The following is a 72,089-nucleotide window of genomic DNA, read 5'->3' on the forward strand; positions in this document are numbered from 1 at the left end:
AATTAGTGGTTTCTAATGCATTGCATTTAAGTCACTGTGCACTGAGAGTACGTGTTTTTGCATTGCATTGAACACGGAAAAACTTGTGCAATAAGATTAGTTAACCCGCATTGCATTGCATAAAAAGCTTGCTTTGTACCGAAGAGACAGTGCCTTTGCATTGCATAGATCTCGTGCAATAAAGATATTAGCGCTTTTGCTTTGCATATAAAAATTCGCTGTACAATAAAGATATAAGTACTTCCGCATTGCATACGAAAAAACTCGTGCATAGAAGATTTTTGCATGCATTGCATACAAAGACCTTATGTGCATTCAAGAAATTAGTGGTTTCTAATGCATTGCATATAACTCGCTGTGCACTGAAAGTGTTTTTGCATTGCATTGAATAGGAAAACCTCGTGTAATAAAATGAGTTATTCTGCATTGGATTGCATGCAAAAAAAAACTTGTGCAATGAGGAGATTATTGCTTTTGCATAAATTTATTCGCTTTGCATCGAAGAAGGCAGTGTCTCTGTATTCATAGATCTCGTGCAGTGAAGATATTAGCGCTTTTGCTTTGCATATAAAAAAATCGATGTGCAATAAAAGAGATAAGTGCTTTTGCATTGCGTTGCATTGCAAAAGAAAAAACTCAGACATTGAAGACTTGCATGCATTGCATACGAAAACATTTTTTGCATTCAAAAAATTAGAGGTTTCTAATGCACTGCATTTAAGTCGCTGTGCACTGAGAGTAAGTGTTTTTGCATTGCATTGAATACGGAAAAACTTGTGCAATAAGATTAGTTATTCTGCATTGCATTGCATGCAAAAAAACTTGTGCAATGAGGAGATTATTGCTTTTGCATTGCATTGCATTAAAAACTCGCTTTGCACCGAAATGCCTTTGCATTGCATAGATCTCGTGCAATGAAGATATTAGCGCTTTTGCTTTGCATATAAAAATTCGCTGTACATTAAAGAGATAAATACTTTCGCATTGCATGGCATACAAAAAAAACTCGTGCATAGATCTCGTGCAATGAAGATATTAGCGCTTTTGCTTTGCATATAAAAATTCGCTGTACAATAAAGAGATAAATACTTTCGCATTGCATTGCATACAAAAACCTTTTGTTCAAGAAATTAGTGGTTTCTAATGCATTGCATTTAAGTCACTGTCACTGAGAGTACGTGTTTTTGCATTGCGTTGAATACGGAAAAACTTGTGCACTAAGATTAGTTAACCCGCATTGCATTGCATAAAAAGCTCGCTTTGCACCGAAGAGACAGTGCCATTGCATTGCATAGATCTCGTGCAATGAAGATGTTAGTGCTTTTGCTTTGCATATAAAAATTCGCTGTACAATAAAGATATAAGTACTTTCGCATTGCATACGAAAAAACTCGTGCATAGAAGACTTTTGCATGCATTGCATACAAAGACCTTTTGTGCTTTCAAGAAATTAGTTGATTCTAATGCATTGCATTTAAGTCACTATGCACTGAGAGTACTTGGTTTTGCATTGCATTGCATACGAAAAAACTCTTGCAATAGATGAGTTATTCTGCATTGCAATGCATGCAAAAAAAACTTGTGCAATGAGGAAATTATTGCTTTTGATAAGTGCTTTTGCATTGCGTTGCATTGCAAAAGAAAACACTCAGCCATAGAAGACTTTTGCATGCATTGCATTCAAAAACCTTTTTTTTTTTGCATTCAAAAAATTAGAGCTTTCTTAATGCACTGCATTTAAGTGTTTTTGCATTGCATTGAATACGGAAAAACTTACGCAATAAGATTAGTTATTCTGAATTGCATTGCATGCACAAAAACTAGCGCAAAGAGGAGATTATTGCTGTTTATTGAATTGATTATTGAGATCATTGCATTGCATAAAATTATTAGCAATAACAAGATAATAGCAATAAGATTGCATTGAATACGGAAAAACTTGTGCAATGAGATTAATCCTTCAGCATTGCATTTGGATAAAAAAATTATATTTCACAAGAAGTCATCCATAAACTCCTAATGAAATATTAGGAGTCTATTGGTATGCATAGAAACTTCAAGTTCATAGGATCCAGGGTCAGATTTTTTTTTTCTTCAAAAAAAGTCATGCTTCAACTACTGATGAAATCTAATCGTTACAGGACTCTAGATAGAGTCCCATATATATCTGTTTATAGAAAGTTCAAGTTCAAATACTCTTATGCAAAAAAAAAAATTCAAAAGTTCATCCTTGAACTACAGAATCTATTAGTATAAATAGAAAGTTCAAGTTCAAAGACTAATAAAAAATAAACTCAAAACTTCATTCTTAAACTACGTATGAAACAACAGAAGGAGTCTATTGGTATGCACAGAAAGTTCAAGTTCATAGACTCTTTGGAAACAAATAAGTTCAAAAGTTCATCCTTGAACTACAGAATCTATTAGTATATATAGAAAGTTCAAGTTCAAAGAGTCTGGTAAAAATAAATTCAAAACTTCCATCTTAAACTACGTATGAAACAACAGAAAGAGTCTCTTGGTATGCATAGAAAGTTCAAGTTCACAGAATCCAGGATCAGATGTTTTTTTTTCTTCAAAAAGTCATGTGTGAACTTCTGAAAAAACACCATAAAGCCATAAGTGAGTTTATACATTTAAAGTTCAAACACTCCTTGGCCATAAAATGTATTCAAAATATCACACTGGAACTTCTGATGAATCTATTACTATGTATAGAAAGTTCAAGTTCATAAGATCCAGGGTCAGAATTTTTATTATTCCAAAAAAGTCATCCTTCAACTACTGATGAAACTACAGAAGGATTCTATTCATATATAGAAAGTTCAAGTTCAAATACTCTGGGGCAAAAATAAATTGAAAAGTTAATCCTTGAACTACTTATGAAACAACAGAAGGAATCTATTTGTATGAATAGAAAGTTCAAGTTTATAGAATCAAGAGTCAGAATATTTTTTCAAAATAATCTTTAATCATCCATGAATTCCTGGCGAAATATTATGAGTCTATTGTTATGCATAGAAAGCTCAAGTTCATAGACTCTTTGGAAACAACTAAGTTCAAAGCTCATCCTTGAACTACTGATGAAATATAAGGAGTCTATTGTTTATGTATGGAAAGTTCAAGTTCATAGGATCCAGGGTCAGATTTTTTTTTCTTCAAAAAAAGTCATCCTTCAAATACTGATGAAACTACAGAAGGATTCTATTCATATATAGTTCAAGTTCAAATACTCTTAGGCAAAAATAAATTGAAAAGTTAATCCTTGAACTACTTAAAAAAACAACAGAAGGAATCTATTTGTATGAATAGAAAGTTCAAATTTATAGAATCAAGGGTCAGAATATTTTTTCAAAATAATCCTTAATCATCCTTGAATTCCTGGCCAAATATTATGAGTCTATTGTTATGCATAGAAAGCTCAAGTTCATAGACTCTTTGGAAACAACTAAGTTCAAAGCTCATCCTTGAACTACTGATGAAATATAAGGAGTCTATTGTTTATGTATGGAAAGTTCAAGTTCATAGGATCCAGGGTCCGATTTTTTTCTTCTTCAAAAAAAGTCATCCTTCAACTACTGATGAAATATAAGGAGTCTATTGTTTATGTATGGAAAGTTCAAGTTCATAGGATCCAGGGTCTGATTTTTTTTTCTTCAAAAAAAGTCATCCTTCAAGTACTGATGGAATCTGTTCGTTACAGGACTCTATAAGTATATAGAAAGTTCAAGTTCAAATACTCTTATGCAAAAAATGTAATTCAAAAGTTCATTCTTGAACTACAGAATCTATTAGTATATATAGAAAGTTCAAGTTCAAAGACGAATAAAAAATAAATTCAAAACTTCATTCTTAAACTACGTATGAAACAACAGAAGTAGTCTATTGGTATGCATAGAAAGTTCAAGTTCATAGACTCTTTGGAAACAAATAAGTTCAAAAGTTCATCCTTGAACTACAGAATCTATTAGTATATATAGAAAGTTCAAGTTCAAAGACTCTGGTAAAAATAAATTCAAAACTTCCATCTTAAACTACGTATGAAACAACAGAATGAGTCTCTTGGTATGCATAGAAAGTTCAAGTTCACAGAATCCAGGCTCAGGTGTTTTTTTTCTTCAAAAAGTCATGTGTGAACTTCTGAAAAAACACCATAAAGCCATAAGTGAGTTTATACATTTAAAGTTCAAACACTCCTTGGCCATAAAATGTATTCAAAATGTCACACTGGAACTTCTGATGAATCTATTACTATGTATAGAAAGTTCAAGTTCATAAGATCCAGGGTCAGAATTTTTATTATTCCAAAAAAGTCATCCTTCAACTACTGATGAAACTACAGAAGGATTCTATTCATATATAAAAAGTTCAAGTTCAAATACTCTGGGGCAAAAATAAATTGAAAAGTTAATCCTTGAACTAGTTATGAAACAACAGAAGGAATCTATTTGTATGAATAGAAAGTTCAAGTTTATAGAATCAAGAGTCAGAATATTTTTTCAAAATAATCCTTAATCATCCTTGAATTCCTGGCCAAATATTATGAGTCTATTGTTATGCATAGAAAGCTCAAGTTCATAGACTCTTTGGAAACAACTAAGTTCAAAGCTCATCCTTGAACTACTGATGAAATATAAGGAGTCTATTGTTTATGTATGGAAAGTTCAAGTTCATAGGATCCAGGGTCCGATTTTTTTTTCTTCAAAAATAGTCATCCTTCAAATACTGATGAAACTACAGAAGGATTCTATTCATATATAGAAAGTTCAAGTTCAAAGACTCTTAGGCAAAAATAAATTGAAAAGTTAATCCTTGAACTACTTATGAAACAACAGAAGGAATCTATTTGTATGAATAGAAAGTTCAAGTTTATAGAATCAAAGGGTCAGAATATTTTTTCAAAATAATCCTTAATCATCCTTGAATTCCTGGCGAAATATTATGAGTCTATTGTTATGCATAGAAAGCTCAAGTTCATAGACTCTTTGGAAACAACTAAGTTCAAAGCTCATCCTTAAACTACTGATGAAATATAAGGAGTCTATTGTTTATGTATGGAAAGTTCAAGTTCATAGGATCCAGGGTCCGATTTTTTCTTCTTCAAAAAAAGTCATCCTTCAAATACTGATGAAACTACAGAAGGATTCTATTCATATATAGAAAGTTCAAGTTCAAATACTCTTAGGCAAAAATAAATTGAAAAGTTTATCCTTGAACTACTTATGAAACAACAGACGGTATCTATTTGTATGAATAGAAAGTTCAAGTTTATAGAATCAAAGGGTCAGAATATTTTTTCAAAATAATCCTTAATCATCCTTGAATTCCTGGCGAAATATTATGAGTCTATTGTTATGCATAGAAAGCTCAAGTTCATAGACTCTTTGGAAACAACTAAGTTCAAAGCTCATCCTTGAATTACTGATGAAATATAAGGAGTCTATTGTTTATGTATGGAAAGTTCAAGTTCATAGGATCCAGGGTCCGATTTTTTTCTTCTTCAAAAAAAGTCATCTTTCAACTACTGATGAAATATAAGGAGTCTATTGTTTATGTATGGAAAGTTCAAGTTCATAGGATCCAGGGTCTGATTTTTTTTTCTTAAAAAAAAGTCATCCTTCAAGTACTGATGGAATCTGTTCGTTACAGGACTCTATAAGTATATAGAAAGTTCAAGTTCAAATACTCTTATGCAAAAAAATTAATTCAAAAGTTCATTCTTAAACTACAGAATCTATTAGTATATATAGAAAGTTCAAGTTCAAAGACGAATAAAAAATAAATTCAAAACTTCATTCTTAAACTACGTATGAAACAACAGAAGTAGTCTATTGGTATGCATAGAAAGTTCAAGTTCATAGACTCTTTGGAAACAAATAAGTTCAAAAGTTCATCCTTGAACTACAGAATCTATTAGTATATATAGAAAGTTCAAGTTCAAAGACTCTGGTAAAAATAAATGTATTCAAAATGTCACACTGGAACTTCTGATGAATCTATTACTATGTATAGAAAGTTCAAGTTCATAAGATCCAGGGTCAGAATTTTTATTATTCCAAAAAAGTCATCCTTCAACTACTGATGAAACTACAGAAGGATTCTATTCATATATAGAAAGTTCAAGTTCAAATACTCTGGGGCAAAAATAAATTGAAAAGTTAATCCTTGAACTACTTATGAAACAACAGAAGGAATCTATTTGTATGAATAGAAAGTTCAAGTTTATAGAATCAAGAGTCAGAATATTTTTTCAAAATTATCCTTAATCATCCTTGAATTCCTGGCCAAATATTATGAGTCTATTGTTATGCATAGAAAGCTCAAGTTCATAGACTCTTTGGAAACAACTAAGTTCAAAGCTCATCCTTGAACTACTGATGAAATATAAGGAGTCTATTGTTTATGTATGGAAAGTTCAAGTTCATTGGATCCAGGGTCCGATTTTTTTCTTCTTCAAAAAAAGTCATCCTTCAACTACTGATGAAATATAAGGAGTCTATTGTTTATGTATGGAAAGTTCAAGTTCATAGGATCCAGGGTCTGATTTTTTTTTTCTTCAAAAAAAGTCATCCTTCAAGTACTGATGGAATCTGTTCGTTACAGGACTCTATAAGTATATAGAAAGTTCAAGTTCAAATACTCTTATGCAAAAAATGTAATTCAAAAGTTCATTCTTGAACTACAGAATCTATTAGTATATATAGAAAGTTCAAGTTCAAAGACGAATAAAAAATAAATTCAAAACTTCATTCTTAAACTACGTATGAAACAACAGAAGTAGTCTATTGGTATGCATAGAAAGTTCAAGTTCATAGACTCTTTGGAAACAAATAAGTTCAAAAGTTCATCCTTGAACTGCAGAATCTATTAGTATATATAGAAAGTTCAAGTTCAAAGACTCTGGTAAAAATAAATTCAAAACTTCCATCTTAAACTACGTATGAAACAACAGAATGAGTCTCTTGGTATGCATAGAAAGTTCAAGTTCACAGAATCCAGGCTCAGGTGTTTTTTTTCTTCAAAAAGTCATGTGTGAACTTCTGAAAAAACACCATAAAGCCATAAGTGAGTTTATACATTTAAAGTTCAAACACTCCTTGGCCATAAAATGTATTCAAAATGTCACACTGGAACTTCTGATGAATCTATTACTATGTATAGAAAGTTCAAGTTCATAAGATCAAGGGTCAGAATTTTTATTATTCCAAAAAAGTCATCCTTCAACTACTGATGAAACTACAGAAGGATTCTATTCATATATAAAAAGTTCAAGTTCAAATACTCTGGGGCAAAAATAAATTGAAAAGTTAATCCTTGAACTAGTTATGAAACAACAGAAGGAATCTATTTGTATGAATAGAAAGTTCAAGTTTATAGAATCAAGAGTCAGAATATTTTTTCAAAATAATCCTTAATCATCCTTGAATTCCTGGCCAAATATTATGAGTCTATTGTTATGCATAGAAAGCTCAAGGTCATAGACTCTTTGGAAACAACTAAGTTCAAAGCTCATCCTTGAACTACTGATGAAATATAAGGAGTCTATTGTTTATGTATGGAAAGTTCAAGTTCATAGGATCCAGGGTCCGATTTTTTTTTCTTCAAAAATAGTCATCCTTCAAATACTGATGAAACTACAGAAGGATTCTATTCATATATAGAAAGTTCAAGTTCAAATACTCTTAGGCAAAAATAAATTGAAAAGTTAATCCTTGAACTACTTATGAAACAACAGACGGTATCTATTTGTATGAATAGAAAGTTCAAGTTTATAGAATCAAAGGGTCAGAATATTTTTTCAAAATAATCCTTTATCATCCTTGAATTCCTGGCGAAATATTATGAGTCTATTGTTATGCATAGAAAGCTCAAGTTCATAGACTCTTTGGAAACAACTAAGTTCAAAGCTCATCCTTGAACTACTGATGAAATATAAGGAGTCTATTGTTTATGTAAGGAAAGTTCAAGTTCATAGGATCCAGGGTCCGATTTTTTTCTTCTTCAAAAAAAGTCATCTTTCAACTACTGATGAAATATAAGGAGTCTATTGTTTATGTATGGAAAGTTCAAGTTCATAGGATCCAGGGTCTGATTTTTTTTTCTTCAAAAAAAGTCATCCTTCAAGTACTGATGGAATCTGTTCGTTACAGGACTCTATAAGTATATAGAAAGTTCAAGTTCAAATACTCTTATGCAAAAAAATTAATTCAAAAGTTCATTCTTGAACTACAGAATCTATTAGTATATATAGAAAGTTCAAGTTCAAAGACGAATAAAAAATAAATTCAAAACTTCATTCTTAAACTACGTATGAAACAACAGAAGTAGTCTATTGGTATGCATAGAAAGTTCAAGTTCATAGACTCTTTGGAAACAAATAAGTTCAAAAGTTCATCCTTGAACTACAGAATCTATTAGTATATATAGAAAGTTCAAGTTCAAAGACTCTGGTAAAAATAAATGTATTCAAAATGTCACACTGGAACTTCTGATGAATCTATTACTATGTATAGAAAGTTCAAGTTCATAAGATCCAGGGTCCGATTTTTTTTTCTTCAAAAAAAGTCATCCTTCAAATACTGATGAAACTACAGAAGGATTCTATTCATATATAGAAAGTTCAAGTTCAAATACTCTTAGGCAAAAATAAATTGAAAAGTTAATCCTTGAACTACTTATGAAACAACAGAAGGAATCTATATGTATGAATAGAAAGTTCAAGTTTATAGAATCAAGGGTCAGAATATTTTTTCAAAATAATCCTTAATCATCCTTGAATTCCTGGCGAAATATTATGAGTCTATTGTTATGCATAGAAAGCTCAAGTTCATAGACTCTTTGGAAACAACTAAGTTCAAAGCTCATCCTTAAACTACTGATGAAATATAAGGAGTCTATTGTTTATGTATGGAAAGTTCAAGTTCATAGGATCCAGGGTCCGATTTTTTCTTCTTCAAAAAAAGTCATCCTTCAAATACTGATGAAACTACAGAAGGATTCTATTCATATATAGAAAGTTCAAGTTCAAATACTCTTAGGCAAAAATAAATTGAAAAGTTAATCCTTGAACTACTTATGAAACAACAGACGGAATCTATTTGTATGAATAGAAAGTTCAAGTTTATAGAATCAAAGGGTCAGAATATTTTTTCAAAATAATCCTTAATCATCCTTGAATTCCTGGCGAAATATTATGAGTCTATTGTTATGCATAGAAAGCTCAAGTTCATAGACTCTTTGGAAACAACTAAGTTCAAAGCTCATCCTTGAACTACTGATGAAATATAAGGAGTCTATTGTTTATGTATGGAAAGTTCAAGTTCATAGGATCCAGGGTCCGATTTTTTTCTTCTTCAAAAAAAGTCATCTTTCAACTACTGATGAAATATAAGGAGTCTATTGTTTATGTATGGAAAGTTCAAGTTCATAGGATCCAGGGTCTGATTTTTTTTTCTTCAAAAAAAGTCATCCTTCAAGTACTGATGGAATCTGTTCGTTACAGGACTCTATAAGTATATAGAAAGTTCAAGTTCAAATACTCTTATGCAAAAAAATTAATTCAAAAGTTCATTCTTGAACTACAGAATCTATTAGTATATATAGAAAGTTCAAGTTCAAAGACGAATAAAAAATAAATTCAAAACTTCATTCTTAAACTACGTATGAAACAACAGAAGTAGTCTATTGGTATGCATAGAAAGTTCAAGTTCATAGACTCTTTGGAAACAAATAAGTTCAAAAGTTCATCCTTGAACTACAGAATCTATTAGTATATATAGAAAGTTCAAGTTCAAAGACTCTGGTAAAAATAAATGTATTCAAAATGTCACACTGGAACTTCTGATGAATCTATTACTATGTATAGAAAGTTCAAGTTCATAAGATCCAGGGTCAGAATTTTTATTATTCCAAAAAAGTCATCCTTCAACTACTGATGAAACTACAGAAGGATTCTATTCATATATAGAAAGTTCAAGTTCAAATACTCTGGGGCAAAAATAAATTGAAAAGTTAATCCTTGAACTACTTATGAAACAACAGAAGGAATCTATTTGTATGAATAGAAAGTTCAAGTTTATAGAATCAAGAGTCAGAATATTTTTTCAAAATAATCCTTAATCATCCTTGAATTCCTGGCCAAATATTATGAGTCTATTGTTATGCATAGAAAGCTCAAGGTCATAGACTCTTTGGAAACAACTAAGTTCAAAGCTCATCCTTGAACTACTGATGAAATATAAGGAGTCTATTGTTTATGTATGGAAAGTTCAAGTTCATAGGATCCAGGGTCCGATTTTTTTTTCTTCAAAAATAGTCATCCTTCAAATACTGATGAAACTACAGAAGGATTCTATTCATATATAGAAAGTTCAAGTTCAAATACTCTTAGGCAAAAATAAATTGAAAAGTTAATCCTTGAACTACTTATGAAACAACAGACGGTATCTATTTGTATGAATAGAAAGTTCAAGTTTATAGAATCAAAGGGTCAGAATATTTTTTCAAAATAATCCTTAATCATCCTTGAATTCCTGGCCAAATATTATGAGTCTATTGTTATGCATAGAAAGCTCAAGTTCATAGACTCTTTGGAAACAACTAAGTTCAAAGCTCATCCTTGAACTACTGATGAAATATAAGGAGTCTATTGTTTATGTATGGAAAGTTCAAGTTCATAGGATCCAGGGTCCGATTTTTTTCTTCTTCAAAAAAAGTCATCTTTCAACTACTGATGAAATATAAGGAGTCTATTGTTTATGTATGGAAAGTTCAAGTTCATAGGATCCAGGGTCTGATTTTTTTTTCTTCAAAAAAAGTCATCCTTCAAGTACTGATGGAATCTGTTCGTTACAGGACTCTATAAGTATATAGAAAGTTCAAGTTCAAATACTCTTATGCAAAAAAATTAATTCAAAAGTTCATTCTTGAACTACAGAATCTATTAGTATATATAGAAAGTTCAAGTTCAAAGACGAATAAAAAATAAATTCAAAACTTCATTCTTAAACTACGTATGAAACAACAGAAGTAGTCTATTGGTATGCATAGAAAGTTCAAGTTCATAGACTCTTTGGAAACAAATAAGTTCAAAAGTTCATCCTTGAACTACAGAATCTATTAGTATATATAGAAAGTTCAAGTTCAAAGACTCTGGTAAAAATAAATGTATTCAAAATGTCACACTGGAACTTCTGATGAATCTATTACTATGTATAGAAAGTTCAAGTTCATAAGATCCAGGGTCCGATTTTTTTTTCTTCAAAAAAAGTCATCCTTCAAATACTGATGAAACTACAGAAGGATTCTATTCATATATAGAAAGTTCAAGTTCAAAGACTCTTAGGCAAAAATAAATTGAAAAGTTAATCCTTGATCTACTTATGAAACAACAGAAGGAATCTATATGTATGAATAGAAAGTTCAAGTTTATAGAATCAAGGGTCAGAATATTTTTTCAAAATAATCCTTAATCATCCTTGAATTCCTGGCGAAATATTATGAGTCTATTGTTATGCATAGAAAGCTCAAGTTCATAGACTCTTTGGAAACAACTAAGTTCAAAGCTCATCCTTAAACTACTGATGAAATATAAGGAGTCTATTGTTTATGTATGGAAAGTTCAAGTTCATAGGATCCAGGGTCCGATTTTTTCTTCTTCAAAAAAAGTCATCCTTCAAATACTGATGAAACTACAGAAGGATTCTATTCATATATAGAAAGTTCAAGTTCAAATACTCTTAGGCAAAAATAAATTGAAAAGTTAATCCTTGAACTACTTATGAAACAACAGACGGAATCTATTTGTATGAATAGAAAGTTCAAGTTTATAGAATCAAAGGGTCAGAATATTTTTTCAAAATAATCCTTAATCATCCTTGAATTCCTGGCGAAATATTATGAGTCTATTGTTATGCATAGAAAGCTCAAGTTCATAGACTCTTTGGAAACAACTAAGTTCAAAGCTCATCCTTGAACTACTGATGAAATATAAGGAGTCTATTGTTTATGTATGGAAAGTTCAAGTTCATAGGATCCAGGGTCCGATTTTTTTCTTCTTCAAAAAAAGTCATCTTTCAACTACTGATGAAATATAAGGAGTCTATTGTTTATGTATGGAAAGTTCAAGTTCATAGGATCCAGGGTCTGATTTTTTTTTCTTCAAAAAAAGTCATCCTTCAAGTACTGATGGAATCTGTTCGTTACAGGACTCTATAAGTATATAGAAAGTTCAAGTTCAAATACTCTTATGCAAAAAAATTAATTCAAAAGTTCATTCTTGAACTACAGAATCTATTAGTATATATAGAAAGTTCAAGTTCAAAGACGAATAAAAAATAAATTCAAAACTTCATTCTTAAACTACGTATGAAACAACAGAAGTAGTCTATTGGTATGCATAGAAAGTTCAAGTTCATAGACTCTTTGGAAACAAATAAGTTCAAAAGTTCATCCTTGAACTACAGAATCTATTAGTATATATAGAAAGTTCAAGTTCAAAGACTCTGGTAAAAATAAATGTATTCAAAATGTCACACTGGAACTTCTGATGAATCTATTACTATGTATAGAAAGTTCAAGTTCATAAGATCCAGGGTCAGAATTTTTATTATTCCAAAAAAGTCATCCTTCAACTACTGATGAAACTACAGAAGGATTCTATTCATATATAGAAAGTTCAAGTTCAAATACTCTGGGGCAAAAATAAATTGAAAAGTTAATCCTTGAACTACTTATGAAACAACAGAAGGAATCTATTTGTATGAATAGAAAGTTCAAGTTTATAGAATCAAGAGTCAGAATATTTTTTCAAAATTACCCTTAATCATCCTTGAATTCCTGGCCAAATATTATGAGTCTATTGTTATGCATAGAAAGCTCAAGTTCATAGACTCTTTGGAAACAACTAAGTTCAAAGCTCATCCTTGAACTACTGATGAAATATAAGGAGTCTATTGTTTATGTATGGAAAGTTCAAGTTCATAGGATCCAGGGTCCGATTTTTTTCTTCTTCAAAAAAAGTCATCCTTCAACTACTGATGAAATATAAGGAGTCTATTGTTTATGTATGGAAAGTTCAAGTTCATAGGATCCAGGGTCTGATTTTTTTTTCTTCAAAAAATGTCATCCTTCAAGTACTGATGGAATCTGTTCGTTACAGGACTCTATAAGTATATAGAAAGTTCAAGTTCAAATACTCTTATGCAAAAAATGTAATTCAAAAGTTCATTCTTGAACTACAGAATCTATTAGTATATATAGAAAGTTCAAGTTCAAAGACGAATAAAAAATAAATTCAAAACTTCATTCTTAAACTACGTATGAAACAACAGAATGAGTCTCTTGGTATGCGTAGAAAGTTCAAGTTCACAGAATCCAGGCTCAGGTGTTTTTTTTCTTCAAAAAGTCATGTGTGAACTTCTGAAAAAACACCATAAAGCCATAAGTGAGTTTATACATTTAAAGTTCAAACACTCCTTGGCCATAAAATGTATTCAAAATGTCACACTGGAACTTCTGATGAATCTATTACTATGTATAGAAAGTTCAAGTTCATAAGATCCAGGGTCAGAATTTTTATTATTCCAAAAAAGTCATCCTTCAACTACTAATGAAACTACAGAAGGATTCTATTCATATATAAAAAGTTCAAGTTCAAATACTCTGGGGCAAAAATAAATTGAAAAGTTAATCCTTGAACTAGTTATGAAACAACAGAAGGAATCTATTTGTATGAATAGAAAGTTCAAGATTATAGAATCAAGAGTCAGAATATTTTTTCAAAATAATCCTTAATCATCCTTGAATTCCTGGCCAAATATTATGAGTCTATTGTTATGCATAGAAAGCTCAAGTTCATAGACTCTTTGGAAACAACTAAGTTCAAAGCTCATCCTTGAACTACTGATGAAATATAAGGAGTCTATTGTTTATGTATGGAAAGTTCAAGTTCATAGGATCCAGGGTCCGATTTTTTTTTCTTCAAAAATAGTCATCCTTCAAATACTTTCAACTACTGATGAAATATAAGGAGTCTATTGTTTATGTATGGAAAGTTCAAGTTCATAGGATCCAGGGTCTGATTTTTTTTTCTTCAAAAAAAGTCATCCTTCAAGTACTGATGGAATCTGTTTGTTACAGGACTCTATAAGTATATAGAAAGTTCAAGTTCAAATACTCTTATGCAAAAAAATTAATTCAAAAGTTCATTCTTGAACTACAGAATCTATTAGTATATATAGAAAGTTCAAGTTCAAAGACGAATAAAAAATAAATTCAAAACTTCATTCTTTAACTACGTATGAAACAACAGAAGTAGTCTATTGGTATGCATAGAAAGTTCAAGTTCATAGACTCTTTGGAAACAAATAAGTTCAAAAGTTCATCCTTGAACTACAGAATCTATTAGTATATATAGAAAGTTCAAGTTCAAAGACTCTGGTAAAAATAAATGTATTCAAAATGTCACACTGGAACTTCTGATGAATCTATTACTATGTATAGAAAGTTCAAGTTCATAAGATCCAGGGTCCGATTTTTTTTTTCTTCAAAAAAAGTCATCCTTCAAATACTGATGAAACTACAGAAGGATTCTATTCATATATAGAAAGTTCAAGTTCAAAGACTCTTAGGCAAAAATAAATTGAAAAGTTAATCCTTGAACTACTTATGAAACAACAGAAGGAATCTATATGTATGAATAGAAAGTTCAAGTTTATAGAAACAAGGGTCAGAATATTTTTTCAAAATAATCCTTAATCATCCTTGAATACCTGGCCAAATATTATGAGTCTATTGTTATGCATAGAAAGCTCAAGTTCATAGACTCTTTGGAAACAACTAAGTTCAAAGCTCATCCTTAAACTACTGACGAAATATAAGGAGTCTATTGTTTATGTATGGAAAGTTCAAGTTCATAGGATCCAGGGTCCGATTTTTTCTTCTTCAAAAAAAGTCATCCTTCAAATACTGATGAAACTACAGAAGGATTCTATTCATATATAGAAAGTTCAAGTTCAAATACTCTTAGGCAAAAATAAATTAAAAAGTTAATCCTTGAACTACTTATGAAACAACAGACGGAATCTATTTGTATGAATAGAAAGTTCAAGTTTATAGAATCAAAGGGTCAGAATATTTTTTCAAAATAATCCTTAATCATCCTTGAATTCCTGGCGAAATATTATGAGTCTATTTTTATGCATAGAAAGCTCAAGTTCATAGACTCTTTGGAAACAACTAAGTTCAAAGCTCATCCTTGAACTACTGATGAAATATAAGGATTCTATTGTTTATGTTTAGAAAGTTCAAGTTCATAGAATCCAGGGTAAGATTTTTTTTTTCCAAAAAAGTCATCCTTGAACTACTGATGAAATATAAGGAGTCTATTGTTTATGTATGGAAAGTTCAAGTTCATAGGATCCAGGGTCAGATTTTTTTTTCTTCAAAAAAGTCATCCTTCAACTACTGATGGAATCTATTCGTTACAGGACTCTATACGTATTTAGAAAGTTCAAGATCAAATACTCTTATGCAAAAAATAAGTTCAAAAGTTCATCCTTGAACTACATAATCTATTAGTATGCATTTAAAATTCAAGTTCAAAGACTCTGATAAAAATAAATTCAAAACTTCATTCTTAAACTACGTATGAAACAACAGAAGAAGTCTATTGGTATGCATAGAAAGTTCAAGTTCACAGAATCCAGGCTCAGATGTTTTTTTTCTTCAAAAAGTCATGTTTGAACTTCTGAAAAAACACCATAAAGCCATAAGTGAATTTATACATTTAAAGTTCAAACACTCCTTGGCCATAAAACGTATTCAAAAAGTCACACTGGAACTTCTGATGAATCTATTCCTATGTATAGAAAGTTCAAGTTCATAGGATCCAGGGTCAGAATTTTTATTTTTCCAAAAAAAAACATCCTTCAACTACTGATGAAACTACAGAAGGATTCTATTCATATATAGAAAGTTCAAGTTCAAATACTCTGAGGCAAAAATAAATTGAAAAATTAATCATTGAACTACTTATGAAACAACAGAAGGAATCTGTTTGTATGAATAGAAAGTTCAAGTTTATAGAATCAAGGGTCAGAATATTTTTTCAAAATAATCCTTAATCATCCTTGAATTCCTGGCGAAATATTATGAGTCTATTTTTATGCATAGAAAGCTCAAGTTCATAGACTCTTTGGAAACAACTAAGTTCAAAGCTCATCCTTGAACTACTAATGAAATATAAGGAGTCTATTGTTTATGTATGGAAAGTTCAAATTCATAGGATCCAGGGTCCGATTTTTTTTTCTTCAAAAAAAGTAATCCTTCAACTACTGATGGAATCTGTTCGTTACAGGACTCTATACGTATATAGAAAGTTCAAGTTCAAATACTCTTATGCAAAAAAATAAATTCAAAAGTTCATTCTTGAACTACAGAATCTATTAGTATATATAGAAAGTTCAAGTTCAAAGACTGATTAAAAATAAATTCAAAACTTCATTCTTAAACTACGTATGAAACAACAGAAGGAGTCTATTGGTATGCATAGAACGTTCAAGTTCATAGACTCTTTGGAAACAAATAAGTTCAAAAGTTCTTCCTTGAACTACAGAATCTATTAGTATATATAGAAAGTTCAAGTTCAAAGACTCTGGTAAAAATAAATTCAAAACTTCCATCTTAAACTACGTATGAAACAACAGAATGAGTCTCTTGGTATGCATAGAAAGTTCAAGTTCACAGAATCCAGGCTCAGATGTTTTTTTTCTTCAAAAAGTCATGTGTGAACTTCTGAAAAAACACCATAAAGCCATAAGTGGGTTTATACATTTAAAGTTCAAACACTCCTTGCCCATAAAATGTATTCAAAATGTCACACTGGAACTTCTGATGAATCTATTACTATGTATAGAAAGTTCAAGTTCATAAGATCCAGGGTCAGAATTTTTATTATTCCAAAAAAGTCATCCTTCAACTACTGATGAAACTACAGAAGGATTCTATTTATATATAGAAAGTTCAAGTTCAAATACTCTGAGGCAAAAATAAATTGAAAAGTTAATCCTTGAACTACTTATGAAACAACAGAAGGAATCTATTTGTATGAATAGAAAGTTCAAGTTTATAGAAACAAGGGTCAGAATATTTTTTCAAAATAATCCTTAATCATCCTTGAATTCCTGGCGAAATATTATGAGTCTATTGTTATGCATAGAAAGCTCAAGTTCATAGACTCTTTGGAAACAACTAAGTTCAAAGCTCATCCTTGAACTACTGATGAAATATAAGGAGTATATTGTTTATGTTTAGAAAGTTCAAGTTCATAGGATCCAGGGTCAGATTTTTTTTTTCTTCAAAAAAAGTCATCCTTGAACTACTGATGAAATATAAGGAGTCTATTGTTTATGTATGGAAAGTTCAAGTTCATAGGATCCAGGGTCAGATTTTTTTTTCTTCAAAAAAGTCATCCTTCAACTACTGATGGAATCTATTCGTTACAGGACTCTATACGTATTTAGAAAGTTCAAGATCAAATACTCTTATGCAAAAAATAAGTTCAAAAGTTCATCCTTGAACTACAGAATCTATTAGTATATATAGAAATCTCAAGTTCAAAGACTCTGGTACAAAAAATTAGTTCAATAGAAAGTTATATAGAAAGTATATAGAAAGTATATATAAAAAAGTTCAAGTTCAAAGACTATGATAAAAATAAATTCAAAACTTCATTCTTAAACTACGTATGAAACAACAGAAGAAGTCTATTGGTATGCATAGAAAGTTCAAGTTCATAGACTCTTTGGAAACAAATAAGTTCAAAGCTCATCCTTGAACTACTGATGAAATATAAGGAGTCTATTGTTTATGTTTAGAAAGTTCAAGTTCATAGGATCCAGGGTCAGATTTTTTTTTCTTCAAAAAAAAGTCATCCTTGAACTACTGATGAAATATAAGGAGTCATTGTTTATGAATGGAAAGTTCAAGTTCATAGGATCCAGGGTCAGATTTTTTTTTCTTCAAAAAAGTCATCCTTCAACTACTGATGGAATCTATTCTTTACAGGACTCTATACGTATATAGAAAGTTGAAGTTCAAATACTCTTATGGAAAAAATAAGTTCAAAAGTTCATCCTTGAACTACATAATCTATTAGTATACATAGAAAGTTCAAGTTCAAAGACTCTGATAAAAATAAATTCAAAACTTCATTCTTAAACTACGTATGAAACAACAGAAGAAGTTTATTGGTATGCATAGAAAGTTCAAAATCACAGAATCCAGGCTCAGATGTTTTTTTCTTCAAAAAGTCATGTTTGAACTTCTGAAAAAACACCATAAAGCCATAAGTGAATTTATACATTTAAAGTTCAAACACTCCTTTGCCATAAAATGTATTCAAAATGTCACACTGGAACTTCTGATGAATCTATTCCTATGTATAGAAAGTTCAAGTTCATAGGATCCAGAGTCAGAATTTTTATTTTTCCAAAAAAATCATCCTTCAACTACTGATGAAACTACAGAAGGATTCTATTCATATATAGAAAGTTCAAGTTCAAATACTCTGAGGCAAAAATAAATTGAAAAGTTAATCATTGAACTACTTATGAAACAACAGAAGGAATCTGTTTGTATGAATAGAAAGTTCAAGTTTATAGAATCAAGGGTTAGAATATTTTTTCAAAAAAATCCTTAATCATCCTTGAATTCCTGGCGAAAATTATGAGTTTATTGTTTTGCATAGAAATCTCAATTTCATAGACTCTTTGGAAACAACTAAGTTCAAAGCTCATCCTTGAACTACTGATGAAATATAAGGAATCTATTGTTTATGTATAGAAAGTTCAAGTTCATAGGATCCAGGGTCAGATTTTTGTTTTCTTCAAAAAAAGTAATCCTTCAACTGCTGATGGAATCTGTTCGTTACATGACTCTATACGTATATATAAAGTTCAAGTTAAAATACTCTTATGCAAAAAATAAGTTCAAAAGTTCATCCTTGAACTACAGAATCTATTAGTATATATAGAAAGTTCAAGTTCAAAGACTCTGGTAAAAATTAAATTAAAAACTTCATTCTTAAACTACGTATGAAACAACAGAATGAGTCTTTTGGTATGCATAGAAAGTTCAAGTTCACAGAATCCAGGCTCAGGTTTCTTTTTCTTCAAAAGTCATGTTTGAACTTATGAAAAAACACCATAAAGCCATAAGTGAGTTTATACATTTAAAATTCAAACACTCCTCGGCCATAAAATGTATTCAAAATGTCACACTGGAACTACTGATGAATCTATTACTATGTATAGAAAGTTCAAGTTCATAGGATCCAGGGTCAGAATTTTTTGTCTTCAAAAAAAGTGAACCTTCAACTACTGATGGAATCTATTCGTTACAGGACTCTATACGTATATAGAAAGTTCAAGTTCAAATACTCTTATGCAAAAATAAGTTCAAAAGTTCATCCTTGAACTACAGAATCTATTAGTATATATAGAGAGAGTTAAAGTTCAAAGATTCTGGTAAAAATAAATTCAAAACTTAATTCTCAAACTACAAATGAAACAACAGAATGAGTCTATTGGTATGCATAGAAAGTTCAAGTTCACAGAATCCAGGCTCAGATGTTTTTTTTTTTCAAAAAGTCATGTTTGAACTTCTGAAAAAACACCATAAAGCCATAAGTGAGTTTATACATTTAAAGTTCAAACACTCCTTGGCCATAAAATGTATTCAAAATGTCACACTGGAACTTCTGATGAATCTATTCCTAAGTACAGAAAGTTCAAGTTCATAGGATCCAGGGTCAGAATTTTTATTTTTCCAAAAAAGTCATCCTTCAACTACTGATGAAACTACAGAAGGATTCTATTCATATAAAGTTCAAGTTCAAATACTCTGAGGCAAAAATAAATTGAAAAGTTAATCATTGAACTACTTATGAAACAACAGAAGGAATCTGTTTGTATGAATAGAAAGTTCAAGTTTATAGAATCAAGGGTCAGAATATTTTTTCAATATAATCCTTAATCATCCTTGAATTCCTGGCGGAATCTATTGTTATGCATAAAAAACTCAAGTTCATAGACTCTTTGGAAACAACTAAGTTCAAATCTCATCCTTGAAATACTGATGAAATATAAGGAGTATATTGTTTATGTTTAGAAAGTTCAAGTTCATAGGATCCAGGGTCAGATTTTTTTTTCTTCAAAAAAAGTTATCCTTGAACTACTGATGAATTATAAGGAGTCTATTTTTTATGTATGGAAAGTTCAAGTTCATAGGATCCAGGGTCAGATTTTTTTTTCTTCAAAAAAGTCATCCTTCAACTTCTGATGGAATATGTTCGTTACAGGACTCTATACGTATTTAGTAAGTTCAAGATCAAATACTCTTATGCAAAAAATAAGTTCAAAAGTTCATCCTTGAACTACAGAATCTATTAGTATATATAGAAATCTCCAGTTCAAAGACTCTGGTAAAAAAAATAAGTTCAATAGAAAGTTATATAGAAAGTATATAGAAAGTGTATATAAAAAAGTTCAAGTTCAAAGACTCTGATAACAATAAATTCAAAACTTCATTCTTAAACTACGTATGAAACAACAGAAGAAGTCTATTGGTATGCATAGAAAGTTCAAGTTCACAGAATCCAGGCTCAGATGTTTTTTTTTTCTTCAAAAAGTCACGTTTGAACTTCTGAAAAAACACCATACTTACTTACATACTTACTTCCATACTTACACCATACATACTTACACCATACTTACACCATACATACTTCTGAAAAAACACCATAAGTGAGTTTATACATTTAAAGTTCAAACACTCCTTGGCCATAAAATGTATTCAAAATGTCACAATGGAACTTCTGATGAATCTATTCCTGTGTATAGAAAGTTCAAGTTCATAGAATCAAGGGTCAGATTATTTTTTCAAAATAATCTTTAATCATCCTTGAATTCCTGGCGAAATATTATGAGTCTATTGTTATGCATAGAAATCTCAATTTCATAGACTCTTTGGAAACAACTAAGTTCAAAGCTCATCCTTGAACTACTGATGAAATATAAGGCATCTATTGTTTATGTATAGAAAGTTCAAGTTCATAGGATCCAGGGTCAGATTTTTGTTTTCTTCAAAAAAAGTGAACCTTCAACTACTGATGGAATCTGTTCGTTACAGGACTCTATACGTATATATAAAGTTCAAGTTCAAATACTCTTATGCAAAAAATAAGTTCAAAAGTTCATCCTTGAACTACAGAATCTATTAGTATATATAGAAATCTCAAGTTCAAAGACTCTGGTAAAAAAAATAAGTTCAATAGAAAGTTATATAGAAAGTATATAGAAAGTATATATAAAAAAGTTCAAGTTCAAAGACTCTGATAAAAATAAATTCAAACCTTCATTCTTAAACTACGTATGAAACAACAGAAGAAGTCTATTGGTATGCATAGAAAGTTCAAGTTCATAGACTCTTTGGAAACAAATAAGATCAAAGCTCATCCTTGAACTACTGATGAAATATAAGGCGTCTATTTTTTATGTATGGAAAGTTCAAGTTCATAGGATCCAGGGTCCGATTTTTTTTTTCTTCAAAAAAAGTCATCCTTCAAATACTGATGAAACTACTGAAGGATTCTATTCATATATAGAAAGTTCAAGTTCAAATACTCTTAGGCAAAAATAAATTGAAAAGTTAATCCTTGAACTACTTATGAAAGAACAGAAGGAATCTATTTGTATGAATAGAAAGTTCAAGTTTATAGAATCAAGGGTCAGAATATTTTTTCAAAATAATCCTTAATCATCCTTGAATTCCTGGCGAAATATTATGAGTGTATTGTTATGCATAGAAAGCTCAAGTTCATAGACTCTTTGGAAACAACTAAGTTCAAAGCTCATCCTTGAACTACTGATGAAATATAAGGAGTCTATTGTTTATGTATGGAAAGTTCAAGTTCATGGGATCCAGGGTCCGATTTTTTCTTCTTCAAAAAAAGTCATCCTTGAACTACTGATGAAATATAAGGAGTCTATTGTTTATGTATGGAAAGTTCAAGTTCATAGGATCCAGGGTCTGATTTTTTTTCTTCAAAAAAAGTCATCCTTCAAGTACTGATGGAATCTGTTCGTTACAGGACTCTATAAGTATATAGAAAGTTCAAGTTCAAATACTCTTATGCAAAAAAATAAATTCAAAAGTTCATCCTTGAACTACAGAATCTATTAATATATATAGAAAGTTCAAGTTCAAAGACTCTGGTAAAAATAAATTAAAAACTTCCATCTTAAACTACGTATGAAACAACAGAATGAGTCTCTTGGTATGCATAGAAAGTTCAAGTTCACAGAATCCAGGATCAGATGTTTTTCTTCTTCAAAAAGTCATGTGTGAACTTTTGAAAAAACACCATAAAGCCATAAGTGAGTTTATACATTTAAAGTTCAAACACTCCTTGGCCATAAAATGTATTCAAAATGTCACACTGGAACTTCTGATGAATCTATTACTATGTATAGAAAGTTCAAGTTCATAAGATCCAGGGTCCGATTTTTTTTTTCTTCAAAAAAAGTCATCCTTCAAATACTGATGAAACTACTGAAGGATTCTATTCATATATAGAAAGTTCAAGTTCAAATACTCTTAGGCAAAAATAAATTGAAAAGTTAATCCTTGAACTACTTATGAAAGAACAGAAGGAATCTATTTGTATGAATAGAAAGTTCAAGTTTATAGAATCAAGGGTCAGAATATTTTTTCAAAATAATCCTTAATCATCCTTGAATTCCTGGCGAAATATTATGAGTGTATTGTTATGCATAGAAAGCTCAAGTTCATAGACTCTTTGGAAACAACTAAGTTCAAAGCTCATCCTTGAACTACTGATGAAATATAAGGAGTCTATTGTTTATGTATGGAAAGTTCAAGTTCATGGGATCCAGGGTCCGATTTTTTCTTCTTCAAAAAAAGTCATCCTTGAACTACTGATGAAATATAAGGAGTCTATTGTTTATGTATGGAAAGTTCAAGTTCATAGGATCCAGGGTCTGATTTTTTTTCTTCAAAAAAAGTCATCCTTCAAGTACTGATGGAATCTGTTCGTTACAGGACTCTATAAGTATATAGAAAGTTCAAGTTCAAATACTCTTATGCAAAAAAATAAATTCAAAAGTTCATCCTTGAACTACAGAATCTATTAATATATATAGAAAGTTCAAGTTCAAAGACTCTGGTAAAAATAAATTAAAAACTTCCATCTTAAACTACGTATGAAACAACAGAATGAGTCTCTTGGTATGCATAGAAAGTTCAAGTTCACAGAATCCAGGATCAGATGTTTTTTTTCTTCAAAAAGTCATGTGTGAACTTTTGAAAAAACACCATAAAGCCATAAGTGAGTTTATACATTTAAAATTCAAACACTCCTTGGCCATAAAATGTATTCAAAATGTCACACTGGAACTTCTGATGAATCTATTACTATGTATAGAAAGTTCAAGTTCATAAGATCCAGGGTCCGATTTTTTTTTTCTTCAAAAAAAGTCATCCTTCAAATACTGATGAAACTACTGAAGGATTCTATTCATATATAGAAAGTTCAAGTTCAAATACTCTTAGGCAAAAATAAATTGAAAAGTTAATCCTTGAACTACTTATGAAAGAACAGAAGGAATCTAATTGTATGAATAGAAAGTTCAAGTTTATAGAATCAAGGGTCAGAATATTTTTTCAAAATAATCCTTAATCATCCTTGAATTCCTGGCGAAATATTATGAGTGTATTGTTATGCATAGAAAGCTCAAGTTCATAGACTCTTTGGAAACAACTAAGTTCAAAGCTCATCCTTGAACTACTGATGAAATATAAGGAGTCTATTGTTTATGTATGGAAAGTTCAAGTTCATGGGATCCAGGGTCCGATTTTTTCTTCTTCAAAAAAAGTCATCCTTGAACTACTGATGAAATATAAGGAGTCTATTGTTTATGTATGGAAAGTTCAAGTTCATAGGATCCAGGGTCTGATTTTTTTTCTTCAAAAAAAGTCATCCTTCAAGTACTGATGGAATCTGTTCGTTACAGGACTCTATAAGTATATAGAAAGTTCAAGTTCAAATACTCTTATGCAAAAAAATAAATTCAAAAGTTCATCCTTGAACTACAGAATCTATTAATATATATAGAAAGTTCAAGTTCAAAGACTCTGGTAAAAATAAATTAAAAACTTCCATCTTAAACTACGTATGAAACAACAGAATGAGTCTCTTGGTATGCATAGAAAGTTCAAGTTCACAGAATCCAGGATCAGATGTTTTTTTTCTTCAAAAAGTCATGTGTGAACTTTTGAAAAAACACCATAAAGCCATAAGTGAGTTTATACATTTAAAGTTCAAACACTCCTTGGCCATAAAATGTATTCAAAATGTCACACTGGAACTTCTGATGAATCTATTACTATGTATAGAAAGTTCAAGTTCATAAGATCCAGGGTCAGAATTTTTATTATTCCAAAAAAGTAATCCTTCAACTACTGATGAAACTACAGAAGGATTCTATTCATATATAGAAAGTTCAAGTTCAAATACTCTGAGGCAAAAATAAATTGAAAAGTTAATCCTTGAACTACTTATGAAACAACAGAAGGAATCTATTTGTATGAATAGAAAGTTCAAGTTTATAGAATCAAGAGTCAGAATATTTTTTCAAAATAATCCTTAATCATCCCTGAATTCCTGGCGAAATATTATGAGTCTATTGTTATGCATAGAAAGCTCAAGTTCATAGACTCTTTGGAAACAACTAAGTTCAAAGCTCATCCTTGAACTACTGATGAAATATAAGGAGTCTATTGTTTATATATGGAAAGTTCAAGTTCATAGGATCCAGGGTCAGATTTTTTTTTCTTCAAAAAAAGTCATCCTTGAACTACTGATGAAATATAGGGAGTCTATTGTTTATGTATGGAAAGTTCAAGTTCATAGGATCCAGGGTCAGATTTTTTTTTCTTCAAAAAAGTCATCCTTCAACTACTGATGGAATCTGTTCGTTACAGGACTCTATACGTATATAGAAAGTTCAAGATCAAATACTCTTATGCAAAAAATAAGTTCAAAAGTTCATCCTTGATCTACAGAATCTATTAGTATATATAGAAATCTCAAGTTCAAAGACTCTGATAAAAATAAATTCAAAACTTCATTCTTAAACTACGTATGAAACAACAGAAGAAGTCTATTGGTATGCATAGAAAGTTCAAATTCACAGAATCCAGGCTCAGATGTTTTTTTTCTTCAAAAAGTCATGTTTGAACTTCTGAAAAAACACCATAAAGCGATAAGTGAATTTATAAATTTAAAGTTCAAACACTCCTTTGCCATAAAATGTATTCAAAATGTCACACTGGAACTTCTGATGAATCTATTCCTATGTATAGACAGTTCAAGTTCATAGGATCCAGGGTCAGAATTTTTATTTTTCCAAAAAAGTCATCCTTCAACTACTGATGAAACTACAGAAGGATTCTATTCATATATAGAAAGTTCAAGTTCAAATACTCTGAGGCAAAAATAAATTGAAAAGTTAATCATTGAACTACTTATGAAACAACAGAAGGAATCTGTTTGTATGAATAGAAAGTTCAAGTTTATAGAATCAAGTGTCAGAATATTTTTTCAAAATAATCCTTAATCATCCTTGAATTCCTGGCGAAATATTATGAGTCTATTGTTATGCGTAGAAATCTCAATTTCATAGACTCTTTGGAAACAACTAAGTACAAAGCTCATCCTTGAACTACTGATGAAATATAAGGAATCTATTGTTTATGTATAGAAAGTTCAAGTTCATAGGATCCAGGGTCAGATTTTTGTTTTCTTCAAAAAAAGTGAACCTTCAACTGCTGATGGAATCTGTTCGTTACAGGACTCTATACGTATATATAAAGTTCAAGTTCAAATACTCTTATGCAAAAAATAAGTTCAAAAGTTTATCCTTGAACTACAGAATCTATTAGTATATATAGAAAGTTCAAGTTCAAAGACTCTGGTAAAAATTAAATTAAAAACTTCATTCTTAAACTACGTATGAAACAACAGAATGAGTCTATTGGTATGCATAGAAAGTTCAAGTTCACAGAATCCAGGCTCAGGTTTCTTTTTCTTCAAAAGTCATGTTTGAACTTCTGAAAAAACACCATAAAGCCATAAGTGAGTTAATACATTTAAAATTCAAACACTCCTTGGCCATAAAATGTATTCAAAATGTCACACTGGAACTACTGATGAATCTATTACTATGTATACAAAGTTCAAGTTCATAGGATCCAGGGTCAGATTTTTTTCTTTTTCTTTTAAAAGTCATCCTTTAACTACTGATGAAACTACAGAAGGATTCTATTCATATATAGAAAGTTCAAGTTCAAATACTATTATGCAAAGATAAGTTCAAATGTTCATCCTTGAACGATGGAATATATTAGTATATATAGAAAGTTCAAGTACAAAGACTCTAGTAAAAAATAAATTCAAAATTTCACCCTTGAAATACTGATGAATCTATTACTATGTATAGAAAGTTCAAGTTCATAGGATTCAGGGGCAGAATTTTTTATTTTTCCAATAGTCATCCTTCAACTACTGATGAAACTACAGAAGGATTCTATTCATATATTCAAGTTCAATTCAATTCAAATACTCTTTGCAAAAATAAGTTGAAAAGTTAATCCTTGAACTAATTATGAAACAACAGAAGGAATCTATTTGTATGAATAGAAAGTTCAAGTTTATATCTTTGAACTTCTAAGGAAACACCATAAAGTCATAAGTATGTATAGAATGTTGAATCTATGTATAGAAAGTTAAAGGTCATAGACTCTTTGGCAAAAAATAGGTTCAAATCTCATCCTTGAACTACAGACTCTATTAGAAAGTTCAAAAAAGTTCAAGTTCAAAGACTCTGGTTAAAGAAAGTTCAAAAGGTCACATTTGCACTTTTGATAAAACATCAGAAAGTAATGTTACTGATGAAACATCCAAAGTATATACATGTATATAAATTCTGTATAAACATTTAAAGACTCTTTGGCTAGTAATGTTCAAAATTTCATTCTTGAACTCCGATGAAACATTGAAGACGTCTGTGAGTCTCAGGTTTAACATTCTAAACATTCTCATACATTCAGATATTACATTAGCCACAAAAAGTTCCATATTTAACTACTGAACATATTTCTGGCCATTTAATATCAGAAGGATTCTAGACAATATATTGTAAAAACAAACAAAAAAACCTATGGATTCGTATTTGGTCAGAAATATATCCTCTAGGTCCAAATATGGATTTTTTTTAGCGCAATTAAAATCTCGCGGGGCATCGACGAGAGTCGATATATGCTATTTGCATAGCATAGAAAGGGTTGTGGATTTAAGAATTGTGCGTTTCCATTGTATATAATATTTCGCTGTGCAATGAAGAGATTAGTGCCTTTGCTTTGCATTGCATAAGAAAAAACTTGTGCAATGATGTGCTTTTGCATTGCATAAAAAACTCGCTGTGCACCGAAGAGACAGTGCCTTTGCATTGCATAGATCTCGTGCAATGAAGATATTAGCACTTTTGCTTTGCACGTAAGATTTCGCTGTGCAATAAAGAAATGTGCTTTTGAATTGCGTTGCATTGCATACGAAAAACCTCAGGCAAAGAAGACATTTGCATGCATTGCATACAAAACCCTTTTGTAAATTCAGGAAATTAGGATTGAATTTTGCATTGCATTGAATATGAAGAACTTGTGCAATAAGATTAGTTATTCTGCATTGCATGCAAAAAACATGTGCAAATGGAGGAGATTATTGCTTTTGCATTGCATTGCATAAAAAAAAACTCGCTTCTCACCGAAGAGACAGTGTCTTTGCATTGCTTAGATCTCGTGCAATGAAGATATATGCGCTTTTGCTTTGCATATAAAATTCGCTGTGCAAGTAAATAGATAAGTACTTTCGCATTGCATTGCATTGCATACGAAAAAACTTGTGCATAGAAGACATTTGCATGCATTGCATACAAAGACCTTTTGTGCATTCAAGAAATTAGTGGTTTCTAATGCATTGCATTTAAGTCGCTGTGCACTGAGAGTAAGTGTTTTTGCATTGCATTGAATATGGAAGAACTTGGGCAATAAGATTAGTTATTCTGCATTGCATTGCATACAAAAAAACATGTGCAATGAGGAGATTATTGCTTTTGCATTGCATTGCATAAAAAACTCGCTTTGCACCGAAGAGACAGTGTCTTTGTATTGCATAAATCTCTTGCAATGAAGATATTAGCGCGTTTGCTTTGCATATAAAAAATTCGCTGTGCAATAAAGAGATGTGCTTTTGAATTGCGTTGCATTGCATACGATAAACCTCAGGCAAAGAAGACATTTGCATGCATTGCATACAAAACCCTTTTGTGCATTCAGGAAATTAGGGGTTTCTAATGCATTGCATTTAAGTCGCTGTGCACTGAGAGTAAGTGTTTTTGCATTGCATTGAATATGGAAGAACGTGTGCAATAAGATAGTTATTCTGCATTGCATTGCATGCAAAACAAAACTTGCGCAATGAGGAGATCGATTGCTTTTGCATTGCATTGCATAAAAAACTCTCTTTGCACCGAAGAGACAGAGCCTTTGCACTGCATAGATCTCGTGCAATGAAGATATATGCGCTTTTGCTTTGCATATAAAAATTCGCTGTGCAGTAAAGAGATAAGTACTTTCGCATTGCATTGCATTGCATACAAAGACCTTTTGTGCATTCAAGAAATTAGTGGTTTCTAATGCATTGCATTTAAGTCGCTGTGCACTGAGAGTAAGTGTTTTTGCATTGCATTGAATACGGAAAAACTTGTGCAATAAGATTAGTTATTCTGGATTGCAATGCATGCGAAAAAACTTGTGCAATGAGGAGATTATTGCTTTTGCATTGCATTGCATTAAAAGCTCGCTTTGCACCGAAGAGACAGTGCCTTTGCATTGCATAGATCTCGTGCAATGAAGATATTAGCGCTTTTGGTTTGCATATAAAAATTCGCTGTACAATAAGAGATAAATACTTTCGCATTGCATTGCATACAAAAAAAACTTGTGCATAGAAGACATTTGCATGCATTGCATACAAAACCCTTTTGTGCATTCAAGAAATTAGTGGTTTCTAATGCATTGCATTTAAGTCGCTGTGCACTGAGCGTTAGTGTTTTTGCATTGCATTGTGTACGGAAAAACTTGTGCAATAAGATTAGTTATTCTGGATTGCAATGCATGCGAAAAAACTTGTGCAATGAGGAGATTATTGCTTTTGCATTGCATTGCATTAAAAGCTCGCTTTGCACCGAAGAGACAGTGCCTTTGCATTGCATAGATCTCGTGCAATGAAGATATTAGCGCTTTTGCTTTGCATATAAAAATTCACTGTACAATAAGAGATAAATACTTTCGCATTGCATTGCATACAAAAAAAACTCGTGCATAGAGGACTTTTGCATGCATTGCATACAAAACCCTTTTGTGCATTCAAGAAATTAGTGGTTTCTAATGCATTGCATTTAAGTCGCTGTGCACTGAGCGTTAGTGTTTTTGCATTGCATTGAATATGGAAGAACTTGTGCAATAAGATTAGTTATTCTGTATTGCATGCAAAACAAAAATTGTGCAATGAGGAGATCGATTGCTTTTGCATTGCATTGCATAAAAAACTCTCTTTGCACCGAAGAGACAGAGCCTTTGCACTGCATAGATCTCGTGCAATGAAGATATATGCGCTTTTGCTTTGCATATAAAAATTCGCTGTGCAGTAAAGAGATAAGTACTTTCGCATTGCATTGCATTACATACGAAAAAACTTGTGCATAGAACACATTTGCATGCATTGCATACAAAGACCTTTTGTGCATTCAAGAAATTAGTGGTTTCTAATGCATTGCATTTAAGTCGCTGTGCACTGAGAGTAAGTGTTTTTGCATTGCATTGAATACGGAAAAACTTGTGCAATAAGATTAGTTATTCTGGATTGCAATGCATGCGAAAAAACTTGTGCAATGAGGAGATTATTGCTTTTACATTGCATTGCATTAAAAGCTCGCTTTGCACCGAAGAGACAGTGCCTTTGCATTGCATAGATCTCGTGCAATGAAGATATTAGCGCTTTTGCTTTGCATATAAAAATTCGCTGTACAATAAGAGATAAATACTTTCGCATTGCATTGCATACAAAAAAAACTTGTGCATAGAAGACATTTGCATGCATTGCATATAAAACCCTTTTGTGCATTCAAGAAATTAGTGGTTTCTAATGCATTGCATTTAAGTCGCTGTGCACTGAGCGTTAGTGTTTTTACATTGCATTGAGTACGGAAAACTTGTGCAATAAGATTAGTTATTCTGGATTGCAATGCATGCGAAAAAACTTGTGCAATGAGGAGATTATTGCTTTTGCATTGCATTGCATTAAAAGCTCGCTTTGCACCGAAGAGACAGTGCCTTTGCATTGCATAGATCTCGTGCAATGAAGATATTAGCGCTTTTGCTTTGCATATAAAAATTCACTGTACAATAAGAGATAAATACTTTCGCATTGCATTGCATACAAAAAAAACTCGTGCATAGAGGACTTTTGCATGCATTGCATACAAAACCCTTTTGTGCATTCAAGAAATTAGTGGTTTCTAATGCATTGCATTTAAGTCGCTGTGCACTGAGCGTTAGTGTTTTTGCATTGCATTGAATATGGAAGAACTTGTGCAATAAGATTAGTTATTCTGTATTGCATGCAAAACAAAAATTGTGCAATGAGGAGATCGATTGCTTTTGCATTGCATTGCATAAAAAACTCTCTTTGCACCGAAGAGACAGAGCCTTTGCACTGCATAGATCTCGTGCAATGAAGATATATGCGCTTTTGCTTTGCATATAAAAATTCGCTGTGCAGTAAAGAGATAAGTACTTTCGCATTGCATTGCATTACATACGAAAAAACTTGTGCATAGAACACATTTGCATGCATTGCATACAAAGACCTTTTGTGCATTCAAGAAATTAATGGTTTCTAATGCATTGCATTTAAGTCGCTGTGCACTGAGAGTAAGTGTTTTTGCATTGCATTGAATACGGAAAAACTTGTGCAATAAGATTAGTTATTCTGGATTGCAATGCATGCGAAAAAACTTGTGCAATGAGGAGATTATTGCTTTTGCATTGCATTGCATTAAAAGCTCGCTTTGCACCGAAGAGACAGTGCCTTTGCATTGCATAGATCTCGTGCAATGAAGATATTAGCGCTTTTGCTTTGCATATAAAAATTCGCTGTACAATAAGAGATAAATATTTTCGCATTGCATTGCATACAAAAAAAACTTGTGCATAGAAAACATTTGCATGCATTGCATACAAAACCCTTTTGTGCATTCAAGAAATTTGTGGTTTCTATGCATTGCATTTAAGTCACTGCGCACTGAGAGTACTTATTTTTGCATTGCATTGCATGCAAAAAAACTTGTGCAATGAGGAAATAATTGCTTTTGATAAGTGCTTCTGCATTGCGTTGCATTGCAAAAGAAAAAACTCAGCCATAGAAGACTTTTGCATGCATTGCATACAAAAAAACTAGCGCAAAGAGGAGATTATTGCTGTTTATTGAATTGATTATTGAGATCATTGCATTGCAAAAAATTATTAGCAATAACAAGATATTAGCAATAAGATTGCATTGAATACGGAAAAACTTGTGCAATGAGATTAGTCCTTCAGCATTGCATTTGCATACAAAAATTATTTTTCACAAGAAGTCATCCTTAAACTCCTAATGAAATATTAGGAGTCTATTGGTATGCATAGAAAGTTCAAGTTCATGGGATCCAGGGTCAGATTTTTTTTTCTTCAAAAAAAGCCATCCTTGAACTACTGATGAAATATAAGGAGTCTATTGTTTATGTATGGAAAGTTCAAGTATATAGGATCCAGGGTCAGATTTTTTTTTCTCAAAGAAGTCATCCTTCAACTACTGATGGAATCTATTCGATACAGGACTCTATACGTATATAGAAAGTTCAAGTTCAAATACTCTTATACAAAAAATACGTTCAAAAGTTCATCCTTGAACTACAGAATCTATTAGAATATATAGAATTCTCAAGTTCAAAGACTCTTGTAAAAAAATAAGTTCAATAGAAATTTATATAGAAAGTATATAGAAAGTATATATAAAAAAGTTCAAGTTCAAAGACTGATAAAAATAAATTCAAATCTTCATTCTTAAACTACGTATGAAACAACAGAAGAAGTCATTGGTATGCATAGAAAGTTCAAGTTCATGACTCTTTGGAAACAAATAAGTTCAAAGCTCATCCTTGAAGTTCTGATGAAATATAAGGAGTCTATTGTATATTTATAGAAAGTTCAAGTTCATAGGATCCAGGGTCAGATTTTTTTTTCTTCAAAAAATGTCATCCTTCAACTACTGATGGAATCTATTCGTTACAGGACTCTATACGTATATAGAAAGTTCAAGTTCAAATTCTCTTATGCAAAAAAAAAGTTCAAAAGTTCATCCTTGAACTACAGAATCTATTAGCAAAAAACCAAGGATTCTGCATTGTATGCATGGAAAGTTTAAGTTCACAGAATCCAGGCTCAGATTTTTTTTTCTTCAAAAGTCATGTTTGAACTTCTGAAAAAACACCATAAAGCCATAAGTGAGTTTATACATTTAAAGTTCAAACACTCCTTGGCCATAAAATGTATTTAAAATGTCACACTGGAACTTCTGATGAATCTATTACTATGTATAGAAAGTTCAAGTTCATAGGATCCAGGGTCAGAATTTTTATTTTTTTCAAAAAAGTCATCCTTCAACTACTGATGAAACTACAGAATGATTCTATTCATATATAGAAAGTTCAAGTTCAAATACTCTTAGGCAAAAATAAGTTCAAAAGTTCATCCTTGAACGATGGAATCTATTAGTATATATAGAAAGTTCAAGTTCAAAGACTCTGGTAAAAAATAAGTTCAAAATGTCACCCTTGAAATACGGATGAATCTATTTCTATGTATAGAAATTTCAAGTTCATAGGATCCAGGGTCAGATTTTTTTTTCTTCAAAAAAAGTGAACCTTCAACTACTGATGGAAACTATTCGTTACAGGACTCTATACGTATATAGAAAGTTCAAGTTCAAATACTCTTATGCAAAAATAAGTTCAAAAGTTCATCCTTGAACTACAGAATCTATTAGTATATATAGAAAGTTAAAGTTCAAAGATTCTGGTAAAAATAAATTCAAAATTTAATTCTCAAACTACGTATGAAACAACAGAATGAGTCTATTGGTATGCATAGAAAGTTCAAGTTCACAGAATCCAGGCTCAGATGTTTTTTTTCTTCAAAAAGTCATGTTTGAACTTCTGAAAAAACACCATAAAGCCATAAGTGAGTTTATACATTTAAAGTTCAAACACTCCTTGGCCATAAAATGTATTCAAAATGTCACACTGGAACTTCCGATGAATCTATTACTATGTATAGAAAGTTCAAGTTCATAGGATCCAGGGTCAGAATTTTTATTTTTCCAAAAAAGTCATCCTTCAACTACTGATGAAACTACAGAAGGATTCTATTCATATATAGAAAGTTCAAGTTCAAATACTCTGGGGCAAAAATAAGTTGAAAAGTTAATCCTTGAACTACAGAATGAAACAACAGAAGGAATCTATTTGTATGAATAGAAAGTTCAAGTTAATAGAATCAAGGGTCATAATATTTTTTCAAAATAATCCTTAGTCATCCTTGAATTCCTGGCGAAATCTATTGTTATGCATAGAAAGCTCAAGTTCATAGACTCTTTGGTAACAAATAAGTTCAATGCTCATCCTTGAACTAAAGATGAAATATAAGGAGTCTATTGTTTATGTATGGAAAGTTCAAGTTCAAAGACTCTGATAAAAATAAATTCAAAACTTCATTCTTAAACTACGTATGAAACAACAGAAGAAGTCTATTGGTATGCATAGAAAGTTCAAGTTCATAGACTCTTTGGAAAGAAATAAGTTCAAAGCTCATCCTTGAACTTCTGATGAAATATAAGGAGTCTATTGTTTATTTATAGAAAGTTCAAGTTCAGGATCCAGGGTCAGATTTTTTTTTCTTCAAAAAATGTCATCCTTCAACTACTGATGGAATCTATTCGTTACAGGACTCTATACGTATATAGAAAGTTCAAGTTCAAATACTCTTATGCAAAAAAAAAGTTCAAAAGTTCATCCTTGAACTACAGAATCTATTAGTATATATAGAAAGTTCAAGTGCAAAGACTCAAAAAAATGAGTTCAAAATTTCATTCTTGAACTACGTATGAAACAACAGAAGGAGTCTATTGGTATGCATGAAAAGTTCAAGTTCACAGAATCCAGGCTCAGAATTTTTTTTTTTCAAAAGTCAGGTTTGAACTTCTGAAAAAACACCATAAAGCCATACGTGAGTTTATACATTTAAAGTTCAAACACTCCTTGACCAAGAAATGTATTCAAAATGTCACACTGGAACTATTTATGAATCTATTACTATGTATGTATAGAAAGTTCAAGTTCATAGGATCCAGGGTCAGAATTTTTTTTTTCTTCCAAAAAAGTCATCCTTCAACTACTGATGCAACTACAGAAGGATTCTATTCGTATATCGGAATGAGCAAACCTATAAAGGAAATATTTGTATGATTTCTTGAAAATTGGTGTTTGAATTCAATTAGATTTTTGGGCAAGTTTGACTGTACTTTTCTCCAAAACTATACAGTAAAACGACTTTTACATAAATACAGTAATAGTCAGGGTCATTCTAAACAAATATCAAATGACAGAATGGGCAAAGCTCATTCAGCTCAAAGGAAAGCTCAAAGGAAAGAATTTAATGATTTTCTGAAAATTGGACTGTAAGTGCTTGAATTAATTTTGGGGCAAATTTGACTGTACTTCTTCTTCTTCTTCTTTCGGCTGTTCCCTTCATGGGTCACCACAGCGAATCATCTGCCTCCATCTATTTCTATCCTCTGTATCCTCTTCTCTCAGACCGACTACCTTCTTGTCCTCCTTCACTACATCCATAAACCTCCTCTTTGGTATTCCTCTTGACCTCCTGTCTGGCCGCTCAAACCTCAGCATCCTTTTACTGATGTATTCATTCTCCCTCCTCTGAACATGTCCAAACCATCTCAACCTGGCCTCTCTAACTTTGTCTCCAAAGCATCTCACATGTGCTGTCCCTCTGATGTACTCATTCCTGATCATATCCATCCTTGTCACTCCCAAAGAAAGCCTCAACATCTTCAGCTCTGCTACCTCTAGCTCTTCCTCCTGTCTTTTCCTCAGTGCAACTGTCTCCAAACCATACAACATCGCTGGTCTCACTACTGTTCTGTAGACCTTTCCTTTCGTTCTTGCTGGAACACTTTTATCACACAACAGACCTGACACTTTTCTCCACCCATTCCAACCTGCCTGCACACGCTTCTACACCTCTTTTCCACACTCCCCATTGCTCTGGACTGTTGACCCTAAGTACTTAAAATTCTGCACCTTCTTTACCTCTTCTCCCTGTAACCTCACTGTTCCACTTGGTTCCCTCTCATTCACACACATGTATTCTGTCTTGCTGCAACTAACCTTCATTCCTCTCCTCTCCAGAGCAAATCTCCACCTCTCTAGACTTTCCTCCACCTGCTCCCTGCTCTCACTACAGATCACAATATCATCCACAAACATCATAGTCCATGGAGATTCCTGTCTGACCTCATCTGTCAGCCTGTCCATCACCACCGCAAATTAGAAGGGGCTCAGAGCCGATCCTTGATGCAGTCCCATCGGTGAAGCCGTGAAGTCCTCTGTCTCACCTACGGCACACCTTACCACTGTCCTACTGCTCTCATACATATCCTGCACCACTCTAACATACTTTCTCTCCCACTCCAGACCTCCTCATACAATACCACAGCTCCTCTCTTGGCACTCTGTCATATGCTTTCTCTTAATCTTTCTGACCTTCTCTGTACTTCTCCATCAACATTCTCAAAGCAAATAATGCATCTGTAGTGCTCTTTCTTGGCATGAAACCATACTTCTGCTCACAAATGTCCACTTCTCCCCTTAGCCTTGCTTCCACTACTCTTTCCACCAACTTCATTGTATGGCTCACCAGCTTAAAACCTCTATTGTTTCCACAACTCTGCACATATCCCTTGTTCTTGTACTTTTCTCCAAAACTATACTGTAAAAGGACTTGTAAAAAAGACAATAATAGTCAGGGTCACTCAAATTTGAACAAATTTCAAATGACGGAATGAGCAAACCTATAAAGGAAATATATTTATGATTTTTTGAAAATTGGACTGTAAGTGCTTGAATTAATTTTGGGGAAAATTTGACTACATTTCTCCAAAACTATACTGTAAAATGACTTGTAAAAAAAGACAATAATGGTCAGGGTCACTCTGAACAAATTTCAAGTGACGGAATGAGCAAACCTATAAAGGAAATATTTTAATGATTTTTTGAAAATTTTACAGCGTTTGAATTCACTTTGATTTTTGGGCAAGTTTGACTGTACTTTTCTCTAAAACTATACAGTAAAATGACTTGTACATAAATACAGTAATAGTCAGGGTGACTCTGAACAAATATCAAATGACAGAGAGCAAACATATAAAGTAAAATTGCTTATGAATTTTTTAAACATTGGATAGTGTAAGTTTTTGAATGCACGTTGATATCTGGGGCAAGTTTGACTGTACTTTTCTCTAAAACTATACAGTAAAATGACTTGTACATATATACAGTAATAGTCAGGGTCCCTCTGAACAAATATCAAATGACAGAATGAGCAAACCTATAAAGGAAAGATTTTTATGATTTTCTGAAAATTGGACACAGTGTAAGTATTTGAATGCACTTTGATTATTGGGGTGTTTTACTGTACTTTGTCCAAAATTATACAGTAAAATGACTTGTACATAAATACAGTTATAGTCAGAGTCACTCTGAACAAATATCAAATGACAGAATGAGCTAACCTATAAAGGAAAGAGTTTTATGATTTTCTGAAAATTGGACACAGTGTAAGTATATGAATGCACTTTGATTATTGGGGTGTTTTACTGTACTTTTCTCCAAAATTATACAGTAAAATGACTTGTAAATAAATACAGAAATAGTCAGGGTCACTCTAAACAAATATCAAATGAAAGAATGAGCAAACCTATGAAGTAAAATTGTTTATGATTTTTTTAAACATTGGATAGTGTAAGTTTTTAAATGCACGTTGATATCTGGTTTGACTGTACTTTTCTCTAAAACTATACAGTAAAATGACTTGTACATAAATACAGTAATAGTCAGGGTCACTCTGAACAAATATCAAATGACAGAATGAGCAAACCTATGAAGTAAAATTGTTTATGAATTTTTGATAAATGGGACAGTGTAAGTTTTGAATGCACGTTGATATTTGGGGCAAGTTTGACTGTACTTTTCTCCAACACTATACAGTAAAATGACTTGTAAATAAATACAGAAATAGTCAGGGTCACTCTAAACAAACTTCAAGCGACGGAATGAGCAAACCTATAAAGTAAATATTTTTATGAATTTTGACAATTGGGCTGTAAGTGCTTGAATGATGAATTTTGTGGCAAGTTTGACTGTACTTTTCTCTAAAACTATATAGTAAAATTACTTGTAAATAAATACAGTAATAGTCGGGGTCACTCTGAACAAATTTCAAATGTCGGAATAAACAAACATATAAAGTAAATATTTTTAAGTTTTTTTGAAAAATTGAGTGTTTGAATTCACTTTGATTTTTGGGCAAGTTTGACTGTACTTTTCTCTAAAACTATACAGTAAAATGACTTGTATATAAATACAGAAATAGTCAGGGTCACTCTGAAAAAAATATCAAATGATGGAATGAGCAAACATATAAAGTAAATATTTTTATGATTTTTTGAAAATTGGACAGTGTTTGAAATCAATTAGATTTTTGGGCAAGTTTTACTGTACTTTTCTCCAAATCTATACAGTAAAATGACTTGTAAATAAATACTGTAATAGTCAGGGTCACTCTGAACAAATATCAAATGACAGAATGAGCAAACCTATAAAGGAAAGATTTTTTATGAATTTTGACAATTGGGCTGTTAGTGCTTGAATGATGAATTTTGGGGCATATTTGACTGTACTTTTCTCCTAAACTATACAGTACAATGCCTTGTAAATAAATACAGTAATAATCAGGGTCACTTAGAACAAATATCAAATGACGGAATGAGCAAACCTATAAAGGAAATATTTTTATGAATTTTGACACTTGGGCTGTAAGTGCTTGAATGAGGAATTTTGTGGCAAGTTTGACTGTACTTTTCTCTAAAACTATAAAGTAAAATGACTTGTAAATAAATACAGTAATAGTCGGGGTCACTCTGAACAAATTTCAAATCACGGAATGAAAAAACATATAAAGTAAACATTTTTATGATCTTTTGAAAATTTGACCGTTTGAAGTCACTTTGATTTTTGAGCAAGTTTGACTCTACTTTTCTCTAAAACTATACAGTAAAAAGACTTGTAAATAAATACAGAAATAGTCAGGGTCACTCTGAACAAATATCAAATGACCGAATGAGCAAATCTATGAAGTAAAATTGTTTATGAATTTATAAACATTGGACAGTGTAAGTTTTTGAATGCATGTTGGTATCTGGGGCAAGTTTGACTCTACACTTCTCTAAAACTATACAGTACAATGACTTGTACATATATACAGTAATAGTCAGGGTCACTCTGAACAAATATCAAATAACAGAATGAGCTAACCTATAAAGGAAAGATTTTTATGAATCTTGACAATTGGGCTGTAAGTGCTTGAATGCACTTTGATTTTTGGGGTGTATGACTGTACTTTTCTCCAAAAATATACGGTAAAATGACTTGTAAATAAAAACAGAAATAGTCAGTGTCACTCTGAACAAATATCAAATGACGGAATGAGCAAACATATAAAGTAAATATTTATATGATTTTTTGAAAATTGGACAGTGTTTGAATTCAATTTGATTTTTGGGCAAGTTTTACTGTACTTTTCTCCAAAATTTTACAGTAAAATGACTTGTAAATAAATACAGAAATAGTCAGGGTCACTCTAAACAAACATCACATGAACGATTGAGCAAACCTATGAAGTAAAATTGTTTATGAATTTTGACAATTGGGCTGTAATTGCTTGAATGATGAATTTTGGGGCACGTTTGACTGTACTTTTCTCCAAATCTATACAGTAAAATGACTTGTAAATAAATACTGTAATCGTCAGGGTCACTCTGAACAAATATCAAATGACAGAATGAGAAAACCTATAAAGGAAAGGTTTTTATGAATTTTGACAATTGGGCTGTAAGTGCTTGAATGATGAATTTTGGGGCAAGTCTGATTGTACTTTTCTCCAAAACTGTACAGTAAAATGACTTGTAAATAAATACAGTAATAATCAGGGTCACTCTGAAAAATATCAAATGACATAATGAGCAAACCTATAAAGGAAAGATTTTTATGAATTTTGACAATTGGGCACAAGTGCTTGAATGATGAATTTTGGGGCAAATTTGACTGTACTTTTCTCCAAAACTATACAGCAAAATGACTTGTAAAGAAATACAGTAATAGTCAGGGTCCCTCTAAATAAATATCAAATGACGGAATGAGCAAACCTATAAAGGAAAGATCTTTATGATTTTTTTTGAAAATTGGACAGTGTTTGAATTCAATTAGATTTTTGGGCAAGTTTGACTGTACTTTTCTCCAAAACTATGAAGTAAAATGACTTGTACATAAAAACAGTAATAGTCAGGGTCACTCTGAACAAATTTCAAATGACCGAATGAGCAAACCTATAAAGGAAATATTTTTATGAATACAGTAATAGTCAGGGTCACTCTGAACAAATATCAAATGACGGAATGAGCAAACATATAAAGTAAATATTTTTAGGATTTTTTGAAAATTGGACAGTGTTTGAATTCAATTAGATTTTTGGGCAAGGTTTACTGTATTTTTCTCCAAAACTATACAGTAAAATGACTTGTAAAAAAATACAGTAATAGTCAGGGTACCTCTGAAAAAAAATCAAATGACAGAATCAGTAAACCTATAAAGGAAATATTTTTATGATTTTCTGAAAATTGGACGCAGTGTAAGTATATGAATGCACTTTGATTATTGGGGTGTTTTACTATACTTTTCTCCAAAACTACACAGTAAAATGACTTGTAAATAAATACAGTCATAGTCAGGGTCACTCTGAACAAATTTCAAATGACAGAATGAGCAAACATATAAAGTAAATATTTTGAATTCACTTAGATTTTTTGGCAATTTTGACTGTACTTTTCTCCAAAACCATACAGTAAAATGACTTGTAAATAAAAACAGTTATAGTCAGGGTCACTCTAAACAAATAGCAAATGAAAGAATGAGCAAACCTATAAAGGAAAGATTTTTATGAATTTCTGAAAATTGGACTGTAAGTGCTGGAATTAATTTTGTGGCAAATTTGAATGTACATTTCTCAAAAACTATACAGTAAAATGACTTGCAAAAAAAGACAATAATAGTCAGGGTTACTCTGAACAAATTTCAAATGACAGAATGAGCAAACCTATAAAGGAAATATTTTTATGATTTTTTGAAAATTTGACAGTGTTTGAATTCACTTCGATTTTTGGGCAAGTTTGACTGTACTTTTTTTCCAAAACTATACAGTGAAATGACTTGTATATAAATACAGAAATAGTCAGGGTCACTCTGAAAAAAAATTCAAGTGACGGAATGAGCAAACCTATAAAGGAAAGATTTTTATGAATTTTGACAATTGGGCTGTAAGTGCTTGAATGATGAATTTTGGGGCAAGTTTGACTGTACTTTTCTCCTAAACTATACAGTAAAATGCCTTGTAAATAAATACAGTAATAGTCAGGGTCACTTAGAACAAATATCAATTGACAGAATGAGCAAACCTATAAAGGAAAGATTTTTATGAATTTTGACAATTGGGCTGTAAGTGCTTGAATGATGAATTTTGGGGCAAGTTTGACTGTACTTTTCTCCTAAACTTTACAGTAAATTGCCTTGTAAATAAATACAGTAATAGTCAGGGTCACTTAGAACAAATATCAATTGACAGAATGAGCAAACCTATAAAGGAAAGATTTTTATGAATTTTGACAATTGGCCTGTAAGTGCTTGAATGATGAATTTTGGGGCAAATTTGACTGTACTTTTCTCCAAAATTATACAGTAAAATGACTTGTAAATAAATACAGTAATAGTCAGGGTCACTTTGAACAAATATCAAATGACAGAATGAGCAAACCTATAAAGGAAAGATTTGTATGAATTTTGACAATTGGGCTGTAAGTGTTTGAATTATTTATTTCTGGGCAAGTTTGCTTGTTCTTTTCTACAAAACTATACAGTAAAATGACTTGTAAATACATACAGTAATAGTCAGGGTCACTCTAAAAAATATCAACTGCCAGAATGAGCAAACCTATAAAGGAAAGATTTTTATGATTATCTGAAAATTTGGACAGAGTCTAAGTATTTGAATGCACGTTGATATTTGGGGTGTATGACTGTACTTTTCTCCAAAACTACACAGTAAAATGCCTTGTAAATAAATACAGTAATAGACAGGGTCACTTAGAACAAATATCAATTGACAGAATGAGCAAACCTATAAAGGAAAGATTTTTATGAATTTTGACAATTGGGCTGTAAGTGCTTGAATGATGAATTTTGGGGCAAGTTTGACTGTACTTTTCTCCTAAACTATACAGTAAAATGCCTTGTAAATAAATACAGTAATAGTCAGGGTCACTTAGAACAAATATCAATTGACAGAATGAGCAAACTTATAAAGGAAAGATTTTTATGAATTTTGACAATTGGGCTGTAAGTGCTTGAATGATGAATTTTGGGGCAAATTTGACTGTACTTTTCTCCAAAACTATACAGTAAAATGACTTGCACATAAATACAGTAATATTCAGGGTCACTCTGAACAAATATCAAATGACAGAATGAGCAAACCTATGAAGTAAAATTGTTTATGAATTTTTGAAAAATGGGACAGTGTAAGTTTTGAATGCACGTTGATATTTGGGGCAAGTTTGACTGTACTTTTCTCCAACACTATACAGTAAAATGACTTGTAAATAAATACAGAAATAGTCAGGGTCACTCTAAACAAACTTCAAGCGACGGAATGAGCAAACCTATAAAGTAAATATTTTTATGAATTTTGACAATTGGGCTGTAAGTGCTTGAATGATGAATTTTGTGGCAAGTTTGACTGTACTTTTCTCTAAAACTATATAGTAAAATTACTTGTAAATAAATACAGTAATAGTCGGGGTCACTCTGAACAAATTTCAAATGTCGGAATAAACAAACATATAAAGTAAATATTTTTAAGTTTTTTTGAAAAATTGAGTGTTTGAATTCACTTTGATTTTTGGGCAAGTTTGACTGTACTTTTCTCTAAAACTATACAGTAAAATGACTTGTATATAAATACAGAAATAGTCAGGGTCACTCTGAAAAAAATATCAAATGATGGAATGAGCAAACATATAAAGTAAATATTTTTATGATTTTTTGAAAATTGGACAGTGTTTGAAATCAATTAGATTTTTGGGCAAGTTTTACTGTACTTTTCTCCAAATCTATACAGTAAAATGACTTGTAAATAAATACTGTAATAGTCAGGGTCACTCTGAACAAATATCAAATGACAGAATGAGCAAACCTATAAAGGAAAGATTTTTTATGAATTTTGACAATTGGGCTGTTAGTGCTTGAATGATGAATTTTGGGGCATATTTGACTGTACTTTTCTCCAAAATTATACAGTAAAATGACTTGTACATAAATACAGAAATAGTCAGGGTCACTCTGAACAAATATCAAATGACGGAATGAGCAAACCTATAAAGGAAATATTTTTATGAATTTTGAAAATTGGGCTGTAAGTGCTTGAATGAGGAATTTTGTGGCAAGTTTGACTGTACTTTTCTCTAAAACTATAAAGTAAAATGACTTGTAAATAAATACAGTAATAGTCGGGGTCACTCTGAACAAATTTCAAATCACGGAATGAAAAAACATATAAAGTAAACATTTTTATGATCTTTTGAAAATTTGAACGTTTGAAGTCACTTTGATTTTTGAGCAAGTTTGACTCTACTTTTCTCTAAAACTATACAGTAAAAAGACTTGTAAATAAATACAGAAATAGTCAGGGTCACTCTGAACAAATATCAAATGACCGAATGAGCAAATCTATGAAGTAAAATTGTTTATGAATTTATAAACATTGGACAGTGTAAGTTTTTGAATGCATGTTGGTATCTGGGGCAAGTTTGACTCTACATTTCTCTAAAACTATACAGTACAATGACTTGTACATATATACAGTAATAGTCAGGGTCACTCTGAACAAATATCAAATAACAGAATGAGCTAACCTATAAAGGAAAGATTTTTATGAATCTTGACAATTGGGCTGTAAGTGCTTGAATGCACTTTGATTTTTGGGGTGTATGACTGTACTTTTCTCCAAAAATATACGGTAAAATGACTTGTAAATAAAAACAGAAATAGTCAGTGTCACTCTGAACAAATATCAAATGACGGAATGAGCAAACATATAAAGTAAATATTTATATGATTTTTTGAAAATTGGACAGTGTTTGAATTCAATTTGATTTAAGTTTTACTGTACTTTTCTCCAAAATTTTACAGTAAAATGACTTGTAAATAAATACAGAAATAGTCAGGGTCACTCTAAACAAATATCACATGAACGATTGAGCAAACCTATGAAGTAAAATTGTTTATGAATTTTGACAATTGGGCTGTAATTGCTTGAATGATGAATTTTGGGGCACGTTTGACTGTACTTTTCTCCAAATCTATACAGTAAAATGACTTGTAAATAAATACTGTAATCGTCAGGGTCACTCTGAACAAATATCAAATGACAGAATGAGAAAACCTATAAAGGAAAGGTTTTTATGAATTTTGACAATTGGGCTGTAAGTGCTTGAATGATGAATTTTGGGGCAAGTTTGACTGTACTTTTCTCCAAAACTACACAGTAAAATGCCTTGTAAATAAATACAGTAATAATCAGGGTCACTTAGAACAAATATCAATTGACAGAATGAGCAAACCTATAAAGGAAAGATTTTTATGAATTTTGACAATTGGGCTGTAAGTGCTTGAATGATGAATTTTGGGGCAAATTTGACTGTACTTTTCTCCAAAACTATACAGTAAAATGACTTGTAAAGAAATACAGTAATAGTCAGGGTCACTCTAAATAAATATCAAATGACGGAATGAGCAAACCTATAAAGGAAAGATCTTTATGATTTTTTTTGAAAATTGGACAGTGTTTGAATTCAATTAGATTTTTGGGCAAGTTTGACTGTACTTTTCTCCAAAACTATGAAGTAAAATGACTTGTACATAAAAACAGTAATAGTCAGGGTCACTCTGAACAAATTTCAAATGACCGAATGAGCAAACCTATAAAGGAAATATTTTTATGAATACAGTAATAGTCCGGGTAAGTTTTTTTGATTTTTATGATTTTTGATGACTAGTAATAGTCAGGGTAACTCTGAAAAAAATTCAAATGACAGAATGAGTAAACCTATAAAGGAAATATTTTTATGATTTTCTGAAAATTGGACACAGTGTAAGTATATGAATGCACTTTGATTATTGGGGTGTTTTACTGTACTTTTCTCCAAAACTACACAGTAAAATGACTTGTAAATAAATACAGTAATAGTCAGGGTCCCTTTGAACAAATATCAAATGACAGAATGAGCAAACCTATAAAGGAAAGATTTTTATGAATTTTGACAATTGGGCTGTAAGTGCTTGAATGATGAATTTTGGGGCAAGTTTGATTGTACTTTTCTCCAAAACTGTACAGTAAAATGACTTGTAAATAAATACAGTAATAGTCAGGGTCACTTTGAAAAATATCAAATGACATAATGAGCAAACCTTTAAAGGAAAGATTTTTATGAATTTTGACAATTGGGCACAAGTGCTTGAATGATGAATTTTGGGGCAAGTTTGACTGTACTTTTCTCTAAAACTATACAGTAAAATGACTTGTACATATATACAGTAATAGTCGGGGTCACTCTAAATAAATATCAAATGACGGAATGAGCAAACCTATAAAGGAAATATTTTTATGAACTTTGACAATTGGGCTGTAAGTGCTTGAATGATGAATTTTGGGGCAATTTGACTGTACTTTTCTCTAAAATTATACAGTAAAATGACTTGTAAATAAATACAGAAATAGTCAGTGTCACTCTGAACAAATATCAAATGACGGAATGAGCAAACATATAAAGTAAATATTTATATGATTTTTTGAAAATTGGACAGTGTTTGAATTCAATTTGATTTTTGGGCAAGTTTTACTGTACTTTTCTCCAAAATTTTACAGTAAAATGACTTGTAAATAAATACAGAAATAGTCAGGGTCACTCTAAACAAATATCACATGAACGATTGAGCAAACCTATGAAGTAAAATTGTTTATGAATTTTGACAATTGGGCTGTAATTGCTTGAATGATGAATTTTGGGGCACGTTTGACTGTACTTTTCTCCAAATCTATACAGTAAAATGACTTGTAAATAAATACTGTAATCGTCAGGGTCACTCTGAACAAATATCAAATGACAGAATGAGAAAACCTATAAAGGAAAGGTTTTTATGAATTTTGACAATTGGGCTGTAAGTGCTTGAATGATGAATTTTGGGGCAAGTTTGACTGTACTTTTCTCCTAAACTATACAGTAAAATGCCTTGTAAATAAATACAGTAATAGTCAGGGTCACTTAGAACAAATATCAATTGACAGAATGAGCAAAACTATGAAGGAAAGATTTTTATGAATTTTGACAATTGGGCTGTAAGTGCTTGAATGATGAATTTTGGGGCAAGTTTGATTGTACTTTTCTCCAAAACTGTACAGTAAAATGACTTGTAAATAAATACAGTAATAATCAGGGTCACTTAGAACAAATATCAATTGACAGAATGAGCAAACCTATAAAGGAAAGATTTTTATGAATTTTGACAATTGGGCTGTAAGTGCTTGAATGATGAATTTTCGGGCAAATTTGACTGTACTATTCTCCAAAACTATACAGTAAAATGACTTGTAAAGAAATACAGTAATAGTCAGGGTCACTCTAAATAAATATCAAATGACGGAATGAGCAAACCTATAAAGGAAAGATCTTTATGATTTTTTTTGAAAATTGGACAGTGTTTGAATTCAATTAGATTTTTGGGCAAGTTTGACTGTACTTTTCTCCAAAACTATGAAGTAAAATGACTTGTACATAAAAACAGTAATAGTCAGGGTCACTCTGAACAAATTTCAAATGACCGAATGAGCAAACCTATAAAGGAAATATTTTTATGAATACAGTAATAGTCCGGGTAAGTTTTTTTGATTTTTATGATTTTTGATGACTAGTAATAGTCAGGGTAACTCTGAAAAAAATTCAAATGACAGAATGAGTAAACCTATAAAGGAAATATGTTTATGATTTTCTGAAAATTGGACACAGTGTAAGTATATGAATGCACTTTGATTATTGGGGTGTTTTACTGTACTTTTCTCCAAAACTACACAGTAAAATGACTTGTAAATAAATACAGTAATAGTCAGGGTCACTTAGAACAAATATCAAATGACAGAATGAGCAAACCTATAAAGGAAAGATTTTTATGAATTTTGACAATTGGGCTGTAAGTGCTTGAATGATGAATTTTGGGGCAAGTTTGATTGTACTTTTCTCCAAAACTGTACAGTAAAATGACTTGTAAATAAATACAGTAATAGTCAGGGTCACTTTGAAAAATATCAAATGACATAATGAGCAAACCTATAAAGGGAAGATTTTTATGAATTTTGACAATTGGGCACAAGTGCTTGAATGATGAATTTTGGGGCAAGTTTGACTGTACTTTTCTCTAAAACTATACAGTAAAATGACTTGTACATATATACAGTAATAGTCGGGGTCACTCTAAATAAATATCAAATGACGGAATGAGCAAACCTATAAAGGAAATATTTTTATGAACTTTGACAATTGGGCTGTAAGTGCTTGAATGATGAATTTTGGGGCAAATTTGACTGTACTTTTCTCCAAAACTATACAGTAAAATGACTTGTAAATAAATACAGTAATAGTCAGGTTAGCTCTGAACAAATTTCAAATGACGGAATGAGCAAACCTATAAAGGAAATATTTTTATGATTTTTTTGAAAATTGGACAGTGTTTGAATTCAATTTGATTTTTGGGCAAGTTTGACAGTTCTTTTCTCTAAAACTATACAGTAAAATGACTTGTAAATAAATACAGTCATAGTCAGGGTCACTCTGAACAAATTTCAAATGACAGAATGAGCAAACATATAAAGTAAATATTTTTATGATCTTTTGAAAATTTGACAGTGTTTGAATGCATGTTGATATTTGGGGAAAGTTTGACTGTACTTTTCTCTAAAACTATACAGTAAAATGACTTGTACATAAATACAGCAATAGTCAGGGTCACACTGAACAAATATCAAATGACAGAATGAGCAAACCTATAAAGGAAAGATTTTTATGATTTTCTGAAAATTGGACACAGTGTAAGTATTTGAATGCACTTTGATTATTGGGGTGTTTTACTGTACTTTTCTCCAAAACTATACAGTAAAATGACTTGTACATAAATATAATAATAGTCAGGGTCACTCTTAACAAATATCAATTGACAGACTGAAGCAAACTTATGAAGGAAAGATTTTTAGGATTTTCTGAATATTGGACACAGTGTAAGTATTTGAATGCACGTTGATTATTGGGGTGTTTTACTCTACTTTCTCCAAAACTATACATTAAAATGACTCGTAAAAAAATACAGAAATAGTCAGGGTCACTCTAAACAAATATCAAATGACAGAATGATCAAACCTATGAAGTAAAATTGTTTATGAATTTTTTAAACATTGGATAGTGGAAGTTTTTGAATGCTCGTTGATATCTGGGGCAAGTTTGACTGTACTTTTCTCTAAAACTATAAAGTAAAATGACTTGTACATATATACAGTAATAGTCGGGGTCACTCTGAACAAATATCAAATGACAGAATGAGCTAACCTATAAAGGAAAAAATGTTATGAACTTTGACAATTGGGCTGTAAGTGCTTGAATGATGAATTTTGGGGCAAATTTGACTGTACTTTTCTCCAAAACTATACAGTAAAATGACTTGTAAATAAATACAGTAATAGTCAGGTTCACTCTGAACAAATTTCAAATGACGGAATGAGCAAACCTATAAAGGAAATATTTTTATGATTTTTTTGAAAATTGGACAGTGTTTGAATTCAGTTTGATTTTTGGGCAAGTTTGACAGTTCTTTTCTCTAAAACTATACAGTAAAATGACTTGGACATAAATACAGCAATAGTCAGGGTCACTCTGAACAAATATCAAATGACAGAATGAGCAAAGCTATAAAGGAAAGATTTTTATGATTTTTTTGAAAATTGGAATGTAAGTGCTTGAATTAATTTTGGGGCAAATTTGACTGTACATTTCTCCAAAACTATACTGTAAAATGGTTTGTAAAAGAGACAATAATAGTCAACGTCACTCTGAACAAATTTCAAATGATGGAATGAGCAAACCTATAAAGGAAATATTTTTATGATTTTTTTGGGGAAATTTGACAGTGTTTGAATTCACTTTGATTTTTGGGCAAGTTTGACTGTACTTTTCTCCAAAAATATACAGTAAAATGACTTGTAAATAAATACAGTAATAGTCAGGGTCACTCTGAACAAATTATGAATGACGGAATGAGCAAACCTATAAAGGAAATATTTTAATGAATTTTGACAGTTGGGTTGTAAGTGCTTGAATGATGAATTTTGGGGCATGTTTGACTGTACTTTTCTTTAAAACTATACAGTAAAATGACTCGTAAATAAATACAGTAATAGTCAGGGTCAGTCTGAACAAATTTCAAATGACGGAATGAGCAAACATATAAAGTAAATATCTTTATGATTTTTTGAAAATTTGAGTGTTTGAATTCACTTAGATTTTTGTGCAGGTTTGACTGTACTTTTCTCTAAAACTATACAGTAAAATGACTTGTAAATAAATACAGTAATAATCAGAGTCACTCTAAATAAATATCAAATAACAGAATGAGCAAAGCTATAAAGGAAAGATTTTTATGAATACAGTAATAGTCAGGGTCACTCTGAACAAATATCAAATGAGGGAATGAGCAAACATATAAAGTAAATATTTTTATGATTTTTTGAAAATTGGACAGTGTTTGAATACAATTAGATTTTTGGGCAAGTTTTACGCTCAAGTTCATAGACTCTTTGGAAACAAATAAGTTCAAAGCTCATCCTTGAACTACTGATGAAATATAAGGAGTCTATTGTTTATGTATAGAAAGTTCAAGTTCATAGGATCCAGGGTCAGATTTTTTTTTTCTTCAAAAAAAGTGAACCTTCAACTACTGATGGAATCTATTCGTTACAGGACTCTATACGTATATAGAAAGTTCATGTTCAAATACTCTTATGCAAAAACTAAGTTCAAAAGTTCATCCTTGAACTACAAAATGTATTAGTATATATAGAAAGTTCAAGTTCAAGGACTCTGATAAAAATAAATTCAAAACTTCATTCTTAAACTACGTATGAAACAACAGAAGAAGTCTATTGTTATGCATAGAAAGTTCAAGTTCATAGACTCTTTGGAAACAAATAAGTTCAAAGCTCATCCTTGAACTACTGATGAAATATAAGGAGTCTATTGTTTATGTTTATGTTCATGTTCAAGTTCATAGGACATGAACATGTCCTATGAACATGGACATAGGACATCTATGTTTATGTTCAAGATCATAGGATCCAGGGTCAGATTTTTTTTCTTCAAAAAAAGTCATCCTTAAACTACTGATGAAATATAAGGAGTCTATTGTTTATGTTTAGAAAGTTCAAGTTCATAGGATCCAGGGCCAGATTTTTTATTTTTCCAAAAAAATCATCCTTCAACTACTGATGAAACTACAGAAGGATTCTATTCATATATAGAAAGTTCAATTTCAAATACTCTGGGGCAAAAATAAATTGAAAAGTTAATCATTGAACTACTTATGAAACAACAGAAGGAATCTGTTTGTATGAATAGAAAGTTCAAGTTTATAGAATCAAGGGTCAGAATATTTTTTCAAAATAATCCTTAATCATCCTTGAATTCCTGGCGAAAATTACGAGTCTATTGTTTTGCATAGAAATCTCAATTTCAAATCTCAATTCCAAAGACTCTTTGGAAACAACTAAGTTCAAAGCTCATCCTTGAACTACTGATGAAATATAAGGAGTCTATTGTTTATGTATAGAAAGTTCAAGTTCATAGGGTCCAGGGTAAGATTTTTGTTTTCTTCAAAAAAAGTGAACCTTCAACTACTGATGGAATCTGTTCGTTACAGGAATCTATACGTATATATAAAGTTCAAGTTCAAATATTAAAAAAATAAGTTCAAAAGTTCATCCTTGAACTACAGAATCTATTAGTATATATAGAAAGTTCAAGTTCAAAGACTCTGGTAAAAATAAATTAAAAACTTCATTCTTTAGCTACGTATGAAACAACAGAATGAGTCTATTGGTATGCATAGAAAGTTCAAGTTCACAGAATCCAGGCTCAGGTTTTTTTTTTCTTCAAATGTCATGTTTGAACTTCTGAAAAAACACCATAAAGCCATAAGTGAGTTTATACATTTAAAATTCAAACACTCTTTGGCCATAAAATGTATTCAAAATGTCACACTGGAACTACTGATGAATCTATTACTATGTATAGAAAGTTCAAGTCCATAGGATCCAGGGTCAGAATTTTTTTTTTTTTTAAAGTCATCCTTTAACTACTGATGAAACTACAAGAAGGATTCTATTCATATATAGAAAGTTTAAGTTCAAATACTCTTAGGCAAAAATAAGTTCAAAAGTTCATTCTTGAACGATTGAATCTATTAGTATATATAGAAAGTTCAAGTTCAAAGACTCTGGTAAAAAATAAGTTCAAAATTCCACCCTTGAAATACGGAAGAATCTATTACTATGTATAGAAAGTTCAAGTTCATAGGATCCAGGGTCAGATTTTTTTGGCTTCAAAAAAAGTGAACCTTCAACTACTGATGGAATCTATTCGTTACAGGACTCTATACGTATATAGAAAGTTCAAGTTCAAATACTCTTATGCAAAAATAAGTTCAAAAGTTCTTCCTTGAACTACAGAATCTATTAGTATATATAGAGAGAGTTAAAGTTCAAAGATTCTGGTAAAAATAAATTCAAAACTTAATTCTCAAACTACAAATGAAACAACAGAATGAGTCTATTGGTATGCATAGAAAGTTCAAGTTCACAGAATCCAGGCTCAGATGTTTTTTTTCTTCAAAAAGTCATGTTTGAACTTCTGAAAAAACACCATAAAGCCATAAGTGAGTTTATACATTTAAAGTTCAAACACTCCTTGGCCATAAAATGTATTCAAAATGTCACACTGGAACTTCTGATGAATCTATTCCTATGTACAGAAAGTTCAAGTTCATAGGATCCAGGGTCAGAATTTTTATTTTTCCAAAAAGTCATCCTTCAACTACTGATGAAACTACAGAAGGATTCTATTCATATAAAGTTCAAGTTCAAATACTCTGAGGCAAAAATAAATTGAAAAGTTAATCATTGAACTACTTATGAAACAACAGAAGGAATCTGTTTGTATGAATAGAAAGTTCAAGTTTATAGAATCAAGGGTCAGAATATTTTTTCAATATAATCCTTAATCATCCTTGAATTCCTGGCGGAATCTATTGTTATGCATAAAAAACTCAAGTTCATAGACTCTTTGGAAACAACTAAGTTCAAATCTCATCCTTGAAATACTGATGAAATATAAGGAGTATATTGTTTATGTTTAGAAAGTTCAAGTTCATAGGATCCAGGGTCAGATTTTTTTTTCTTCAAAAAAAGTTATCCTTGAACTACTGATGAATTATAAGGAGTCTATTTTTTATGTATGGAAAGTTCAAGTTCATAGGATCCAGGGTCAGATTTTTTTTTCTTCAAAAAAGTCATCCTTCAACTTCTGATGGAATATGTTCGTTACAGGACTCTATACGTATTTAGTAAGTTCAAGATCAAATACTCTTATGCAAAAAATAAGTTCAAAAGTTCATCCTTGAACTACAGAATCTATTAGTATATATAGAAATCTCCAGTTCAAAGACTCTGGTAAAAAAAATAAGTTCAATAGAAAGTTATATAGAAAGTATATAGAAAGTGTATATAAAAAAGTTCAAGTTCAAAGACTCTGATAACAATAAATTCAAAACTTCATTCTTAAACTACGTATGAAACAACAGAAGAAGTCTATTGGTATGCATAGAAAGTTCAAGTTCACAGAATCCAGGCTCAGATGTTTTTTTTTCTTCAAAAAGTCACGTTTGAACTTCTGAAAAAACACCATAAAGCCATAAGTGAGTTTATACATTTAAAGTTCAAACACTCCTTGGCCATAAAATGTATTCAAAATGTCACACTGGAACTTCTGATGAATCTATTCCTGTGTATAGAAAGTTCAAGTTCATAGAATCAAGGGTCAGATTATTTTTTCAAAATAATCTTTAATCATCCTTGAATTCCTGGCGAAATATTATGAGTCTATTGTTATGCATAGAAATCTCAATTTCATAGACTCTTTGGAAACAACTAAGTTCAAAGCTCATCCTTGAACTACTGATGAAATATAAGGCATCTATTGTTTATGTATAGAAAGTTCAAGTTCATAGGATCCAGGGTCAGATTTTTGTTTTCTTCAAAAAAAGTGAACCTTCAACTACTGATGGAATCTGTTCGTTACAGGACTCTATACGTATATATAAAGTTCAAGTTCAAATACTCTTATGCAAAAAATAAGTTCAAAAGTTCATCCTTGAACTACAGAATCTATTAGTATATATAGAAATCTCAAGTTCAAAGACTCTGGTAAAAAAAATAAGTTCAATAGAAAGTTATATAGAAAGTATATAGAAAGTATATATAAAAAAGTTCAAGTTCAAAGACTCTGATAAAAATAAATTCAAACCTTCATTCTTAAACTACGTATGAAACAACAGAAGAAGTCTATTGGTATGCATAGAAAGTTCAAGTTCATAGACTCTTTGGAAACAAATAAGATCAAAGCTCATCCTTGAACTACTGATGAAATATAAGGCGTCTATTGTTTATGTATGGAAAGTTCAAGTTCATAGGATCCAGGGTCCGATTTTTTTTTTCTTCAAAAAAGTCATCCTTCAAATACTGATGAAACTACTGAAGGATTCTATTCATATATAGAAAGTTCAAGTTCAAATACTCTTAGGCAAAAATAAATTGAAAAGTTAATCCTTGAACTACTTATGAAAGAACAGAAGGAATCTATTTGTATGAATAGAAAGTTCAAGTTTATAGAATCAAGGGTCAGAATATTTTTTCAAAATAATCCTTGAATTCCTGGCGAAATATTATGAGTGTATTGTTATGCATAGAAAGCTCAAGTTCATAGACTCTTTGGAAACAACTAAGTTCAAAGCTCATCCTTGAACTACTGATGAAATATAAGGAGTCTATTGTTTATGTATGGAAAGTTCAAGTTCATGGGATCCAGGGTCCGATTTTTTCTTCTTCAAAAAAAGTCATCCTTGAACTACTGATGAAATATAAGGAGTCTATTGTTTATGTATGGAAAGTTCAAGTTCATAGGATCCAGGGTCTGATTTTTTTTCTTCAAAAAAAGTCATCCTTCAAGTACTGATGGAATCTGTTCGTTACAGGACTCTATAAGTATATAGAAAGTTCAAGTTCAAATACTCTTATGCAAAAAAATAAATTCAAAAGTTCATCCTTGAACTACAGAATCTATTAATATATATAGAAAGTTCAAGTTCAAAGACTCTGGTAAAAATAAATTAAAAACTTCCATCTTAAACTACGTATGAAACAACAGAATGAGTCTCTTGGTATGCATAGAAAGTTCAAGTTCACAGAATCCAGGATCAGATGTTTTTCTTCTTCAAAAAGTCATGTGTGAACTTTTGAAAAAACACCATAAAGCCATAAGTGAGTTTATACATTTAAAGTTCAAACACTCCTTGGCCATAAAATGTATTCAAAATGTCACACTGGAACTTCTGATGAATCTATTACTATGTATAGAAAGTTCAAGTTCATAAGATCCAGGGTCCGATTTTTTTTTTCTTCAAAAAAAGTCATCCTTCAAATACTGATGAAACTACTGAAGGATTCTATTCATATATAGAAAGTTCAAGTTCAAATACTCTTAGGCAAAAATAAATTGAAAAGTTAATCCTTGAACTACTTATGAAAGAACAGAAGGAATCTATTTGTATGAATAGAAAGTTCAAGTTTATAGAATCAAGGGTCAGAATATTTTTTCAAAATAATCCTTAATCATCCTTGAATTCCTGGCGAAATATTATGAGTGTATTGTTATGCATAGAAAGCTCAAGTTCATAGACTCTTTGGAAACAACTAAGTTCAAAGCTCATCCTTGAACTACTGATGAAATATAAGGAGTCTATTGTTTATGTATGGAAAGTTCAAGTTCATAGGATCCAGGGTCCGATTTTTTCTTCTTCAAAAAAAGTCATCCTTGAACTACTGATGAAATATAAGGAGTCTATTGTTTATGTATGGAAAGTTCAAGTTCATAGGATCCAGGGTCTGATTTTTTTTCTTCAAAAAAAGTCATCCTTCAAGTACTGATGGAATCTGTTCGTTACAGGACTCTATAAGTATATAGAAAGTTCAAGTTCAAATACTCTTATGCAAAAAAATAAATTCAAAAGTTCATCCTTGAACTACAGAATCTATTAATATATATAGAAAGTTCAAGTTCAAAGACTCTGGTAAAAATAAATTAAAAACTTCCATCTTAAACTACGTATGAAACAACAGAATGAGTCTCTTGGTATGCATAGAAAGTTCAAGTTCACAGAATCCAGGATCAGATGTTTTTTTTCTTCAAAAAGTCATGTGTGAACTTTTGAAAAAACACCATAAAGCCATAAGTGAGTTTATACATTTAAAGTTCAAACACTCCTTGGCCATAAAATGTATTCAAAATGTCACACTGGAACTTCTGATGAATCTATTACTATGTATAGAAAGTTCAAGTTCATAAGATCCAGGGTCAGAATTTTTATTATTCCAAAAAAGTAATCCTTCAACTACTGATGAAACTACAGAAGGATTCTATTCATATATAGAAAGTTCAAGTTCAAATACTCTGAGGCAAAAATAAATTGAAAAGTTAATCCTTGAACTACTTATGAAACAACAGAAGGAATCTATTTGTATGAATAGAAAGTTCAAGTTTATAGAATCAAGAGTCAGAATATTTTTTTCAAAATAATCCTTAATCATCCCTGAATTCCTGGCGAAATATTATGAGTCTATTGTTATGCATAGAAAGCTCAAGTTCATAGACTCTTTGGAAACAACTAAGTTCAAAGCTCATCCTTGAACTACTGATGAAATATAAGGAGTCTATTGTTTATATATGGAAAGTTCAAGTTCATAGGATCCAGGGTCAGATTTTTTTTTCTTCAAAAAAAGTCATCCTTGAACTACTGATGAAATATAGGGAGTCTATTGTTTATGTATGGAAAGTTCAAGTTCATAGGATCCAGGGTCAGATTTTTTTTTCTTCAAAAAAGTCATCCTTCAACTACTGATGGAATCTGTTCGTTACAGGACTCTATACGTATATAGAAAGTTCAAGATCAAATACTCTTATGCAAAAAATAAGTTCAAAAGTTCATCCTTGATCTACAGAATCTATTAGTATATATAGAAATCTCAAGTTCAAAGACTCTGATAAAAATAAATTCAAAACTTCATTCTTAAACTACGTATGAAACAACAGAAGAAGTCTATTGGTATGCATAGAAAGTTCAAATTCACAGAATCCAGGCTCAGATGTTTTTTTTCTTCAAAAAGTCATGTTTGAACTTCTGAAAAAACACCATAAAGCGATAAGTGAATTTATACATTTAAAGTTCAAACACTCCTTTGCCATAAAATGTATTCAAAATGTCACACTGGAACTTCTGATGAATCTATTCCTATGTATAGACAGTTCAAGTTCATAGGATCCAGGGTCAGAATTTTTATTTTTCCAAAAAAGTCATCCTTCAACTACTGATGAAACTACAGAAGGATTCTATTCATATATAGAAAGTTCAAGTTCAAATACTCTGAGGCAAAAATAAATTGAAAAGTTAATCATTGAACTACTTATGAAACAACAGAAGGAATCTGTTTGTATGAATAGAAAGTTCAAGTTTATAGAATCAAGTGTCAGAATATTTTTTCAAAATAATCCTTAATCATCCTTGAATTCCTGGCGAAATATTATGAGTCTATTGTTATGCGTAGAAATCTCAATTTCATAGACTCTTTGGAAACAACTAAGTACAAAGCTCATCCTTGAACTACTGATGAAATATAAGGAATCTATTGTTTATGTATAGAAAGTTCAAGTTCATAGGATCCAGGGTCAGATTTTTGTTTTCTTCAAAAAAAGTGAACCTTCAACTGCTGATGGAATCTGTTCGTTACAGGACTCTATACGTATATATAAAGTTCAAGTTCAAATACTCTTATGCAAAAAATAAGTTCAAAAGTTTATCCTTGAACTACAGAATCTATTAGTATATATAGAAAGTTCAAGTTCAAAGACTCTGGTAAAAATTAAATTAAAAACTTCATTCTTAAACTACGTATGAAACAACAGAATGAGTCTCTTGGTATGCATAGAAATTTCAAGTTCACAGAATCCAGGCTAAGGTTTCTTTTTCTTCAAAAGTCATGTTTGAACTTCTGAAAAAACACCATAAAGCCATAAGTGAGTTAATACATTTAAAATTCAAACACTCCTTGGCCATAAAATGTATTCAAAATGTCACACTGGAACTACTGATGAATCTATTACTATGTATACAAAGTTCAAGTTCATAGGATCCAGGGTCAGATTTTTTTCTTTTTCTTTTAAAAGTCATCCTTTAACTACTGATGAAACTACAGAAGGATTCTATTCATATATAGAAAGTTCAAGTTCAAATACTATTATGCAAAGATAAGTTCAAATGTTCATCCTTGAACGATGGAATATATTAGTATATATAGAAAGTTCAAGTTCAAAGACTCTAGTAAAAAATAAATTCAAAATTTCACCCTTGAAATACTGATGAATCTATTACTATGTATAGAAAGTTCAAGTTCATAGGATTCAGGGGCAGAATTTTTTATTTTTCCAATAGTCATCCTTCAACTACTGATGAAACTACAGAAGGATTCTATTCATATATTCAAGTTCAATTCAATTCAAATACTCTTTGCAAAAATAAGTTGAAAAGTTAATCCTTGAACTAATTATGAAACAACAGAAGGAATCTATTTGTATGAATAGAAAGTTCAAGTTTATATCTTTGAACTTCTAAGGAAACACCATAAAGTCATAAGTATGTATAGAATGTTGAATCTATGTATAGAAAGTTAAAGGTCATAGACTCTTTGGCAAAAAATAGGTTCAAATCTCATCCTTGAACTACAGACTCTATTAGAAAGTTCAAAAAAGTTCAAGTTCAAAGACTCTGGTTAAAGAAAGTTCAAAAGGTCACATTTGCACTTTTGATAAAACATCAGAAAGTAATGTTACTGATGAAACATCCAAAGTATATACATGTATATAAATTCTGTATAAACATTTAAAGACTCTTTGGCTAGTAATGTTCAAAATTTCATTCTTGAACTCCGATGAAACATTGAAGACGTCTGTGAGTCTCAGGTTTAACATTCTAAACATTCTCATACATTCAGATATTACATTAGCCACAAAAAGTTCCATATTTAACTACTGAACATATTTCTGGCCATTTAATATCAGAAGGATTCTAGACAATATATTGTAAAAACAAACAAAAAAACCTGTGGATTCGTATTTGGTCAGAAATATATCCTCTAGGTCCAAATATGGATTTTTTTTAGCGCAATTAAAATCTCGCGGGGCATCGACGAGAGTCGATATATGCTATTTGCATAGCATTGAAAGGGTTGTGGATTTAAGAATTGTGCGTTTCCATTGTATATAATATTTCGCTGTGCAATGAAGAGATTAGTGCCTTTGCTTTGCATTGCATAAGAAAAAACTTGTGCAATGATGTGCTTTTGCATTGCATAAAAAACTCGCTGTGCACCGAAGAGACAGTGCCTTTGCATTGCATAGATCTCGTGCAATGAAGATATTAGCACTTTTGCTTTGCACGTAAGATTTCGCTGTGCAATAAAGAGATGTGCTTTTGAATTGCGTTGCATTGCATACGAAAAACCTCAGGCAAAGAAGACATTTGCATGCATTGCATACAAAACCCTTTTGTAAATTCAGGAAATTAGGATTGAATTTTGCATTGCATTGAATATGAAGAACTTGTGCAATAAGATTAGTTATTCTGCATTGCATGCAAAAAACATGTGCAAATGGAGGAGATTATTGCTTTTGCATTGCATTGCATAAAAAAAACTCGCTTCTCACCGAAGAGACAGTGTCTTTGCATTGCTTAGATCTCGTGCAATGAAGATATATGCGCTTTTGCTTTGAATATAAAATTCGCTGTGCAAGTAAATAGATAAGTACTTTCGCATTGCATTGCATTGCATACGAAAAAACTTGTGCATAGAAGACATTTGCATGCATTGCATACAAAGACCTTTTGTGCATTCAAGAAATTAGTGGTTTCTAATGCATTGCATTTAAGTCGCTGTGCACTGAGAGTAAGTGTTTTTGCATTGCATTGAATATGGAAGAACTTGGGCAATAAGATTAGTTATTCTGCATTGCATTGCATACAAAAAAACATGTGCAATGAGGAGATTATTGCTTTTGCATTGCATTGCATAAAAAACTCGCTTTGCACCGAGGAGACAGTGTCTTTGTATTGCATAAATCTCTTGCAATGAAGATATTAGCGCGTTTGCTTTGCATATAAAAAATTCGCTGTGCAATAAAGAGAAGTGCTTTTGAATTGCGTTGCATTGCATACGATAAACCTCAGGCAAAGAAGACATTTGCATGCATTGCATACAAAACCCTTTTGTGCATTCAGGAAATTAGGGGTTTCTAATGCATTGCATTTAAGTCGCTGTGCACTGAGAGTAAGTGTTTTTGCATTGCATTGAATATGGAAGAACGTGTGCAATAAGATAGTTATTCTGCATTGCATTGCATGCAAAACAAAACTTGCGCAATGAGGAGATCGATTGCTTTTGCATTGCATTGCATAAAAAACTCTCTTTGCACCGAAGAGACAGAGCCTTTGCACTGCATAGATCTCGTGCAATGAAGATATATGCGCTTTTGCTTTGCATATAAAAATTCGCTGTGCAGTAAAGAGATAAGTACTTTCGCATTGCATTGCATTGCATACAAAGACCTTTTGTGCATTCAAGAAATTAGTGGTTTCTAATGCATTGCATTTAAGTCGCTGTGCACTGAGAGTAAGTGTTTTTGCATTGCATTGAATACGGAAAAACTTGTGCAATAAGATTAGTTATTCTGGATTGCAATGCTTGCGAAAAAACTTGTGCAATGAGGAGATTATTGTAAATCTTGTAGATCTATTATTGTAGATCTCGTGCAATGAAGATATTAGCACTTTTGCTTTGCACGTAAGATTTCGCTGTGCAATAAAGAGATGTGCTTTTGAATTGCGTTGCATTGCATACGAAAAACCTCAGGCAAAGAAGACATTTGCATGCATTGCATACAAAACCCTTTTGTAAATTCAGGAAATTAGGATTGAATTTTGCATTGCATTGAATATGAAGAACTTGTGCAATAAGATTAGTTATTCTGCACTGCATGCAAAAAACATGTGCAAATGGAGGAGATTATTGCTTTTGCATTGCATTGCATAAAAAAAACTCGCTTCTCACCGAAGAGACAGTGTCTTTGCATTGCTTAGATCTCGTGCAAAGAAGATATATGCGCTTTTGCTTTGAATATAAAATTCGCTGTGCAAGTAAATAGATAAGTACTTTCGCATTGCATTGCATTGCATACGAAAAAACTTGTGCATAGAAGACATTTGCATGCATTGCATACAAAGACCTTTTGTGCATTCAAGAAATTAGTGGTTTCTAATGCATTGCATTTAAGTCGCTGTGCACTGAGAGTAAGTGTTTTTGCATTGCATTGAATATGGAAGAACTTGGGCAATAAGATTAGTTATTCTGCATTGCATTGCATACAAAAAAACATGTGCAATGAGGAGATTATTGCTTTTGCATTGCATTGCATAAAAAACTCGCTTTGCACCGAAGAGACAGTGTCTTTGTATTGCATAAATCTCTTGCAATGAAGATATTAGCGCGTTTGCTTTGCATATAAAAAATTCGCTGTGCAATAAAGAGAAGTGCTTTTGAATTGCGTTGCATTGCATACGATAAACCTCAGGCAAAGAAGACATTTGCATGCATTGCATACAAAACCCTTTTGTGCATTCAGGAAATTAGGGGTTTCTAATGCATTGCATTTAAGTCGCTGTGCACTGAGAGTAAGTGTTTTTGCATTGCATTCAATATGGAAGAACGTGTGCAATAAGATAGTTATTCTGCATTGCATTGCATGCAAAACAAAACTTGCGCAATGAGGAGATCGATTGCTTTTGCATTGCATTGCATAAAAAACTCTCTTTGCACCGAAGAGACAGAGCCTTTGCACTGCATAGATCTCGTGCAATGAAGATATATGCGCTTTTGCTTTGCATATAAAAATTCGCTGTGCAGTAAAGAGATAAGTACTTTCGCATTGCATTGCATTGCATACAAAGACCTTTTGTGCATTCAAGAAATTAGTGGTTTCTAATGCATTGCATTTAAGTCGCTGTGCACTGAGAGTAAGTGTTTTTGCATTGCATTGAATACGGAAAAACTTGTGCAATAAGATTAGTTATTCTGGATTGCAATGCATGCGAAAAAACTTGTGCAATGAGGAGATTATTGCTTTTGCATTGCATTGCATTAAAAGCTCGCTTTGCACCGAAGAGACAGTGCCTTTGCATTGCATAGATCTCGTGCAATGAAGATATTAGCGCTTTTGGTTTGCATATAAAAATTCGCTGTACAATAAGAGATAAATACTTTCGCATTGCATTGCATACAAAAAAAACTTGTGCATAGAAGACATTTGCATGCATTGCATACAAAACCCTTTTGTGCATTCAAGAAATTAGTGGTTTCTAATGCATTGCATTTAAGTCGCTGTGCACTGAGCGTTAGTGTTTTTGCATTGCATTGAGTACGGAAAAACTTGTGCAATAAGATTAGTTATTCTGGATTGCAATGCATGCGAAAAAACTTGTGCAATGAGGAGATTATTGCTTTTGCATTGCATTGCATTAAAAGCTCGCTTTGCACCGAAGAGACAGTGCCTTTGCATTGCATAGATCTCGTGCAATGAAGATATTAGCGCTTTTGCTTTGCATATAAAAATTCGCTGTACAATAAGAGATAAATACTTTCGCATTGCATTGCATACAAAAAAAACTTGTGCATAGAAGACATTTGCATGCATTGCATACAAAACCCTTTTGTGCATTCAAGAAATTAGTGGTTTCTAATGCATTGCATTTAAGTCGCTGTGCACTGAGCGTTAGTGTTTTTACATTGCATTGAGTACGGAAAACTTGTGCAATAAGATTAGTTATTCTGGATTGCAATGCATGCGAAAAAACTTGTGCAATGAGGAGATTATTGCTTTTGCATTGCATTGCATTTAAAGCTCGCTTTGCACCGAAGAGACAGTGCCTTTGCATTGCATAGATCTCGTGCAATGAAGATATTAGCGCTTTTGCTTTGCATATAAAAATTCACTGTACAATAAGAGATAAATACTTTCGCATTGCATTGCATACAAAAAAAACTCGTGCATAGAGGACTTTTGCATGCATTGCATACAAAACCCTTTTGTGCATTCAAGAAATTAGTGGTTTCTAATGCATTGCATTTAAGTCGCTGTGCACTGAGCGTTAGTGTTTTTGCATTGCATTGAATATGGAAGAACTTGTGCAATAAGATTAGTTATTCTGTATTGCATGCAAAACAAAAATTGTGCAATGAGGAGATCGATTGCTTTTGCATTGCATTGCATAAAAAACTCTCTTTGCACCGAAGAGACAGAGCCTTTGCACTGCATAGATCTCGTGCAATGAAGATATATGCGCTTTTGCTTTGCATATAAAAATTCGCTGTGCAGTAAAGAGATAAGTACTTTCGCATTGCATTGCATTACATACGAAAAAACTTGTGCATAGAACACATTTGCATGCATTGCATACAAAGACCTTTTGTGTATTCAAGAAATTAATGGTTTCTAATGCATTGCATTTAAGTCGCTGTGCACTGAGAGTAAGTGTTTTTGCATTGCATTGAATACGGAAAAACTTGTGCAATAAGATTAGTTATTCTGGATTGCAATGCATGCGAAAAAACTTGTGCAATGAGGAGATTATTGCTTTTGCATTGCATTGCATTAAAAGCTCGCTTTGCACCGAAGAGACAGTGCCTTTGCATTGCATAGATCTCGTGCAATGAAGATATTAGCGCTTTTGCTTTGCATATAAAAATTCGCTGTACAATAAGAGATAAATACTTTCGCATTGCATTGCATACAAAAAAAACTTGTGCATAGAAGACATTTGCATGCATTGCATACAAAACCCTTTTGTGCATTCAAGAAATTAGTGGTTTCTAATGCATTGCATTTAAGTCGCTGTGCACTGAGCGTTAGTGTTTTTGCATTGCATTGAGTACGGAAAAACTTGTGCAATAAAATTAGTTATTCTGGATTGCAATGCATGCGAAAAAACTTGTGCAATGAGGAGATTATTGCTTTTGCATTGCATTGCATTAAAAGCTCGCTTTGCACCGAAGAGACAGTGCCTTTGCATTGCATAGATCTCGTGCAATGAAGATATTAGCGCTTTTGCTTTGCATATAAAAATTCACTGTACAATAAGAGATAAATACTTTCGCATTGCATTGCATACAAAAAAAACTCGTGCATAGAGGACTTTTGCATGCATTGCATACAAAACCCTTTTGTGCATTCAAGAAATTAGTGGTTTCTAATGCATTGCATTTAAGTCGCTGTGCACTGAGCGTTAGTGTTTTTGCATTGCATTGAATATGGAAGAACTTGTGCAATAAGATTAGTTATTCTGTATTGCATGCAAAACAAAAATTGTGCAATGAGGAGATCGATTGCTTTTGCATTGCATTGCATAAAAATCTCTCTTTGCACCGAAGAGACAGAGCCTTTGCACTGCATAGATCTCGTGCAATGAAGATATATGCGCTTTTGCTTTGCATATAAAAATTCGCTGTGCAGTAAAGAGATAAGTACTTTCGCATTGCATTGCATTACATACGAAAAAACTTGTGCATAGAACACATTTGCATGCATTGCATACAAAGACCTTTTGTGCATTCAAGAAATTAGTGGTTTCTAATGCATTGCATTTAAGTCGCTGTGCACTGAGAGTAAGTGTTTTTGCATTGCATTGAATACGGAAAAACTTGTGCAATAAGATTAGTTATTCTGGATTGCAATGCATGCGAAAAAACTTGTGCAATGAGGAGATTATTGCTTTTGCATTGCATTGCATTAAAAGCTCGCTTTGCACCGAAGAGACAGTGCCTTTGCATTGCATAGATCTCGTGCAATGAAGATATTAGCGCTTTTGCTTTTCATATAAAAATTCGCTGTACAATAAGAGTTAAATACTTTCGCATTGCATTGCATACAAAAAAAACTCGTGCATAGAGGACTTTTGCATGCATTGCATACAAAAACCTTTTGTGCTTTCAAGAAATTAGTGGTTTCTATGCATTGCATTTAAGTCACTGCGCACTGAGAGTACTTATTTTTGCATTGCATTGCATGCAAAAAAACTTGTGCAATGAGGAAATAATTGCTTTTGATAAGTGCTTCTGCATTGCGTTGCATTGCAAAAGAAAAAACTCAGCCATAGAAGACTTTTGCATGCATTGCATACAAAAAAACTAGCGCAAAGAGGAGATTATTGCTGTTTATTGAATTGATTATTGAGATCATTGCATTGCAAAAAATTATTAGCAATAACAAGATATTAGCAATAAGATTGCATTGAATACGGAAAAACTTGTGCAATGAGATTAGTCCTTCAGCATTGCATTTGCATACAAAAATTATTTTTCACAAGAAGTCATCCTTAAACTCCTAATGAAATATTAGGAGTCTATTGGTATGCATAGAAAGTTCAAGTTCATGGGATCCAGGGTCAGATTTTTTTTTCTTCAAAAAAAGCCATCCTTGAACTACTGATGAAATATAAGGAGTCTATTGTTTATGTATGGAAAGTTCAAGTATATAGGATCCAGGGTCAGATTTTTTTTCTCAAAGAAGTCATCCTTCAACTACTGATGGAATCTATTCAATACAGGACTCTATACGTATATAGAAAGTTCAAGTTCAAATACTCTTATACAAAAAATACGTTCAAAAGTTCATCCTTGAACTACAGAATCTATTAGAATATATAGAATTCTCAAGTTCAAAGACTCTTGTAAAAAAATAAGTTCAATAGAAATTTATATAGAAAGTATATAGAAAGTATATATAAAAAAGTTCAAGTTCAAAGACTGATAAAAATAAATTCAAAACTTCATTCTTAAACTACGTATGAAACAACAGAAGAAGTCATTGGTATGCATAGAAAGTTCAAGTTCATGACTCTTTGGAAACAAATAAGTTCAAAGCTCATCCTTGAAGTTCTGATGAAATATAAGGAGTCTATTGTATATTTATAGAAAGTTCAAGTTCATAGGATCCAGGGTCAGATTTTTTTTTCTTCAAAAAATGTCATCCTTCAACTACTGATGGAATCTATTCGTTACAGGACTCTATACGTATATAGAAAGTTCAAGTTCAAATTCTCTTATGCAAAAAAAAAGTTCAAAAGTTCATCCTTGAACTACAGAATCTATTAGCAAAAAACCAAGGATTCTGCATTGTATGCATGGAAAGTTTAAGTTCACAGAATCCAGGCTCAGATTTTTTTTTCTTCAAAAGTCATGTTTGAACTTCTGAAAAAACACCATAAAGCCATAAGTGAGTTTATACATTTAAAGTTCAAACACTCCTTGGCCATAAAATGTATTTAAAATGTCACACTGGAACTTCTGATGAATCTATTAGTATATATAGAAAGTTCAAGTTCATAGGATCCAGGGTCAGAATTTTTATTTTTTTCAAAAAAGTCATCCTTCAACTACTGATGAAACTACAGAATGATTCTATTTATATATAGAAAGTTCAAGTTCAAATACTCTTAGGCAAAAATAAGTTCAAAAGTTCATCCTTGAACGATGGAATCTATTAGTATATATAGAAAGTTCAAGTTCAAAGACTCTGGTAAAAAATAAGTTCAAAATTTCACCCTTGAAATACGGATGAATCTATTTCTATGTATAGAAATTTCAAGTTCATAGGATCCAGGGTCAGATTTTTTTTCTTCAAAAAAAGTGAACCTTCAACTACTGATGGAAACTATTCGTTACAGGACTCTATACGTATATAGAAAGTTCAAGTTCAAATACTCTTATGCAAAAATAAGTTCAAAAGTTCATCCTTGAACTACAGAATCTATTAGTATATATAGAAAGTTAAAGTTAAAGTTCAAAGATTCTGGTAAAAATAAATTCAAAATTTAATTCTCAAACTACGTATGAAACAACAGAATGAGTCTATTGGTATGCATAAAAAGTTCAAGTTCACAGAATCCAGGCTCAGATGTTTTTTTTCTTCAAAAAGTCATGTTTGAACTTCTGAAAAAACACCATAAAGCCATAAGTGAGTTTATACATTTAAAGTTCAAACACTCCTTGGCCATAAAATGTATTCAAATTGTCACACTGGAACTTCCGATGAATCTATTACTATGTATAGAAAGTTCAAGTTCATAGGATCCAGGGTCAGAATTTTTATTTTTCCAAAAAAGTCATCCTTCAACTACTGATGAAACTACAGAAGGATTCTATTCATATATAGAAAGTTCAAGTTCAAATACTCTGGGGCAAAAATAAGTTGAAAAGTTAATCCTTGAACTACAGAATGAAACAACAGAAGGAATCTATTTGTATGAATAGAAAGTTCAAGTTAATAGAATCAAGGGTCATAATATTTTTTCAAAATAATCCTTAGTCATCCTTGAATTCCTGGCGAAATCTATTGTTATGCATAAAAAGCTCAAGTTCATAGACTCTTTGGTAACAAATAAGTTCAATGCTCATCCTTGAACTAAAGATGAAATATAAGGAGTCTATTGTTTATGTATGGAAAGTTCAAGTTCAAAGACTCTGATAAAAATAAATTCAAAACTTCATTCTTAAACTACGTATGAAACAACAGAAGAAGTCTATTGGTATGCATAGAAAGTTCAAGTTCATAGACTCTTAGGCAAAAATAAGTTCAAAAGTTCATCCTTGAACGATGGAATCTATTAGTATATATAGAAAGTTCAAGTTCAAAGACTCTGGTAAAAAATAAGTTCAAAATTTCACCCTTGAAATACGGATGAATCTATTTCTATGTATAGAAATTTCAAGTTCATAGGATCCAGGGTCAGATTTTTTTTTCTTCAAAAAAAGTGAACCTTCAACTACTGATGGAAACTATTCGTTACAGGACTCTATACGTATATAGAAAGTTCAAGTTCAAATACTCTTATGCAAAAATAAGTTCAAAAGTTCATCCTTGAACTACGTATGAAACAACAGAAGGAGTCTATTGGTATGCATGAAAAGTTCAAGTTCACAGAATCCAGGCTCAGAATTTTTTTTTTTCAAAAGTCAGGTTTGAACTTCTGAAAAAACACCATAAAGCCATACGTGAGTTTATACATTTAAAGTTCAAACACTCCTTGACCAAGAAATGTATTCAAAATGTCACACTGGAACTATTTATGAATCTATTACTATGTATGTATAGAAAGTTCAAGTTCATAGGATCCAGGGTCAGAATTTTTTTTTTCTTCCAAAAAAGTCATCCTTCAACTACTGATGCAACTACAGAAGGATTCTATTCGTATATCGGAATGAGCAAACCTATAAAGGAAATATTTGTATGATTTCTTGAAAATTGGTGTTTGAATTCAATTAGATTTTTGGGCAAGTTTGACTGTACTTTTCTCCAAAACTATACAGTAAAACGACTTTTACATAAATACAGTAATAGTCAGGGTCATTCTAAACAAATATCAAATGACAGAATGGGCAAAGCTCATTCAGCTCAAAGGAAAGCTCAAAGGAAAGAATTTAATGATTTTCTGAAAATTGGACTGTAAGTGCTTGAATTAATTTTGGGGCAAATTTGACTGTACTTCTTCTTCTTCTTCTTTCGGCTGTTCCCTTCATGGGTCACCACAGCGAATCATCTGCCTCCATCTATTTCTATCCTCTGTATCCTCTTCTCTCAGACCGACTACCTTCTTGTCCTCCTTCACTACATCCATAAACCTCCTCTTTGGTATTCCTCTTGACCTCCTGTCTGGCCGCTCAAACCTCAGCATCCTTTTACTGATGTATTCATTCTCCCTCCTCTGAACATGTTCAAACCATCTCAACCTGGCCTCTCTAACTTTGTCTCCAAAGCATCTCACATGTGCTGTCCCTCTGATGTACTCATTCCTGATCATATCCATCCTTGTCACTCCCAAAGAAAGCCTCAACATCTTCAGCTCTGCTACCTCTAGCTCTTCCTCCTGTCTTTTCCTCAGTGCAACTGTCTCCAAACCATACAACATCGCTGGTCTCACTACTGTTCTGTAGACCTTTCCTTTCGTTCTTGCTGGAACACTTTTATCACACAACAGACCTGACACTTTTCTCCACCCATTCCAACCTGCCTGCACACGCTTCTACACCTCTTTTCCACACTCCCCATTGCTCTGGACTGTTGACCCTAAGTACTTAAAATTCTGCACCTTCTTTACCTCTTCTCCCTGTAACCTCACTGTTCCACTTGGTTCCCTCTCATTCACACACATGTATTCTGTCTTGCTGCAACTAACCTTCATTCCTCTCCTCTCCAGAGCAAATCTCCACCTCTCTAGACTTTCCTCCACCTGCTCCCTGCTCTCACTACAGATCACAATATCATCCACAAACATCATAGTCCATGGAGATTCCTGTCTGACCTCATCTGTCAGCCTGTCCATCACCACCGCAAATTAGAAGGGGCTCAGAGCCGATCCTTGATGCAGTCCCACCTTCACCGTGAAGTCCTCTGTCTCACCTACGGCACACCTTACCACTGTCCTACTGCTCTCATACATATCCTGCACCACTCTAACATACTTTCTCTCCCACTCCAGACCTCCTCATACAATACCACAGCTCCTCTCTTGGCACTCTGTCATATGCTTTCTCTTAATCTTTCTGACCTTCTCTGTACTTCTCCATCAACATTCTCAAAGCAAATAATGCATCTGTAGTGCTCTTTCTTGGCATGAAACCATACTTCTGCTCACAAATGTCCACTTCTCCCCTTAGCCTTGCTTCCACTACTCTTTCCACCAACTTCATTGTATGGCTCACCAGCTTAAAACCTCTATTGTTTCCACAACTCTGCACATATCCCTTGTTCTTGTACTTTTCTCCAAAACTATACTGTAAAAGGACTTGTAAAAAAGACAATAATAGTCAGGGTCACTCAAATTTGAACAAATTTCAAATGACGGAATGAGCAAACCTATAAAGGAAATATATTTATGATTTTTTGAAAATTGGACTGTAAGTGCTTGAATTAATTTTGGGGAAAATTTGACTACATTTCTCCAAAACTATACTGTAAAATGACTTGTAAAAAAAGACAATAATGGTCAGGGTCACTCTGAACAAATTTCAAGTGACGGAATGAGCAAACCTATAAAGGAAATATTTTAATGATTTTTTGAAAATTTTACAGCGTTTGAATTCACTTTGATTTTTGGGCAAGTTTGACTGTACTTTTCTCTAAAACTATACAGTAAAATGACTTGTACATAAATACAGTAATAGTCAGGGTGACTCTGAACAAATATCAAATGACAGAGAGCAAACATATAAAGTAAAATTGCTTATGAATTTCTGAAAAATGGGACAGTGTAAGTTTTTGAATGCACGTTGATATTTGGGGCAAGTTTGACTGTACTTTTCTCTAAAACTATACAGTAAAATTACTTGTACATAAATACAGCAATAGTCAGGGTCACTCTAAAAAAATACCAAATGACAGAATGAGCAAACCTATAAAGGAAAGATTTTTATGATTTTCTGAAAATTGGACACAGTGTAAGTATTTGAATGCACTTTGATTATTATGGTGTTTTACTGTACTTTCTCCAAAATTATACAGTAAAATGACTTGTACATAAATACAGTTATAGTCAGGGTCACTCTGAACAAATATCAAATGACAGAATGAGCTAACCTATAAAGGAAAGAGTTTTATGATTTTCTGAAAATTGGACACAGTGTAAGTATATGAATGCACTTTGATTATTGGGGTGTTTTACTGTACTTTTCTCCAAAATTATACAGTAAAATGACTTGTAAATAAATACAGAAATAGTCAGGGTCACTCTAAACAAATATCAAATGAAAGAATGAGCAAACCTATGAAGTAAAATTGTTTATGAATTTTTTAAACATTGGATAGTGTAAGTTTTTGAATGCACGTTGATATCTGGGGCAAGTTTGACTGTACTTTTCTCTAAAACTATACAGTAAAATGACTTGTACATATATACAGTAATAGTCAGGGTCCCTCTGAACAAATATCAAATGACAGAATGAGCAAACCTATAAAGGAAAGATTTTTATGATTTTCTGAAAATTGGACACAGTGTAAGTATTTGAATGCACTTTGATTATTGGGGTGTTTTACTGTACTTTCTCCAAAATTATACAGTAAAATGACTTGTACATAAATACAGTTATAGTCAGAGTCACTCTGAACAAATATCAAATGACAGAATGAGCTAACCTATAAAGGAAAGAGTTTTATGATTTTCTGAAAATTGGACACAGTGTAAGTATATGAATGCACTTTGATTATTGGGGTGTTTTACTGTACTTTTCTCCAAAATTATACAGTAAAATGACTTGTAAATAAATACAGAAATAGTCAGGGTCACTCTAAACAAATATCAAATGAAAGAATGAGCAAACCTATGAAGTAAAATTGTTTATGAATTTTTTAAACATTGGATAGTGTAAGTTTTTAAATGCACGTTGATATCTGGTGCAAGTTGACTGTACTTTTCTCTAAAACTATACAGTAAAATGACTTGTACATATATACAGTAATAGTCAGGGTCACTCTGAACAAATATCAAATGACAGAATGAGCTAACCTATAAAGGAAAGATTTTTATGAATTTTGACAATTGGGCTGTAAGTGCTTGAATGATGAATTTTGGGGCAAGTTTGACTGTACTTTTCTCCAAAACTATACAGTAAAATGACTTGTAAATAAATACAGTAATATTCAGGGTCACTCTGAACAAATATCAAATGACGGAATGAGCAAACCTATAAAGGAAATATTTTTATGAATTTTGACACTTGGGCTGTAAGTGCTTGAATGAGGAATTTTGTGGCAAGTTTGACTGTACTTTTCTCTAAAACTATAAAGTAAAATGACTTGTAAATAAATACAGTAATAGTCGGGGTCACTCTGAACAAATTTCAAATCACGGAATGAAAAAACATATAAAGTAAACATTTTTATGATCTTTTGAAAATTTGACCGTTTGAAGTCACTTTGATTTTTGAGCAAGTTTGACTCTACTTTTCTCTAAAACTATACAGTAAAAAGACTTGTAAATAAATACAGAAATAGTCAGGGTCACTCTGAACAAATATCAAATGACCGAATGAGCAAATCTATGAAGTAAAATTGTTTATGAATTTATAAACATTGGACAGTGTAAGTTTTTGAATGCATGTTGGTATCTGGGGCAAGTTTGACTCTACATTTCTCTAAAACTATACAGTACAATGACTTGTACATATATACAGTAATAGTCAGGGTCACTCTGAACAAATATCAAATAACAGAATGAGCTAACCTATAAAGGAAAGATTTTTATGAATCTTGACAATTGGGCTGTAAGTGCTTGAATGCACTTTGATTTTTGGGGTGTATGACTGTACTTTTCTCCAAAAATATACGGTAAAATGACTTGTAAATAAAAACAGAAATAGTCAGTGTCACTCTGAACAAATATCAAATGACGGAATGAGCAAACATATAAAGTAAATATTTATATGATTTTTTGAAAATTGGACAGTGTTTGAATTCAATTTGATTTTTGGGCAAGTTTTACTGTACTTTTCTCCAAAATTTTACAGTAAAATGACTTGTAAATAAATACAGAAATAGTCAGGGTCACTCTAAACAAACATCACATGAACGATTGAGCAAACCTATGAAGTAAAATTGTTTATGAATTTTGACAATTGGGCTGTAATTGCTTGAATGATGAATTTTGGGGCACGTTTGACTGTACTTTTCTCCAAATCTATACAGTAAAATGACTTGTAAATAAATACTGTAATCGTCAGGGTCACTCTGAACAAATATCAAATGACAGAATGAGAAAACCTATAAAGGAAAGGTTTTTATGAATTTTGACAATTGGGCTGTAAGTGCTTGAATGATG

The sequence above is a fragment of the Pseudorasbora parva genome, chromosome 6 (assembly GCF_024679245.1).
Source record: "Pseudorasbora parva isolate DD20220531a chromosome 6, ASM2467924v1, whole genome shotgun sequence".
Taxonomy (NCBI): domain Eukaryota; kingdom Metazoa; phylum Chordata; class Actinopteri; order Cypriniformes; family Gobionidae; genus Pseudorasbora; species Pseudorasbora parva.